At 50.3% G+C, this 71,218-nt stretch overlaps 1 protein-coding gene across 1 annotated transcript; it reads right to left on the bottom strand.

Moving 5' to 3' along the window:
- Window positions 1-4,995: 4,995 nt before the first annotated feature.
- Window positions 4,996-41,369, bottom strand: LOC138728755 (heparan sulfate glucosamine 3-O-sulfotransferase 3A1-like). Its single transcript, XM_069872356.1, has 2 exons — window positions 40,784-41,369; window positions 4,996-5,699 (listed from the first exon to the last, which is right to left on the bottom strand). The coding sequence occupies exons 1-2, from the start codon at window positions 41,335-41,337 to the stop codon at window positions 5,081-5,083; spliced, it is 1,173 nt and encodes a 390-aa protein (XP_069728457.1). The 5' UTR covers window positions 41,338-41,369; the 3' UTR covers window positions 4,996-5,080.
- Between the last annotated feature and the right edge of the window lie 29,849 nt (window positions 41,370-71,218).

A 71,218-nucleotide genomic window follows, 5' to 3' on the forward strand; every position in this document is an offset into this window, starting at 1 on the left:
AGAGGTTTAAATGCTATTTGAGTTCAAAGCAATTTCATTGCATGAGCTCTTTTTAAAAGCCTTTGTTCAGCTATGGAGGGATTTTCAAAATGAGAATCATAGAATTGTGGAAGGATATGGGTTGGAAGTGACCTCAAAGCCCATCCAGTTCCAACTCCTGGCCACGGGCATGGACACCTCCTGCTAATTTAGGGGGCTTCAAGCCCCATCCAACCTGGCCTTGAACACCTCCAGGGATGGGGCAGCCACCACTCTGGGCAACCTGGGCCAGGGCCTCCCCAACCTCACAGCAAAACATTTCTTCCTAAGATCTCATTTCAATCTCCCCTCTTGCAACTGAAATCCTATCCCTGCACTCCCCAATCAAAAGTCCCTCCCCAGCTTTCCTGGAGCTCCTTTCAGGACTGGAAGCTGCTTTAAGGTCTCCCTGAAGCCTTGTCTTCTCCAGGCTGAACAACCCCAACTCTCTCAGTCTGTCCTCATACGGAAGGTGCTCCAGCCCTCAGATCAACTCCATGGCCTCCTCTGGACTCATTCCAACAGATCTGTGTCCTCCGTGCACTGAGGACTCCAGAACTGAACACAGTGAGGGCTCAAGTGAGGTCTCACGTGAGAGAGCAATACTTATGGCCCACATCAAAAAACTCAGTTACACTCCAAGATCCCTCAATAGTGATCCAAACCCTCCAAAATCATTAGAAGTGAAATGTTCAAGCATTTTTGGGGATGTTTACCTATGCTCAGTGTGCTGGGAAGGGTTTTTTAAAGGCACACATGACAGTTAAGACTTGTTTACATACCGAAGCTGTACTGATTTACTTACGATGATTTGGTGGCAGATGCAGAAATTCATTTGTATGATGATGCTCAGTATTGCTATAGCCAGTTCATTACGGGAAGAACAATCCATAGCACTATAAAGCTGCTTTACACTGGGCTAAATGTGACCATATGAGAGACAATAGCAATATAATTATATTGATTTTTTTAAATCATACTCCTAAGTGATATTTATACTGGTTGAAGGCATGTACAGACTAGCTCAACTTTAAGTCTCCTTGAAATACCTAAGAAATGGCATGCTTAAACCTTCTTTTCAGCTTGGAAAAACTGAGATTTTTTTTGTGCCTCAGTAATGCTGGGATTGCTCGGTTGTGCCTGTGAGAAACTGATGCCTCATTGTTGCTACCAGCTTGGCTTTTGCATGTGGATGGAAGAGCACAGCATGGGAGGGATGGTGGCCATCTCCCATTCCTGTCCCCATAAGCTCTGCTGCTACGAAGGTTTTTTGAATAATCAACACCCACCCTGTCAGTTACCCCTTAAGCCCATTCCCCTTTAATCTGGCTGCTATGGGCAGAGAGCAGATTGCTCACCTCTTCTCCAGTGACACTTTGGGGAGATCATCAGTGAGATCCCCAACAGTCTTCCAGCTGCTTCTGATTTGGGAGCGTCGAGCTCCACCATTGAGGCACCCCAAGAGGCCAAAGCTGGCTGATCATTGACTTTCTCATGTCATCTCTCGCATGAACATTGCAGGGCCGAAGGGAGGCAGATAGGGGCTGTAGGGAGTCTGCGTGATCCCTCATCCCTTTCTGCTGGAAGGTGTTTGCAGAAGGCAATTACATAAAACGTTTACCCAGATGTGACACGAGACATTGCCAAAAAAGGGCTTAAAATGGGACACACTGGAATAAGAATGGTGGGATGGGGGTGAGGGTATTAATGGAGGTAGCAGTGGTGACAGGTCCCAGGGCTCTGCATCCTTGGGAATGGAGGGAGGCCTGTACGGATGGGTAGGAAGGAAAAGGCTCAGGGCAGCCAGGGCAAGATGTGGCTCAACACCAGCCGACCTTGCTGCCATGGAGCTGAGCAGCCAGCAGGACATTTTCCTGACCTGCCAAGTGAGACAAGGTGCAAATGACTCCCTCTTGAGTCAGATTGTAATTTCAGACACAATTCTCCCTGGACACCTTGAACTCTCTGCTCTGCTGTGATTTTATTAAGATCTTGGCCAGTGAGCTTGGTCCCCAGGCTTCTTCCTAACGAGATTATCAGCTGATCCCTACTTAGTTTGTTTTACCCCAAAAGCCCCTGCTTTTTAAAGTTAAATTCAGGAGAAGGAGCACCATCCTTTTGTTTATACAGCACCAAGCAATAATAAGGTGTGCCTATGGTCCAGAAAAGCCAAAGATAAAGAGCCAGCAGATAAATGAGCCCACAGTAATACAAGAGCCTCCTTCACTAATAGATTTCTGCTGCTGAGACATTTCTACCAGCCAAAAAAGGTGATAAAGATCAAAGCAAAGAATTTAAAGCTCCTGGTTATTGCAAACAGGGGATTTCTTTTGCCTGACAGTTCTTCAAGTCTTGCACAAGCAATGCCCTTGTGCCTGCTTCTCCTTCACTTCTTCTTTGGGAAAGGACAAAAAAAACTTCTTCTCTTCATTGTCTCCCCTTTCTGGGTATGAATTTTCTTCATTCTCAAACAACCCTTTCACTGCTGTTTTTTTTCTTTCAGGCTGGCCCAACTTATAACATTCTTCATTATAGAATTGTAGAATTGTTACGATTGGAAAAGACCATCTAGTTCAACTGTTATTATTAACCAGCATCCACCAGGCTCTGTCAATTTGTTTCCTGCATACAACTGGGAGATGGTTGGTCCCCTATCCCCTTCAAGAGAAGTACCGTGGGCATCCTATCAGTATGGACCTTCCTTATCCACCACCAAAATCCCTTCAGATACAGCCACCCCACCCCAGGAAAAATGCTCTGCTGTCACCACAGCAAAACGGGCACACACTACTGGTCATGGGGAACACAGGTTCAGAGCCACCTCCTGTGAATGAGGCCTTTTGACTACTTGGCATTTTTCATTATAAAGTCAAAAGAATCATTTGTTTTCTTTCACTTTTGGCTACCAAAATTGTATTGACTCAAAACAAAATAAAGGATCATAGATTTTGTGTTCTGTAAGGTGAAAAATAAGTTTGGCTGGTGAAAAGAACTTGATTTAGGTGGGACAAAAGAAACAAGAAATTGGATAAATGAAAAAAAAATCATGAAATGTTTCATTCAATAAAAAAATAATCCCTTGTGGTAAGGCTTCAAAAGCCAAATATTAAGCCTCACTTGCTGATGGCACATTGGCCTTATGAGGAACGGCTGAGAGAGCTGGGGTTGTTTAGCCTGGAGAAGAGGAGGCTGAGGGGAGACCTCATTGCTCTCTACAACTACCTGAAAGGAGGCTGTGGAGAGGAGGGAGCTGGCCTCTTCTCCCAAGTGACAGGGGACAGGACAAGAGGGAATGGCCTCAAGCTCCGCCAGGGGTGGTTTAGGCTGGACATTAGGAAAAAATTCTTCACAGAAAGGGTCATTGGGCACTGGAACAGGCTGCCCAGGGAGGTGGTTGTGTCACCTTCCCTGGAGGGGTTTAAGGCACGGGTGAACAAGGTGCTAAGGGGCATGGTTTAGTGTTTGATAGGAATGGTTGGACTCGATGATCTGGTGGGTGTCTTCCAACCTGGTTATTCTATGATTCTATGATTCTTGGATGACTATACTCTTTGCTGGGTGAGAAACTAGCTGCATGGCCAGGCTCAGAAAGCTGTGGTGAATGGAGTTAATTCCTATTGGAAGCAAGTCCCAAGAGGTGTCCCTAGGGCTCAGTGTTGGGGCTGCCTCTGTTCAATATCATTATTCATGATCCGGACAATGGGATCGAGGGCACCCTGAACCAGTTTGCAGATTGCATCAAGTTGGGCAGGAGTGTTGATCTGCTGGAGGGCAAGAAGGCTCTGCAGAGGGATCTGGGCAGGCTGGATTGATGGTTGGTGCCAACAGGATGGGATTCAACAAAGCTGAGTGACGGGTCCTGCATGTGGGTCACGCCAAGCCTGTGCAATGCTCCAGGCTAAGGGAAGAGTGGCTGGAAATGTGCCCAGCAGAAAAGGACCTGGGGGTGCTGGTCGACAGTAGCTGATCATGAGCCAGCAGTGGCCCAGGTGGCCAAGAAGGCCAAGAGCACCCTGGCTTGGATCAGCCATGGTGTGGCCAGTAGGAGCAGGGAAGGGATTGTCCCCCTGGACTCCACGCTGGTGAGGCAGCACCTTGATCCCTGGGTTCAGCTGCCCCTCAGTACAAGAAAGACATCGAGGGTCCGGATTGTGCCCGGAGAAGGGGATTGGAGCTGGGGAAGGGGCTGGAGCCCAGGGGTTCTGGGATTGACTGAGGGACCTGGGTCTGTTTAGCCTGGAGAAGAGGCTTAGGGGAGACCACATTGCTCTGCACAGCTCCCAGAAACGAGGTTGTGGTGTGGTGGGTGCTGAGCTCTTCTCCCAAGTAGCCAGTGATGGGATAAGAGGAAATGGCCTCAAGTAGCACCAGGAGAGGTTTAGATTGGATATTAGGAAATAATGTCTTTACTGACAGAGTGGTGAAGCACCAGCAGAGGCTGCCCAGGGCAGTGGGGAATCTCCTTCCCTGGAGGTGTGCAAAACCCATGTGGTCATGGCATTTTGGGACACTGTTCAGTAGTCACAGTTGTGTTGGGCTGATGGCTGGACTGGATGATCTTGGAGGTCTTTGACAACCGTAATGATTCTATGATTCCATGATTTGTTTCATTGTCAAAAGTGATGAGGTCTAGTCTAAAATGGCATTTGCAAGCCAAAATCTGGCTGACCTCCCAGTAAGGCTTTGAGTTCCACCGAGCCCCACTCTTGTCACTTCTGCAGGGGGACCTGGGGACATCTAAAAACCTTTCATCTGCATTTTTTTTATAGAGACAGAGCTAAACCTTGGACTCATCAAGAGAAGCAGCCAAGCTGCAGGCAGTGTCAATTAAGACCGGACTGCTGTTCATAGTCTCCATTTCTGGATAATCACATCACCTCATCCCTAAGAGAAGAAAGGAAAACAAAGCAATGTCAAAAAGAAGAAAAAAAAAGATAAATCAGAACAAATCATGTTGCAGCACAACTATTATTTTTTCCTGTATTTTTCCCCTCTCTACTGATATGTAAAAAAATATATATATTATATTATATTTTCGTTTTCTTAAATTATTTTTTCAGCCTCAGTCCCAGCCGAAGTCCTGCCCTGTCATCTGGTAGAACTTCATGTTGAAGGGCCGGTAGAAGTCCCGCAGTCTCTGTACCACCTCCTGGTCTATGTTGGGGTGCGTCCTGCCTTTTGTCTTCCCCAGGCAGTGGGGTTTGCTGCTGCCCTCCGCCTTCTTCAGGCATGGGAACCCCTTGGTTTTGTTGAAGTAGAAGTGTTTGTCGGTGATGATCCTCTTGAGGCCCAGAAAGTCCTGGACCCTGCCCAGCTCCCCCGCGGGGTCGGTGATCAGCCTCTCCCCGCTGACAAAGAGGATCTGCCCGATGGGGAAGTAAAGGAGCCAGTTCTCCAGGTGCTTGGCATAGATGCCAATCTGGATGGCGCTCCACGAGGTGTCAATGAGGCCCGTAGTCCTGTTTTTGAAGGTCAGGCTCTCAAAGGTGGGGATATCGGGCTTCTTGGAGAGCGTCTGGGTGTAGTCCGAGATGGCTCTGGTCACAGGGTCCCGCACCACCACGATGAGCTTGGTGCCCTTGGACATGGAGGAGATGCGGGCTGGGGCCTCCTTGGTGACGAAGTAGCTGGGGGTCTTCTCCATGGTGATCTGCCCCTCCAGGGTCCTGGGCATGAGGTCTCTGAGAGAGGGGGAGAGAAGGACAGGTTATTGCTTAATGTCCCTGGGTGGGGTGGGAGTTGCTGAGCGCGGCGGTGCTGGGTACCAAGGGAAGGATGCTCCTGGGCCTCACACCTCCAGCCCAGCTTTCCTTACTCCCTGCACAGATTGTCAGGAGGCCCCTACTGCTCTGATTCAGCAAAGCATATTAAGACATTCCTGATTTCCTCATTCTTTTGGCTGCTTTTTTGCCTAGAATTACACCTAAAACCATTTTGCCTGTTTGTGGCCTCTAAGGAGCTTCCTGAGGGGGATCCCACCTCCCTTCTTGCAATAGCACTGTAGGAACAAAGCACATCTCTACAATCTCAATGTCCTATCCCTTTAAACTCCTCTCTGCCTGTGCGGGGGTTTCCCATGCATTGGCTGAAATTCCCTGTAATTTCTCGAGTAACAACACTCCCTTTCTGCAGGGCACAAGGGATATTCAAGGGCCAGGATTTAAGACTCTATCTTTTGGTATTTTCGAGGTGGCAGCAAACTGATGTCATACAAAAATGTGCAATATCAGCCCCCTGACCTCAGCAATTTCCTTCTTCCACCCGAAGAGATCCTACACATGAGCTGCTTTGGGAAGCATTCCTAGCTGGGAGCGGGACGGGGCTTGAAGCTTTGACCAGCATCCATCCTGCTCCGCTGTCCCCTTGAGAGTTCAAAGCCCTCCAGGGCCAGGAATGGGGTGTTATTTGCTAAAGGACCATGGGACTTGGGCACAGAATAGCCTGAGCTCTTCTGTGTTAAACAAAGCAAGCCAGACAGGTGAAGGAGCCACATGAGTGGCTGTTTGTTTGCTCCTCCTGGGTGCTCACAGCTCCTCAACTTGTTTCCCCTTGACTGCCACACCACATCCCATCCCCTCATGTTCACATCATTCCAGGCATCAACCCTGGACAGGAGGCAGCGTTTGCAAAAGCCCAGTGATTTGCACGATTATAATTTGGTTACACAAACCCATCCCTCTTTCCAGGCTCTCAGCAGATTTCCTCTCTGCAGTTTGGTCTCCGTCCAACAGTCTGATCCTTCCTGGGGAAAACGGGAGCTGGATGGGAGGTGGCTGCAGCGCTGGTGAGGTTTATCACCATGCCACCAGCAGTTCTCATGGCAACTGCGCCCCTGAGTCCCGAGACGCAGGGACCCACATCCCTCCCCACCCCTTGACACCTCGTCTTTGACTTCGTTGTGGTTGCAACATCCATGTTCAGTGATGAACTGCTCCCTGCCTACGTTACTGCTAAAGTCTTGCAGCAGCAACATCTGGTTTGCAAACCCATGCAATATGCCAGCAAAATTAAACTCATCTATCAAAAAAAGCAACAATGAAAAGCCAATAAGAGCTAAAAACACCAATAGCAACCAAACCCCAGGCTGAGTCATTATGTTACAAATGAGGCAGCAAGGATTGACCCTTCCTAAAGCAATTCTTCCTATGTGCAACCACATTACACACAGGCTGAGTAAAGGTGTGGTCCTAGAGAAGACAATTCTCTGCTGGTCTTCGCTGAGGGTTTCTGTTTAGGAGAAACTCCAAGAATCTGGGACGTTCAGGTTGGAGAAAAAATGAGCTGAAGGGTATGAGAGAGATCTAACACATCCTTAAGCATGTGAAGGCATAAAGGCAATCGCTGATGACACTTAAGGACAGCCTTTGCCAAGCAGACACATAATTCTATGGTAGAATTTGCCATCACCTGATGCTGCAAAGACCAAAAGTATAAATGGTCCAGAGAAGTCATGGCTGCTCCATCCCTAGAGATGTTCAAGGCTGGGTTGGATGGGGCTTGGTGCAACTGGGTCCAGAGGGAGGTGTCCCTACTCATGGCAGGCGGTTGGGCTTGACAGTCCCTTACAACCCAAACCATTCTGTGGCTCTGTGAAACACTGGCCAAATTCACAGTGGATGAAATAAATCATTGGCAATGAAACGTGAAAGTCCCAGAGCTACCTCAGTAACAGAAAGCCTCAACCTTGATTGTCCTAAAGTGGAAGGAGATAAAAGGAGAAGGAGCCCTACAAACCATCAGCTTTCATACATTTGTCTGTAGATACCTCATACCACCCACCATCTGGACAAAGGTACTGGGCTGGGTGGCTCTTTGCCTTGTCCCTGTGAAGCTGTTCATATAGTTTTTTGCTCAAGGTAGTCTCATTCATCATTCTTTTCTGCCATGTGCACCAAGATGTGGTGGTGTTGCCCTCTGCTTTGGAAACCCTGCAACAATTGGACTTCAGTAAAGCCTTTGACACAGTTTCTCACAGCATTCTGCTTCGGAAACTGTCACCTCTGGCCTGGACAGGCGCACACTCTCCTGGGTGGAAAACTGGTTGGCTGGAGGGCCCAGAGAGTGGTGGGAAATGGTGTGAAATCCAGCTGGAGGCCAGTGACAAGTGGGGTTCCCCAAGGCTCAGCGCTGGGTCCAGCCCTGTTCAATGTCTTTATCAATGACCTGGATGAAGGCATCGAGTGCACCCTTAGCAAGTTTGCGGATGACACTAAGCTGGGTGGAAGTGTGGATCTGTTGGAGGGTCGGGAGGCTCCAAAGGGATCTGAACAGGCTGGACCGCTGGGCTGAGTCCAATGGGATGAGGTTTAACAAGGCCAAATGCCGGGTCCTGAGCAGCTACGGACTACGAGAAGTCTGGCTGGAAACTGCCTGGAAGAGAGGGACCTGGGGTATGTTGGTTGACAGCGACTGAACATGAGCCAGCAGTGGCCCAGGTGGCCAAGAAGACAAATGGCATCTTGGCTTGGATCAGAAACGGTGTGACCAGCAGGTCCAGGGAGGTTCTTCTCCCTCTGGACTCAGCACTGGTGAGACCGCTCCTTGAATCCTGTGTTCAGTTCTGGGCCCCTCACCACAAGAAGGATGTTGAGGCTCTGGAGCGAGTCCAGAGCAATGAAGTTGGTGAAGGGGCTGGAGAACAGGCCTTATGAGGAACGGCTGAGAGAGCTGGGGGTGTTTAGCCTGGAGAAGAGGAGGCTGAGGGGAGACCTCATTGCTCTCTACAACTACCTGAAGGGAGGTTGTGGAGAGGAGGGTGCTGGCCTCTCCTCCCAAGTGACAGGGGACAGGATGAGAGGGAATGGCCTCAAGCTCCACCAAGGGAGGTTCAGGCTAGACATTAGGAAAAAATTTTCCATGGAAGGGGTCACTGGGGACTGGAACAGGCTGCCCAGGGAGGTGGTTGAGTCACCTTCCCTGGACAGGTGTTTACAAGACGGGTGGATGATGTGCATGGTTTAGTGTTTGATAGGAATGGTTGGACTTGATCATCCTGTGGGTCTTTTCCAACCTATTGATTCTATGATTCTATGAAATGAGTCATCTAGAAGCATGTGAAGCCCTGAAAGATGAAGGAACCAGGTCAAACCCCCTTCCCCATCACCTGCCCGCTCTGTCCCTGGCTGTCACTGCCCCTGTAACACAGCTCCTGCAACTCCAGGCTGCTGTGGACCAAGAGCAGGAGAGGCTGAACTGGCAGCAGTGGGGTGAGGGCAGTGGGAAGGCTGCACTGACTTCTTTTTGTGTTTTGAAAAGTGGTGAAATCTCAGCTCTGTCTTCCCAAGGAGGAGATTAACCCCTTTCATGGTGAGGCTGTGACAGAAAAGCTTTCTTCCACACCCAGGAATGAGCACACACCTCTGCTGCCAGGCTGGCGGGCAGGGACATGCCAGGAGCCACAGGGAATGCACTACCACAGCTATGGGGAGATTAATTAATTACAAAGGGCATCTTTCATAGATGTAAACAGTTGCCTCAAGGCCTCCCTGGATTAATGGCATCTGGGTTTTATTGAAAATGAGCCACTTGAAAAGACAAGAACCACAAAAATGTTTTTGGCAAGAACAGCCACCAGTCGGCCCTGCCAGAATAAATGGATTCTGTTATTTTAATTTTAGTAGAGCTTGGAGCTTTATTTAACTACTTAATAGGGGAGGAAGACTTTCCTCAAAGGGCACATTTCGGCTGCGCATGCATATTCATATCTGGCCTTTTCCAGGTCCATAGTTTCTTCCCAGCAGTGGTGTCCAAGACAGCTGTTCTGGCCAAAGCCCGTGGACGTAGCTCATGGGGCTACTGCTCATGGCCCCTTCTCCAACCCAATGGGCTTCAGTGGACTTTGCTTTGGTAATGCAATGGTTTGGATTTCTCCTCTTTCGGCACTGCTGCTGCAAATGCTCCAGCACCCACACAGAGAGACAATTGCAGGGTCAGCTCCTCAGAAGGCCTGGCTGGAGGGGGCAATGCTATGCAAGGGCTGAGCACCAGGTGGTTACAGGTCCCAGCAGTGCACCTGGTGCTGCTCTGGGATTTCCTGATAGTCCTTGGTGTGCCAGTCCTTGACATCAGCACATTATTAATGGGGTCACATAAGGACATCCCACCAATGGTCTCCCAACGCTCAGACACTCCTGGTGTGATCTTTACTGTCACATTTACTTCAGCTTTTACATCTCTTTATAGGATGTACAATGATGGCTTTAAAAAGTCTTTAAGATTCCCAGGGCAAGCAGAGCATTGGCTCAGCTCCGGAGAGCAGAGTCCACAGAGAAGCCACCTGATCTTGAGACCCTGTTCTTAGCAAAAGCGCAACTTCGGGGAAGAAAGAATCACTTTATGCCAAGAAACTGGAATATCATATCGGGCTGTCTCCTTACATGACTGATCACTCAAGGGGTGAGTGTTTCAGGCAACTCAGCCTGAAGGAATAGATGCAAAGGCACATGTTACTGGTCGGTGTTTGCCCCCAGCCCATGTTGGGTGTCCTCTCCACTCCATCAGGAGCAGGAAATGGGTTAAATAAGCCTGTTTGTCTCAGCTGACCTGTGCTGCTGTCCCACTAACTCTACACAGCAAGAGAAGTGGATGATTAGCGAACAAACAAGCATTGCTTGTTCCAGAAATTAATTCTGGGAGGAGACAGCATGGTCAAGTAGGAGGAGCAGCCCTGTGGTGCCATCTCCCACAGAGGTGGGAGCTGCTTTTAGTCACTGGATCCAGAAGACTTGAGGTCAGTTTGCTGCTTGTAGTGCATCTGCTGCTTTCCTCCCAGCTGGACCAAGCCATGTCCTGCTCAGGACCTGCTGGGCCCCTTGGCAGCACGCAAGCCATTAAAAGCAGCTGTGAATGGACTCGCTGCAAGGCTTTCCCACATAAATCTAGTAAGACCTCTCCTGAAAGGAGGCTGAAGCTGGCAGATAGGGGCAGCTCTTTACCAGGCCTCATACCATTGCAACCCAGAGCAATAAATAAAAACTGCTGTTATTGCAGCTATCAATCAGCCCCACAAGCTTTCTGACATCTCGTAAACCCACCTCAGTCACAAGCTAAAGGCAGAACTCATCTCTGGTTTCAAACCCAGGAGGTGAGCACAGGAAGGGTGAGCAGGGCAGGGCTGCAAGCAACCCAGCAAGCACAGCAGAAGTACAGACTTAGGTGAAGAAAAACTTGCAGCCAGGGCATCTGCATGGAAGTGCCAGCTGGAAGATGCTGCTTGTGTCCCTGGACAAGCCTAGCACACTGCTGGGCTGATGTAGTGCTCTCCCACCCTTTTGCAGCAGCACAGACGCAACAACAGAGGAGCTGCTGCTGCAGAGCCCCCTTCTCCAGCATGCTGATGTTTGCCCTTATCTTTGGCTGCATTCCCACTGACCTGGCCCCAGCCCCATAAGGGCACGCAGGCTGGGAATTTTCCACTGGATAAAGAATGGGAATGAAGCAGAAACATGAAGTGCTGCACAACCAGTTTACACAGAGCTGGACCTTTCCAAGGGTACAAACTGATGAAGGTGATTTTAGCTCTCAGGATCTTTCCATTTCACAGCCATCGACTTGCAGCAGGGTTCTGAGGCACAGAAGATGCAGAAGGGCCTTGCACCCTGACACCCTGCCCAGACAGCCTCAGGGGGATGGACCTTGCTCCAGCCTCCAGGTGTCTTTTCCATCTAAGCCAGAAGTTCAAACTGGAGGCCCAAGCAGTTGGATACACATGAAAAATGGTAGGGAAGGAATGCCTTGAGCAGACAATGGAGGAGACTCCCTGGGATGTTTCCATGGCTTGAGGTGAGCTGCCACAGAATGCGATAATGAACACCCTAGAGCAGTCTTCAAAGAGGAATGTTGGGGTTGTCCTATGCAAGGACAGGAGTTGGACTCAATGATCCTTGTGGGTCCCTTCCAACGCAGGACATGCCACAATTCTATGATTCTTTGAAACCTGCCCTCTGCTACTTTTTGCCCTGCTCAGCTTAAACTAGATGCACTTTGGTTTTGCTCCAGATTCAATGGCCAGGGTTCAGCTGGGGTTCAGAGCGCTGCAGCCCACAGCAACGGTGGGAAAGGAAGTCTCTGTGGTTGCCAGTGTTGTTAGTAAGGAAGTGCCATCAAAGAGGTCATCGCAGGAAAAACCTTATCAAAGACATGCTGCTCTTTCCAAAAGAGCCCAACAGCTCTGCAATCTGCTGCAGGACCTTGAATCCCATGGACGAGCCTTTCTGGGAAGGAAAGGCCAAACACGCTCCCAGAAATGTCACACAGGGTCATGGGGAGGATCAGATACTCTCCCACCAGCAGACATACATCCTGAACCCTCCCTTTGTGCCACAAAGTGTGGTTAAATATGAAATCAGCTTGTTTGTGTAGAATTATCTGGCCTCTACCTGGGAAGGAGAGGAGATGAAAAAGAAAAAACTCCATTCCTTTCATGTCTGGGAGCAAGCAAGGACTGACACGAGCCCCTCTCCATCAATCACCCTAAAAACCAAGCAGCAGCTGAGATGAGTGCTGGTGCCCTCAGACCCTTCAGTCCCACTTGACTGCCTTGTTACCCTTTGTATGTCAAGTGTTAAGGGACCATAAGGGCTGCTACGGCAAGGCTAGGAGAGCAAAGAGGGAAAATTCAATGTCTGAGGGAGCTTACTTCATCTCTCACTTCTATATAGAAGTGCTGCCAGAATTTCCTTCTCTGGGATGGGGTATGAGTGTGATAGAACACGGCTGGCAGCTCCAGGGGAAACACTAAGCCTTCTCCAGCATGAAGCTATTGGACAAGGAGGATGGGGAAACTGTGGCACCGCAAGCACTGAGCCTCGATGCAGCCTCATACCCTGGAAGTGGTGCGCATGGCTCCCTAGCTACCAGCAAGGTGTCTTCCCCCTCACTTATTTTCTATTTTTCTTCCAGATCATTTTAAGCAGTGACTCTGGAACAGAAATTTATAAAGGAACTAAACCCTGCTCTCACCAGCAGTTGCCTTCCCCCTACCCTCAAGCCCACGCTCCCTGAAGTACCATTAGAGTGTGTGCAGAAGATGATTGAGAAGATGCTTTGGCAAGAGTGATAGCTCGATGTAACCAGTAGTGGTCATGCATATATAAATGAAGAAACGCTGCCTAAAGAGACGAATGGGTCCCTCTTACAAGGCCGGGATCTCACCTTAGGGGTTGTCCTGCCCTGGCAGCTCTAGCAGGGCTCTAAATTTGCTTCAATGAGCTGTAAGGGCACGACAGAGTTAGCTGAGCCTCCTGCTTTGCCTTCCTTTAGATGTCAGGTGAAATCAATAAATGGAAAGATGCATTTCAGGAGAAGTAAAAGTTAAAAAACAAACTGAAGAAAAGCTGTGAGACTGAAGAAGAAATCATTCATTGCGTTGCTGGATGCAAAATCAAGTCCAATTGACAATATCAAAAGGACACTCTTGCCATTGGCTTTAAGGAAGATGGATTGGGCTGAGGCTGGAGCAAAATAAGAGGCAGGAATAGCCCTGGGATAGGTCAGTGAAGACTGTGGGTCTCTTCCATCTCTACCCACCCTTCTCTGGGTAAAGAGAACTTTCAGGGAAATCTGTGTGTTACTGGGGAACCTATAACACAACTGTCATCTCCCAGAGCACACCTGCACCCTTGCAAACCACTTGCAAGGTGTCACTTGTGGTGGTGTCAGGGGCCTTGAGTTTTCTTCTGGCTCTGCTCCTCTGTCCCCACTGCAACACTGCAAACTGTGCAGGAGGAGGGCATCACCGAGGCTCTGGTCCCTGGGCTGTAATCAGACAGACACGTGGCAGCACTGTCTCATTCCTACAAGTGGTAAATGGTCCCTGGGTTATCTGCTTCCCCCAAGATGTGCCTCCTGTCACCTCAGCACACTCCCTGTGCCCAGCCCAGCAAGGTCTCTCCCAGGACACAGGCTTTTTATTGTCGCAAATACTCCGGAGGGGTTTGAAACATTAAAGCAGACATGAAAATGGGACCTCGTGTTGGGAAGAAAGGGCAGTTGTCAAAGTACACAGGAGTTACTGTTACTTTAAGGCACATAGAAAATACCCCAAAAGCCAGAACTAGCTGCCGGCCCTGAGCACGGGCACCTTTACCTGCGCCAGAGCCCAGGCAGCAGGGATGGGCACCGCTGGGTGCTGCAGGCATCGCTGCAGGGGATGAACGTCCCACACTGTTAATGTGCCACCTTCTTGAATAAAACCCTTTTGCAGAGGTAGGGCCTTTCCTTCTCCCACCCCCTGAATCAGCCTGGTCTCTGCTTGTTGCTGTTGCACAGTCAGCGACATCGGGAGCACCCGAGCTCATCCTTACAGCGTTTATTTCAGCAAGTCTCAGTATTTATGTATCTCATTACATCAGCAGCCGGTAGCATCTGTTTCCACACTGTATCTGCCAAGCAGCATCTTATCAGCCGTGCTGCCTTCCCATCCCTCCCTCCTCTCCTTCCAGTAACTCTCCCTCTAAAGTTCAGGAGAGGGCCGACAGCTGGACACGGAATGCAGCCAGCACTCATGCCACAAACATCTGCCTAAACTGCAGCTTGTAGGGCCACAGCAACCCCCCCCCCCCAGGACATCTGCCCTGTCCCCATCCAGACCCCCAGCAGCAACCAAAGACCCAGTCCCACCTGCAGGCAGGGTCTGTCCGGGGCAGGGTGAGACAGAGGGACAAGGCAGGTGGCCGTGGGCATCCTGGCATCCACGCCATGCCCATCATATGGGCATCCTGGCAATGGCATCTGCAAGCCCAGCCAGGGGGCTGCACTGAGCTCTTGGGGGTCCTCAGCAGACACCACACACACATAATCTGCAAACCCACTGCATTCCAAGTGCCGGAGCAGCCCTGCTCCCTGCCACCAGAGGAATTAACCACTTCAGCATTTCAGATAAATCACTCCAGCAACTTCACTGCCTCCAAGACAGGGACCGGGACACTAAGCTGTCCGTGCTGAACCCACAGGAGGAACAGCCGGTGTCACCCCATCCCCAGGGCACAGCCCAGAAGCTTTCTACTCCTCGAGGAGCTGGGAAACCCATCAAAGAAATGCTATGAAGAAAGTGGCTTGTTTCAACAGCCTGCTGCTGCTAACTCTGCAGGTGGAACTGTCTTTCCGGATTCCTGGGCCATGACCTTGCTCAGGAAAAGCAGGAACAATCGCTGGTCAAGGACAGGGTGGCTGCCGCCCCAAGGTGCCCTGCCAGGAAGCTCAGTGTCCCTGGGATAAGGGCTTCATTCTACCCTCGAGAGCACCCAGGTATGAGCAGGCATGCGCGTAACTTCACATCGGCTCCCCTGGCCCTGGGGCGACAGGGCTGCAAGTGCGCTGGGGGGTTCTGAAGGGTCAGAGGAGCATTTGGATGTGAGGAGGAGCTGCACTGGGGTCTTTGCTTGACAGTACCAACCCCTGTCTGTGCTTTCAGCGTTCGGCTGCAGCCTCACTGGCCCCTGCCCCAGAAGGTAGACTGCACTTATCAGAGCTAATTACAACATGCAAGTCCTCTGCCTAATTGCTCTGGTTTATTATTTATGAGCAGAGCTGCTACTTTGAAGGCAGCAGGTAAGCGGTGAGCCCTGCACTCAGGAAGGTGCCTGATGGCCTCCTGGCTCCCAGTGAAGGTGATGCTGGACGTGAGAGGCGATGCCGCTGGCCTGACATCTCCTAACCAGCCTGGGAGAAGGAACTACGCTGAAAGGCTCCCGAAAATCTGCTGTGCTGGGAAGCACATCTGGACACCACCTGGAGACTGCTAGTGCCTAAGTGCTATCGACAAGCAAAAACTCTCTGATGCCATTAGCTGTGTGAGCCATTGATTTTCTTTTCTGGAACAACAAACTCATTGGAGCTGAGGCAATCCTGGGTGGTATCACCGCTTCCTCCAGACTGACCAGCTGGGGTTTGGAAAAGGGGTGTTTTGTAGTGGTTTTCTTTCCAATGGCTAAAAAGCCCAGTCATTGTGGTGCACTTGTGCATGAGCCTCAGAGGCTGCTGGGTCCTGCTTGCTGGTGTTGCTGGTAGATCCCAGCCAACTGCCTAACAGAAGCAGAAGAGCTCTGGGGCTCTTGGCCATAGACTCCTTTCCCATGTTTCCATCCTTTGTACAGGCATGGAGATAGCACCAGGCATCACCTAAAGGGACTTGGGGGTGTCATCCACCTCTGGCACCAGGAAGTCTTCCAGCAGTTCCTCTGGCCTAGCCGTGAGCCTGCTCTTTAACTCAGCCTTAGAGCTCCTCTTGAGGCACTCCCAGCAACTTTAGCGAGGGTGCAGTTTTGAAGTTTGCCATGCCCTAGAGAGCTGCCCTTCCTCAGCAGACCTGGACCCAGCACTCATCACCTCCAGCAGTGCTCAGATGCATTTTTTAGGTACTCCGTGTTTTTAATTCACAGTGGTCTCTCCAACGTCATGTGCCTTTCCCTGTGACAGCTTCCCCCTGGCAGTGGCTGAGACTCCAAACACAGAGCATGAGCCATTTGCCAATCCCCTGCAGCACCAGCTCGTTCGTAGCAAGGTGTAAATCAGACCCACAGTGACTTCATCATATTTTCAATGTAGCTTCCAAATGAAAAGTGATTCCTCATTTCCCAGATGGATTTGCTTGGGTAAATTCAGGCTGCTGATGGGTTATTCTGTTGGCCTTTTGGTGATGTTTTGTTTTATTGTAAATGTAGTGCTTCGTAATGAAAACAGACACTACTTCTGCTCTCTTCTGCACATGCCTCTATTATTCTACAACCTGCTGAATCCCCTCTATGCCATTTTATGCTAAAGGAGGGACCTTAGACCAGCTTCCAGAACTGAAAGGGGCTCCAGGAAAGCTGAGGAGGGGCTCTTGATCAGGGAGTGCAGAGATTGGACAAGGCAAAATGGTTTTCACCTGAAAGAGGGCAGATAGAGATGAGATCTTGGGAAGAAATGTTTTGTTGTGAGGGTGCGGAGGTGCTGGCCCAGGTTGCCCAGAGCAGTGGTGGCTGCCCCATCCCTGGAGGTGTTCAAGGCCAGGTTGGATGGGGCTTGCAGCAGCCTGATCCAGTGGGAGGTGTCCCTGCCCATGGTATGGGGCTGGAACTGGAGCTTTAAGGTCCTTCTGACCCAAATCTTTCTATGATTCTATGATTTTCCCTCTGAGACAATTGGCATGACCCTTTTACAGCCTTGCACCCTGCCTTTCTCTCTTGCAAGAGTTTCTAGTCCCACTCCCACCATGCAGGTGAGTCACTGCTGGAGACAGGTGGCAGAGGACAGTCAGGGCATGGCTGGAAATGAATCCTGTGAACTCAGAGCTCACTTGAAGCAGCACGTTTGCTGAACTGGCCCACTAGCCCAGTGCACGACTGCGCAATTAGGAGGAAGCTCACAGTGTCCTCCCATCATACAGATGGATCCAAATGAGTCACAGCCTTCACAGTCCTTCAGCCTGGACCCCACCCTCCTGAGTTCAGAAGTTACAATCATAGAATCGTGGAATGGTTTGGGTTGGAAGGGAGCTTTAAAGCGCATCCACATGAAAATATTTCTTTCTAAGATTTCATCTCAATCTCCCCTCTTTCAGGTGAAAACCATTCCCCCTCGTCCCATCCCTGCACTTCCTGATCAAGAGCTCCTCCCCAGCTTTCCTGGAGCCCCTTTGAGTACTGGAAGCTGCTCTAAGGTCTCCACAGATCCTTCTCTTCTCCAGGCTGAACAGCCCAAACTCTCTCAGCCTGTCCTTGAATTGGAGGTGTTCCAGCCCTTGGATCATCTCCGTGGTCTCCTCTGGACTCACTCCAACAGATCCCTGTCCACTCTACGCTGAGGATTCCAGAGCTGGATGCAGGGCTCTAGGTGAGGTCTCAGGAGTAAGCTTAGGGAGTAAAGAGAAAAGACTGAGAGGCAAGAAAAAAAATGCTATAAGTGACCCAGCATCCAACATAATTAAACCTCACACCTGTTCTTCTTCCTGAGGAGCAACCTGGAAGTCTTACAAACCCCATCCACCCTCCCACGTGCTGGTGGTGGCCTCAGAGGGACCGGAGCTGCACCTTCCCCTGTGTGGACCAGGGTGAATCCTCTTGATGGGCTCAGCCTTGGGGTGCTCTGACAGGTGCATCTGTACCAGGGAGAACATGGGAAATCCCCAACTCCCAAACCAGGAACCATCTCAGGTCTCTCTTACTCAAGGATCTTCCACACCACACTTTTCAGCCCTGACTAAGCAAATCACCTTAAAGAGGAAAGTGAAAGAACTGTTTATTATTGGAAGTGTCTCCCTCTCTAGGATTCATTTTTTTGATAAATTGGCTTCAGCCTCATTACTTCATGATATATTTCCCTTGACATTTAATTATACTTACCCTAAACACATTAAGCCAATCAGTCTGAACAGTTTCTTATTAATATGCAAATTTCTCCTTTGAAAAGCCATGAATCTGCGAAAAATCTCTTTAGGCTTCAATTAGGCCCTTTCAGGAGGTTGGAAACCCCCCAAAATATCCCCCTCCTCCAAGCGTAGGGGAGGACATTTGGGGCAGAGGGAGCCCAAACCCAAAGACACAACCTGGTACCTCGTTTTGGAATGGTAGAAGTGGATGCTGCCATCCACCAAAGCATCTCCAGAAGAGGAAGAATTTTTTTACAATGAGGATGGGGAGGACCTGGCCCAGGTTGCCCAGAGAAGTGGTGGCTGCCCCATCCCTGGAGGTGTTCAAGGCCAGGTTAGATAGGGCTTTGAGCAACCTGATCCAGTTGAAGATGTCCCTGCTTATGGCAGGTGGGTTGTACCTAGATGGCCTTTAAAGGTCCCTTCCAACTCTAACCATTCCATGATTCTATAATTCCATGATTCTATGATTCAAAGATGATAGGTTGGATTGTGCAAACAAACACAGTGTTGACAGCTTATCCCCATTCCATGGGAGCTATTGTTTCTCCTCTCCACCATCCCTGGAGCTAGAGTGATCCTCCGCTGAGGACCACAAATCCTTATCACAGGGAAGCTTCACGTAGGAGCTCCAGAGGATGCAGTGAAATTTCAGCCCAGTTTTTAGCAAAATGAATGGCAATCCTGTTCCCCTGGCACCATGGGCAAATGGGATGTGATTCACATTGGGCGAATAGATTGAACCATACAATTAACCACCTGCCCTGGAATGGATTTAGGTTTCGCTTTAAAGCATCACTTCCAGCCTCCCTCTGCTCTCATATCTGTCTGAGTGCCCCAGGATTTTCTACTCAGAAACCAACGGGGAATAAATTAGAATCATAGAAATCATGTAATGATTTGGGTTGGAAGGAACCTCAAAGCCCATCCAGTTCCACCCCCTGCCATGGGCAGGGACACCTCCCACTGGATCAGGGAGCTCAAAGCTCCATCCAACCTGGCCTTGAACACCTCCAGGGATGGGGCAGCCACCACTGCTCTGGGCAACCTGGGCCAGGGCCTCCCCACCCTCACAGCAACATACTTCTCCCTAAGATCTCATCTCAATGTCCCCTCTTTCAGCTGAAAACCATTTCCCCTCACCCCATCCTTGCACTCCCTGATCCTGAGCCCCTCCCCAGATTTCCTGTGGCCCTTTTGGTACTGGAAGCTGCTCTAAGGTCACGTCACAGCCTTCTCTTCTCCAGGCTGAACAACCCCAACTCTCTCAGCCTGGACTTGGATGGGAGGTGCTCCAGCTCTAAGATCATCTCCGTGGCCTTCTCTGGACATATCCCAACAGATCAATGTCTTTCATAAGAATCTTATTCACTGAATCATCCCTATAAGTGAGTGGAGAGAAACACCAGCATAGGTGCTACAGCCCTGGTGGTCTTTGGCCTCCTGGATTTGTTTCCCATGGATTGCAGCAATGGGCAAACCACAAAACCACTTCAAAACCTGCCCGACTCCAGATCCCACCAAAAGCTTTTACTTGCTAAACCAAGATGATTTCCTGGGAACTGCTGGGTGCCACCACATCTTCTTGAGAAAAAGTGACCCATTTCACCCTATTTCACAAGAAGTTGTAGTTTTGCAAAAAAATACAAGTTGGTATATTTTTTTTATAGCCTCCAGTCAGACGTTAAGATCAGAAATACATCGCAATCAGTGTACTATATAAGTAGTCCAATTTTAGAAAACAGCTCTCATGAGCAATAAAGAAACCCAATTTACTATGCGCTATAATAAAAATATCTCTTTTAGCATATAAATCAAACCAAAGTGAACAGATAAAGAAAAATAGACTCACACCTCCCCTCCTCCCCCCCAGCTTTTTGCCTAGGAGCGCAGGCAGCGGCCCTGGGGGGGGCTTGCCTGCCCTATATAATAAATACATGCAAGAGCAAATCTGTTAAAAAATGTAGCCCCCACTTTGTTTGCTATAGGTCTCAGTTTATCGTTCGGCAGAAGAAGAAGGGCTGGGAGAAGCCAGTAGGAAACACAATCCTTTCCTGTACAAACAGTAAAGCCTGTGCTGATTCTAAGTGCACCGTATGGCACTATTTTATGTGTGTATATACAGAGATTTTTCAAGCCAGCTAGTGACATAAAGTAATCTTATATCATCTAAAACCAACAATCGTACTTGGACTCCTGGCAGTTTCCCTTGCAGCTGCCCCTGCCCCCCAGGCCCCTTCCCCCATGGGCTGCTGGTGTGCGCTACTGCCTGCTCCCGTTATTTTTCACAAAGACATATAAATCACTCTGGAAACTCTTATTATCTTATTTTCCCTCTGCTTCCCTCTTGTCTGTTTTGAGAAAAATTAATGCATTTGTCTCCAGAAAAATGTGCAGTCTCTATAATTCAGTTTTAAAACAAGCACAACTAGCAAATGGATAGAGCTGGGTTAGGAGACTCATTTGTCATGCGAGTAATTGAACCCTTCCCTTCGATTTTTCCTTTGGGTGTTAAAGACAACTGATGCCTTCCTGAAATTTTCTGAGGGCTAGGAAAGGTGGAAAGACAGACAGACAGATTGACAGACAGAAAGAAAAAGCAGAAGAGAGAAAGAGAAAGGAAAAGAGAAAAAAAGGGTGAAAAGAAAGAAGAAATAAGAGAGAGGAGAGAAAGAAGGAGAATGAAGGAGGGAAGGAAGGAGGGAAGGAGGGAAGGAGGGAAGGAGGGAAGGAGGGAAGGAGGGAAGGAAGGAAGGAAGGAAGGAAGGAAGGAAGGAAGGAAGGAAGGAAGGAAGGAAGGAAGGAAGGAAGGAAGGAAGGAAGGAAGGAAGGAAGGAAGGAAGGAAGGAAGGAAGGAAGGAAGGAAGGAAGGAAGGAAGGAAGGAAGGAAGGAAGGAAGGAAGGAAGGAAGGAAGGAAATCTCAAAGCACTGGCTACCTCTGCAGAGGGAACTTTGGGGAGCCCCCAGGAGAACATTCCAGGTGGGATCTTTTCAAAAGCTGGTGGTACTTTGCCTCTGCCTTAACCTGGCCCTGCTGCCCCTGCCCGCATGCCTGCAGACCTGGGAATGAATAGCCCTGTTAGGTCCTGCAAGCACCCCAAGCCTCAGATGCGGTGTGGGGGGAAGCATCGTGCAACATATTAATGACCGTGGTTACATCCCGATGCCTCTTTCTGCATCTGGAACTCAGGGACTCTCTGCTGCTTCCCCCCCACCCTAAACTGGAATGCAAATCCACACAGTTCTCTGGACAAAGTCCCTCAGACAGTGGCATGTTTCTCCAAACAACGAAAATCACAGCCAGCTTTAAAATAATCCCCATCCTTTTGCTGTTCTTGTGGGGCAAGAACCTCCCCCTGCGAGCAATGTGTACGCCAAGGGCTCCTGTACAGGACCATGCACATCCTTGCCACAGTCCCCAGGACACATCCTGACCTCTTATCAGCAATAAGGCCCGATTCACCGCTCACACAGAGGAAGCCAAGAATAATTCCAGAAAAGCCACAATCAAGTGAGGACTCGGGCCAGCCAAGTCTATTGTTCCTTTGTCTCTCACTATATTATCTCTGTCCTCTGGGAGCTACATTATTGCCTGCAATATATAATGTGATTTGCTTGTTTTCAAAGTCTGCCTCATTTTTCTTAGGCACAAACACTAGTGCACCATCAGCCATGCACACTCACAGCAAGGCATAGAATCATAGAATTATAGAATCACTGGGTTGGAAAAGACCCACCGGATCATCGAGTCCAACCATTCCCATCAGTCACTAAACCACGTCCCTCAGCACCTCGTCCACCTGTCCCTTAAACCCCTCCAGGGAAGGTGATTCAACCACCTCCCTGGGCAGCCTCTGCCAGTGCCCAATGACCCTTTCGGTGAAAATTTTTTTCCTAATGTCCAGCCTGAACCTCCCCTGGAGGAGCTTGAGGCCATTCCCTCTCGTCCTGTCCCCTGTCACTTGGGAGAAGAGGCCAGCACCCTCTTCTCCACAACCTCCTTTCAGGCAGTTGGAGAGAGCAATGAGGTCTCCCCTCAGCCTCCTCTTCTCCAGGCTAAACACCCCCAGCTCTCTCAGCCGTTCCTCATAAGGCCTGTTCTCCAGCCCCTTCACCAGCTTCATTGCTCTTCTCTGGACTCGCTCCAGAGCCTCAACATCCTTCTTGTGGTGAGGGGCCCAGAACTGAACACAGGATTCGAGGAGCGGTCTCCCCAGTGCCGAATCCCGAGGGAGAATAACCTCCCTGGACCTCCTGGTCACGCCGTTTCTGATCCAAGCCAAGATGCCATTGGCCTTCTTGGCCACCTGGGCCACTGCTGGCTCATGTTCAGTCTCTGTCAACCAACACCCCCAGGTCCCTCTCCTCCAGGCAGCTTTCTAGACAGACTTCTCCTAGTCTGTAGCTGCTCAGGGTTGTTGTGCCCCAAGTGCAGGACCCGGCACTTGGCCTTGTTAAACCTCATGGCATTGGACTCAGCCCAGCGGTCCAGCCTGTTCAGATCCCTTTAGAGCCTCCTGACCCTCCAGCAGATCCACACTTCCACCCAGCTTAGTGTCGTCCGCAAACTTGCTAAGGGTGCACTCGATGCCTTCATCCAGGTCATTGATAAAGACATTGAACAGGGCTGGACCCAGCACTGAGCCTTGGGGAACCCCACTTGTCACCGGCCTCCAGCTGGAGTTAACTCCATTTCCCACCACTCTCTGGGCCCTCCATCTCCTGGTTTTCCACCCAGGAGAGTGTGCGCCTGTCCAGGCCAGAGGTGGCAGTTTCTCAAGCAGAATGCTGTGAGAAACTGTGTCAAAGGCTTTACTGAAGTCCAGGAAGATCCATCCACAGCCTTTCCCTCATCCAGTAGGCGAGACCATAGAACACGACCAGGTTAGTTTGGCAAGACCTGCCTTTTGTGAACCCGTGTTGACTGGCCCTGATCACCTGGTTCTCTTGCATGTGCTTCATGATAGCACTCAAGATCACCTGCTCCATGACTTTCCCTGGCACTGAGGTCAGACTGACAGGCCTGGAGTTCCCTGGATCCTCCCTGTGACCCTTCCTGTAGATCTTCCTGTAGGGCACACCAGCAAGCCTCCAGTCCAGTGGAAGACTGCATTCTTCTCCTGGAAGAAGAGGAGAAGGATGGGAGAGGAGGTAGGATGGGGACCCAAATCAGAGAGAGGAGCAGCGATTGAGAAGCTGCAGGCAACGTGAAGGGGGACAAAATGTTGTCTGGGAATTGGAAGGGTACAGAAAACCACTGAATGGAAATAACTGGGGAAAACAAAAAAGAGTTCTTCATCCTCCTTCCTCTGGAGGAGGAGAAATCCTGCCAGACCTCAGAGACCAGAAGTAAGGACATAGTGAGTGCAAGAACAGAAGTAGTGAAATTAAACAGGTGAAGCTGGAAAGCTGGAGGTAGGGAAATACTGGAAATGGGCAGTGGATGCAGCAGGGTGAGATCCACTTGGGCCATGTGGCCACTCTCTGGGATTTCTGGCAACTCTCACGTCCCTGCAGGTTAATCATAGAATAGAATCACAGAATCATTTAGATTGGAGAAGATCTCTAAGCTCATCCAGCCCAACCGCCAGCCCAACCCCACTGTGCCTACTAAACCTGTCCCAAAGTGCCACACAATTTTTGAACCCCTCCAATGACTCCAGCCCTGCCCTGGGCAGCCTCTGCCAGTGCTTCACCACTCTGTCAGTAACGACATTTTACTAATATCCAATCTAAACCTCCCCTGGCAAAGCCTGAGCTCATTTCCTCTCATCCTATCACTGGTTACATGGGAGCAGAGCCCAGCACCCACCTCATCACAACCTCTTTTCTGGGAGCTGCAGAGAACAATGAGGTCTCCCCTCAGCCTCCTCTTCTCCAGGCTAAACAGCCCCAAGTCTCTCAGCTGCTCCCAGAACCCCTGGGCTCCAGCCCCTTCCCCAGTTCCGTTCCACTTCTCCGCACACACTCCAGACCCTTAATATCTCTTGGAGTTAGAGGCCCAAAACTGAACTCAGGGTTCGAGGTGCAGCCTCACCAGTGCTGAGCCCAGGGGGATGATCCTTTCCCTTCTCCTGCTGCTCACCCCATGGCTGATCCAAGCCAGGAAGCTCTCGGCCACCTTGGCCCCCTGGCTCATGTTCAGCCACCATCAACAACCCCAGGTTCTTTTCCACTGGGCAGCTTCCCAGCCGTTCTCCCCCAGGCCTGCCAAGGTTTGGTGAGAGCAAGCAGACAGGCTTTCTCCCCTCTCTGCAGAGAGGAAAGCATCCACCCTGCAAGATACTGTTGTGGAGAGATCATGAAGTTTGGGGAAATACTGTGACATGCACCATATTGCTGGAGATGCTTCATGTGTGCATCAGAGAGCTTTAGGAAGGAGCCAGACACCTTAAAGGATCACCGCCCCCCACTCCTCCCCTGCTTTTGAGAACAAAAGTAGTCTCTTAAATTATGCTGAGAATTGACTTCCTTCTATATCATCACACATTTCCTCCTGCTGCAAGGCCAAAAAAATCCTCAAACTGTATTGTAAAAAAAAAAAAGAGAGCCTGTCCCCAGGCTATGATATAAAATATATGGAGTTTACTCTCACAGTCATTCTTCATCCTTCCTGTGCCAATTCTTCGCCCTTTTGCAAAATGAAACTTTAATGACTGGGAAAGGGCTCCCTACTTTCATTCCCGGAGCAAAGCAGTCAAGTGCAAAGAGGACAAAAGTCTCCTGAAAATAGAAAGCTTAAAAAGATTTCTCCTAGCCTCATTTGCAAGTTCTCGGCAAGGCAGAGGCTAGTGCTGAAGAAACTATGCCAAGCAATCACACCTTGGCCTCCTCCAGCCCTAGTGTCTATTAAGGGATTTTAGCCACAGCTCATGGGGTCAGGCATTAAGAGCTTTTTTCTGTGCTCAGCTATTCCACCTCCTCCCAGGGAATGCATCACTGTCTATCCCCGTATCACAGTGTCATCTCACATATTTCAGGGCATTTTAGTTGTAGCAGATCTAAATTTCATGAGGAAACTGTACAGCATCTTGCTGAAGGCTGGCTGGTCCATAGGTTGGGACCAAGTCACCTTCACATCATGGCACGGGGGAGGTGGAGGAGATAAGGGGGCTCTTGCTTGGGCATTAGCTGGCACCAAAGTTTGTAAGAGTGAACCCAGCTCATTAACTTAAAAAAACAAACAAACAAAAAATCCCAAAACACCAAACCACAAAAAAAAAAAGGAAAGACAGAAAAGTGCTCTCCAGAATATGAATGGAAGAAAAGAAAAGAAAAGAAAAGAAAAGAAAAGAAAAGAAAAGAAAAGAAAAGAAAAGAAAAGAAAAGAAAAGAAAAGAAAAGAAAAGAAAAGAAAAGAAAAGAAAAGAAAAGAAAAGAAAAGAAAAGAAAAGAAAAGAAAAGAAAAGAAAGCCAATTAGTGACCTCAGCTTGAATCAATTTGAGTCATTTGGATCCAGGCCAACAAACTCAGCACCACACTGGTGTGGGCTGGGGTTTCAGACAGGCTCCTGAAGATGACCCCCAGCCACTAATTTTCCAGGGCTGACCTGCTAAGAGCTCTTTTATGCAGAGACTGCTTAGCAAGACCAACCTTCCTCCCCGCCTCATTTCTCAGCATCCACAAAGAGGACAAAATCCAGCCTGCATGTGTGCCATCTTTCATTGCACTCACCTGGGAACATGTAAGAAAATGCAGGAAAAACTAGCTAAGTTCACACTGGTGATATTAAAGGTCTTTTCCAGCCTAAATGATTCTATGATACTCTTGACAGCAGCAGGGATTTCAACTCCATGGTGACACCATGGTCCATCAGGACAGTCATCGTCCCTCGCAGAGCAGCAGCAGCACTGGGACCCTTGGCTTGGTGTGATCTTTCCATCCCAATACAGAGTCGGGGGGTTGAAAAGTGATTCTGTGTCTTGGGAGCACAGGTCTCCCCAAGAACCAGCGAGACACCTGCTCTCAGGCCATTTTGGAAAGCCTAAACAGGACCCCTGGAGATGAAGATTTTGAAGCGTGATCAGAGATTCATGGAGATAGCAAGGAATATTAATGCTTCTGCCAAAGCATAGGGCAAGCTTGTTAGTTATTGCAGTGGGGCTTTTCTTCAAAGGAGCCTAAGGGAGTTAGGCACTTAAACTGCATTCAGAGCCTTTATTTAGTCTGCAAACCCTGCACTGGAGGAGTGCACAAGTGTGACCCCTGGAGCATTACTCTCTGAGCATGCCTGCTTGAGTGAAAAGCTGAATTGATTCTGGCTGTGTTGGAGGCCTCCTGCAGCTGCTCCTTCTCCATGCCAGAGCAAGTGAGCTTGCTGCTGGAAACAGTGGAATGTAAAGAAATAAGTGCAGGACCAAGAACACACTAAGACCTTGTGGGCTGTGCGTTCAAGGGAAATACTTGAGAGTGGCTCCAGGTCTGATTCCTTCCACACAAGTTAATGCTGGACATAATGTGCTGGAGGATGCTACTTGTGGCAGATCCAGACCACAAGAGCAACCTCCAGCTGGGTAAGCAGTTGCTAGTCCTCTCTACTAGGTTTCACCATGAACTCTAAGAAAGCTGCAGAAATCACTTTTTTCATGAGTTTGGTTATCCTTCACTGTTATGTCTCCTTGTATTTCTTTCCCTCTACCACCAGCCTTTTACAGCTGAAAAAAAGTAGAAAGAATCCCCGGGGTCTGTGTTCCCCGGCTGGTTGTGTGGTCATGGTGTCTTCATCATCCCCACCACCTCTGCTAATGCTGTCATGGAAAGTTACAACTCCAGGAAAGCAAGACAAGAAAGCCAGAAAAAAAGGCACAAACAATAAACACAGAACCTCTTTGCAAGGAAATGTTCCTCACAACAATACTACTACTACTAACAATAATTTAAAAAAGGGCAGATGAGAAATGCACACCACGGTCCGACCTCATCGAATGCTTTCCAAGCTGTCCTGCTGGGTCTCTGGTGTTCAGCTCATCTCCCCCATCACCAGACACTGGACAAGGAGCCCCATCCGCCGAGACCCGGCACAATGCAAATGGGTTCGGTATTGTTGGGAAACATGGCACACATGTGATGTGCTATTGTCCATAATTTGATTAATGAACCGATCACGCCAATGGAGCATTCCACACCCCCCAGCACCTTGTTACAAACCACATCAGGAACTTCCCATCAGAGGATTAATTCCCCAGTCCTTGCCCTTCCCAACATTTTCAGGTAATTGTTTATGAAAAGATGAATGTATACAATAATAGTGGGTGAAGGGAGCTAATGTATGTGGTGTTAATGAATGAAATAATCAGTTTGGTAATAACTGGCATGTGTATTTGTCAAAAGGGAATCAGCAGGACATTAGCATTCTGCAGCCACCAAACCTTTATCTTCCAGGCTTGTGTTTGACAACCGCCCCCAGATAGTCCATGAATAAAATACAGAGTGGTACCCAGACATAATTAAACTGCCAATGTGGATGTACCTAAATGAACTTGATATCTTAATGACACTAGATAGCATGTGAATAATGAAGGCAGCATGAAAGGGATGTGCATAATGAACACAGACATCCCGGCTGTCGCTGAGGAGCCGCCCAGAGGGACCACGCTCACCAGCAGCAGCTCCCGGACCTCCTTGTTAGTGCATGGTGGATCGCCTGTGCTCCCACACCACACCAATGGGACTTGTGCCATGGCTCATCCACATTGGCATTGAGGACAGGGTGTTGTTCCTGTGGGGGCAAAGGCTGGTGCCCTGAAGCATTGGCCAGGCTGTGGTCACAGAGGATAGGGTGGCATATGAGGAACAGAGCTCTCAGATCTCCCTGCTGGCACGTCCCACAGTCCCTCCTCCAGAAATCCCTCCTTTGCCCCAAATCCTCATCGATTCTGCTGTATCTGCTCCTCCAGAGACCTCTGGCATGCTGTTTTCAGCAGAGATGTAATTTTAGGAGCGCTTAATAGGATTAAATTACCAGATATGTTCCTTTTTTTTCAGCATGAGGACTCTTTTTCCAGGGAGAAGACACTCCTTGGGGACCAGCTGCTCAGAGAAGCCCAGCCACTGGATAGGGAACACGTCCTGAGAGAACTCAGCAGCATGTGCAGAGCCACAACCCCTCTTCATGCCCACCAGCCCCAGATGTCAAGCCCCCAGCACCCATGGGGGCCATCCTCCCTCTGGAGGAAGCTGGATGCCCTTGTCAGACATTGAGCTCTCCCTACAAAGCCGCTCTGGTGGATGTTTGCTCCTGAAAGGCAGGTTCCAGCCTCCCTCAGGGACACACTGTGCTGGGTTCCCACACCACACCGCTCACAAGGTAATTGCCACTTATTGCTCTAATGGCTCAGATTTTCGCAGAAAAAAAGTGATGTACAGTAAGCCCCAGTCTTATTAAAGAAATAATGGGCAATTAGAGTATGCGCTACAGGGAAGGAACACTCCCTGGTTATGCGGGATCCAACCGTGCTGGCATTTGACAGCAGCAGGGTCCCTGTCTGCTCCTGATGCAGCCCCAAATATAATTGAATACAATAAGTTCAGCGCAGAGTGGAGCAACTGGCTCAATACGCCTCGGCTTGCTCCATAATGACTGAATTGACTGGTGGGTCAGAAACTGCTGGGAAGCTGGCATGAGAAATGTGAACTGAGGCAGGTCCTATCTCCCTCTAAAAAGGAGATAAGGGAAAACTACATAATGAAAATGGAAGAAGTACAGCAGTTTTGGGGGAAAACATCTTAAAACCCAGCAGACAACACAGCCCAGACAGCACAGGGTGAGCCAACATAGACAGCAGCTTGTTGGGTGGAACAGCAAGTTGTGAGATCAAGTATTGAGATGGGTGAAAACGTGTATTCCCTTGGACCAGAAAAAGGGAAATGGTGGCATCCAGGGAGGTGATGGGAGGGACCTTCCCCACCAATTTCCCTTGAGCAACAACAGCTCCCACTAGAAAGCTGCCAGTGAGATGCAGTCAAAGAGCTCTGGGTCTCAACCAGGTGAAACCTTCCGATTACAGCACTCTGCCCATTTACTGCCTCTGCATATTTGCCCTCATTGTCCATTGCTTAACCATTCCTTCCCAAAAAAGACATCTCCGTGCTGTACCCTCATTAGACAGTAACAGTGATTTCATTAGATTAAATAACTCTGATGATCCCCAGAGACCAGCAGCACTTTAAACATGGAGCCTCACAGTTAGAATTACTGTTATTTAACATTGATTAGATTACAAGGCAAATCCAATTTTTCCCCTAACCATATGACGGCTATGATTTGCCTAATGGGAAATGCTAAGGACAGCATTCCTGGAAATCCATGCCAAGGGGGGACTGTGCCTGAGACAGCAACGTCAGGGTGAGCCACATGGTTGTGCCTGAAAGTCCTCTGAGGAGAGCATGAATGGAGTTCAGGGGTGGCCCATCATCCTTTTGCTCCAAAGCTGCGGTCAGGTGGACCTGCATCTGCCGTGTTGGCTTATCATGCCCTCCAGCAGGAATATTACCAGGAAATAATTGAGCCTCTTTGACCCATGGCCCTGCTGTGGATGAGGCCATTAATCACTCCTTAAAGCTCCCTCCTGGCCCTTTTCTCCCTGGGAGCCCCATGGCTCCCAGCAAGGGACCCTTGGCTGTGGCTCTGCCCACCCCTGGTCTGCTGGGATGCCTGAGGGGAGAGAAGGAAGAGAGAGTGCCTGGTCTCCCCCTTCTCCTCATCCCCAGGATTTGATTGGAATCCTTTTTACGGCTCTGGGGACCTGAGGGCTTGGAGAGGGCTGGGAAAGGTTGGTCAGGACAGAAGTGGATCCACCTCAGGGCTCCACTCCAAAGTAGGTGGCTGTGGTAAGTGCCCCCTCCCTGAAGACAGAGCAGGGAGGGGATGGTGCACTTTCCTTCCAAGTCCTTTCCGAGGGTATGTTGTGCATTTAAAACCTGGCTTAGGAGACCAGCCAGGACAGAGCTTCCTCTGGACCCCTTTGCTGATGGGAAGACAAAGGGGTCAAACCATGCACGAAGGCCAGACCCAGCGGGGCACCCACCCTGTGCTGACCATGGGCTATTCAGCAGAAGATCCCAGGGATGGAGTGGAGAAGGATTCATCCCCCCATTCATGCTGAAACACCCAGTGTGCTCCAGTCTGAGTCCAGACTCCTCCACTCCACTCATTCCGTGGTGTCCCCAGTGGGGATGATGGCCAGGAAAGCCAACGGGAGCAGCCACGGCTGAGCACAGCTCTGCAGGTCACCAAGGCTTAGGCAGGAGTGGGCTTACACCAGCTGTAACAGTGGTGCTGGATTTGGGCAACAAAGCTAAGCACTGCTTTCAGGGCTTTTATAAAATCCAGAGCTGCTTGCAATTTTAAGTCAGATTTACGCCACAGGAAACACACCCAAATTCCTTCCTCACCACTGCGATCACCACCCCGATGCCTTTCCCATCTCCCTTCCCAGGGCTACAACATGAGCAAGCCCAAGGCAGCTTCCGAGTGAGTGCAGGGCTGGGGACATTGCTCTGGGTCACAGCCGAGAAGCAGCAGAACCATGTGCTGGGGAGATGCTTATATTGCCTCAAAATAATCAATAACATAAAAAGCCAGCGCTGCAATAGCATATTTCTTATGTACCAAGCAATCCAGAGATATACTAGGAAACCAGAGGTTTTACATCTTGTCTGGGAAGGTTGGTGGGTCCTGATGGATAAATCAAGCCCACGGCTTCGTCTCTTCCCTGCTGCAAGAACCACCTGTGATGCTGGTGCCAGGGAGCTGAGCTGCTGCCCCACCGCTCGGCAGAGGCAGGCGGTGATAGGGAAACACCAATTTCTTCCTCTCACCTCCATTTCATGTGGTAGAGGCAGCAGGTCCCTGTGATGTGACAAAGGGCTGTGGCCCCCCGTGCAGGCAGGGCAGAGCTCAACCTGTCCAAAGAGCCAAATGACGTGGCTGTGACACCTCGAAGGGCTTCGCTGCCTGGGGCTGACCCTGACCCATGGCACTGGAACCGGTCAAAATCAATTAAACACTGTGCACTGCATCAGGGTCAAGCCATGATGTCCTTTCCCCTGACTCAGCCCCTTCGGAGGCTCCCAGGATAACTGCTTGTGTGTCCTCCTAAACTCTTTATTTCTGAGGCTCTTCCAGCAGATTTACTGCTGCTAGGAAGCAAGGGAGGCAGAGCCAGGAGCAAGCAGCCACGGCAGCATCCAGACTTGTTGCAAAGGCAGCTCTGGGGGCTGATTGCTTCCACCCCGAGCCCAGGTTCCACACTGGGCTGAGCAGGGATCACACTCCATACATATGGAAACAGCATTTAAACCAAGTGTAAGTCTGTGTCCAACACTGTGCGCAGGCTCTGCACCTGCCTATGGTCAGAGCAAACACAACTCAGAGAGGGCGGTGCTGAACAGGTGGGTCCTGGTGTTCACTGACTGCAGGAAAGCCCATCCCAGACCCATAGGAGCACCTTTACCCACAACGTCAGTATTTTCTTATGAGCTCATCAGCATAACCCCACTTCACAATAAGGAAACTGAGGCACAAGATAGAACAGGCCCTTGCTCAACACCACCCAGCAAGGCTGAGGGTGTCTCAAAGCCTCCTAATCTGCCCTGGACATGATAAAAGAGACTGGCGACACATGTTCATGCCATGGCAATGCTCATGCCGCCCATGGGAGCTCAGCAATCCTGTCACTGCAGGTGCATAAAGTGCATAAATCCCAAAGGATGCTTCAGAAAGTTCAGCCAGGCTTTCCCAGCTCTCTCTAGCCTGTAGGGAATAAAGAGTGTCTTTTTTTTTCTGGTATGAACTAATGCAGATGCACGACCCCCCAGGCTCTTCAGCATCTGAGCTGCTCAGGTGCAGGCATTCAATGGTGCTGAAATGACCCAGACCATGGGTGCAAACTGCAACACCCTCTTCTCTGCTCTCAGCCACTAGCCATTGACTGCCAACCTGAAAAATTCACCCCGTCTCACAAAGAAATATCTCTAACCAAATAACACTGACTGTATTTTTCCCTGATAGCAGTTACGGGAAGATGAACCACTCTGGGTCACGCTAGCATACCCCTGACCCACAGGTTAATCCCTGTGCCAGGAGCAGGAGCAAACCCCTGGGTCCCTCCCAGTTGAGGCTCAGCTCTTTGCTTCTGGTCCCTCATGCTTAACAGCTCCTGGTGCATCTTCCTTTGCTAGGTACTTCTGGAGCTCTTTCAGAGACATTTAGCCAAAAAACCTCCCATGGCATCCAGTTTCACAATTTAACCTCACGCTGTTTGACAAAGTCCCTATTTCTGCTTCTTTCTGGTCTGTTGCTGATGGCACACATGGAGACGTGAGAAGGATGGCCACTGCCTTTGCTGTCACCTCATGGAATCTCCTGCTCAGCAGCTTCTTGACCGAGGCTGCAGGGAGAGGCTTTAGAAGAGCTCAAGAGCTACCTTCCTGGGAGGGTTTCACAGCTCACGGCCACTCAGTAACACTGTGTGCGGGCACAAGGAGAAGGAAACGTGAGATGGACAGTGAGAACCCAAGGACATAAAGATGCAATGAAGTGGACTTGCAGATGCAGCCAATGCTGCAGCAGCAGTAGGGCTGGAGGAGAGATGGCCTCCAGCCCAGAAGCAGATGGAAAGGACTTCCCCAGCACCTACTAAAGCTGTGTCATCTCCCTGTGTCAGCAAAGTAAGAAACCCGGTAAAGCTGCCATGAGAGAGATGGGGGAGAGATGGTCAGTGCCCCTGCCACCCGTAACACAGCCAGGCTGGGGAAGTGCGAGCCCCAAGGCATCAGTGCCTTCCTGTGCACACGTGCCTGTGCTCGGCATCTTCCTCCTCCTCTTCCTCCACGTCACCCTGCCTTGCTGGGGAAGCTGGTTGGGACAGGACACACAGAGCAGCCTGACGTTGGCAGAACCAACGTGCGCAAGGTTGTGTGCTCTGCCCCAGAGGTGGCTGACCAACAGTTGACCCCAAATCACGCTCCTCTCACCCAGCTCTGCATGTCACTACCTGCGCTCTGCTTCTTGTATGCAGCGAGACTTGGCTTTTGTTTTTCCTGTCTTCAGAGGTGACAAAGGAGCTAGCAACCATTTTCACCCAGGTACCAGACAAACATCTATAGCCAAATATTAATATTCCCACAGCACAGTTCAGCAGTGCATGAGAACAAGGATGTCGCAGTGCATGAGAACAGGCAAGCTTCATCCCTTGCCGTGATATGCAGTTTTGGACAGAGAAAAACCCAAATCATCTTGCAGTTGAGAAGAAAGACCACTTCCCAGCCATCAAAAGCCAACTGCCCTGAGACCCATGATGGGTTTCTGCCGGCAGGACGGTGCCCAGCAGGTCTGTGGATGGGGAATAAAGATGACTTGAGCCAGTTGAAACTGCAGAGCTCATTTTTAGACACAGAGACTAGAATTAATTGAGCTGGAAGTTAGCCCGGACATGGGGATTAGCACCCGCAACCTTTGTAAGAGGAGTCAAGGGAACTTTACATAACCATCAGCACATGGAGCAGGTTGAGGAGCAGCCCAGTCCAGGAGTGATGCAGATGATGCTGAGAGAAGTTCAGCACACACTCAACACCCTTCACTGATGCTTATACCAGATAGACTCCTTTTCTACCATGGTTAGAGGAACTCAACAGCAGAATGGACCTAGATGCCAAGAGGTCCCATGTTCATTCCTCTGGGTGCATTTCTGCTTGTTTCCCCACTGGCAGAGTGGAGCATCCTCCATCCCATCAATGCTGCTGATGGCTGTGGCACTGAGTTAACGCACGGACCGGCCCATGGCAGGGGTGGAGCTGGATGGGCTTTGATGTCCCTTCCATTCCAAACCATTCCATGATTCTATCTCCCACCAGAGACCAACCTGGCAGCAGCCTTGAGCCTGAGGAAGTTTAGGCAGGATCTTTGCATCTCTGAACAGATGGTGTTACAACAGAAGGAGCACATTGGGGATCTCCTCATTCCAGGAAACAAGGAGGATGCTCTTGCCATGCACTAAGGGAAGTGGCGATTTCTTTTGCTGAAAGATTTCCTCTTGCAGAATAACATCATTTGATGAAAGAAACACCAAAAATAATTCACTTTTTTGAGTAAATCTATTGACATTCGCACGGCGGGCACCATCCTGCTCACATCCTCCTGCTTGCAGGGTCTCAGGAAGACAGAGTTTGGACGTTAAAAATAAACTCCAAACCATGAAAAACTGTATTTCCCAGGAGATGGGTGATGCACAAGACAGGCAGAGACACTGGTCACTGTCCCGATCCATGGGAAGGCCCCAGTCCTACACACCAGGCATGAACAACCCCACTGACCCACACGGGGCTTTGTAGAGGGGTAGGACTCCCCCGCATCCAATTCCAGCACTGCAACATTAACTACAACCTAATCCACTCCCCTTCCATAATCCTGCACGCAATGAGAATTTGCAAAGATTTATGGCCACAACAACCACCCCTGCTCCCCCTCACCAGCCTCTGCCCTTTCTCTGCAAAAGTGGTTTGGGTTACCCTGAGACTCTTGGAGGGGAAAGCATAATTAGCAGCTCTGGAGGTTTAATGCCTGCACCAGGGAGGGGACTCACAGGGGTTATTCTCAGGTTCTCTGATCACTTGTTGTTCGCTCTGAACTCTTTGGAAAGGCATGAGCTCCCTTCCCCCTCCCCAGACCCAACTGCCCTTATTATAGACTTCAAACAGTTGCAGTGAAACCCTAGCTCGGCTGTGGTGAACAGACACATCGGTGGTGATGGTGGGGCCAGAGCATGGCCCTGGACCTCAGACTACACCTAATGACCCCCAGGAGCCCCCTCAAAGGCAGCAGAGATGAAGTCAGGAGGCCATAGGTGAGGAGTTGCAAGATCCACTCTTAAAGGAGCACAAGTGGTTTGAGCAGAGACAGTCTGCTGCTTCTCTGAGGAGCATCACAATTTTTGCCATAAATGGCCTCTTGCCCCAGCCAGCTGGAGCTTCACGCTGCTTTCCACGAGACTCAGCTCTATGAATTTAGCTGACAACGTCTTGGACAGTCAAGGCCATATTTGCAAGATTGCTCAGCACCAGCAGGCAGGGTCACGGGAGCGCGTTTCCAAGTGCCCCAGGCCCAGGCAGAGTCATGAGGTGGATGTGGACAGTGCTGATCCCTCCAGCTTCCTTCACCCTATGGACCAAGATGTAAAAGCAGTACTGAAAGAGTCTATTGACTTCTGAACCTCCCCAGTACATCCCCATGCAGACTACAGGATCTGATGAGAAAAAGAGTCCAATAAAACCTTATGTACTTATTTTGTAGCTTTGTAACAGGAAGAGGGTTGACTTCTCCTTATATGCCAACACAGGAGCTCACTGGTCATCACAAACCCCTGACCAAAAGCAAGCTTAAAACTATCACCAAAAATAATAACCCTTTGGGGTTTACGTAAGGAGTAAGAGAGGAAAGAACCCAACCCAGGTCTTTGCTGTTACATCTTTCAGGGCAGGTGTGTTGGCCAGTGCCATCCCTGGATGGTGCCACCTGTCAGGTGTGCGCACTAGATGGCACTCCATCTCACCACAAGACGACATCGAGCCGATGCTGTGCAAAGGTGCAGGACCTTGCCATCAGCTCTGGTGGGGTTCACCTGCTTTGGGTGTTACCTAACCCATATCAAAGCCCAATAAGCCCAGGCTCCACACACCACCTTACGTCTGCGCAAGAGAGAAGTGCCACAGCCACAATCCTCCTGACCCACCCTTGCAGCACGGAGCAGTGACCACCCACCCTCTCACTCTGCAGATGGGCAAACAGAGGCACACCAAGGTATCTCCCTAACAGTAGGGTGTCAGCCTTCAAACTTTCAAAACTTTACTGACGTGCCTCGGAGTATCTGAATCTAGATCACGCACAACGGCAGCAGCAAAGCACATGAGCACCAGAACCAGTTACTGTCTTTTTAGAACAGGCTCAATGACCCCAGCCTTGTTCTCATCAGCATTTCCAACAAGCTCCTTCTCCTTGCTGGAGAAGAGCAAAGGGGAAGGTCCCTTCAATCACCCATAAACCCACCTTATCCTTCATTGCCAATGGCTCCTTGTCCAGGAGACCCACACTGCCCAACCAACACATTCTCCGTTGTCTTTTGCACCCACCCCCAGCTCATCGCCACCTACTGTTCCCAGTGAATTACCTGTGCTTTGGGGCCAAGACCAGCTTTTGTTCCCTTTTTATACTGCACCTGGCACAATGAACATGCAACAGGGAGGTATCTGATTACGCAACTAATAAATAAACAAGGATCTGGATCCTCTTCAGCATGCGGTTGTCCAAGGCTGCCATTTCCAGAGAAAATGCTGCAGGCTGCGTTTGATGCTATTAGTAGTTCAGATGTGTTTGGGAGATGAGATGTTCCTAGGACAAGGAGCAGGCAGTGCTAAACAAGACCTTCCTACAAGCAGCCATGAGCACAGCAGGGAGCAGAAAATCCAAACTGGCTCAAACTCAATGTCCTACAGCACAGCCCATATTCTCGGCTGGGCACACCCTGAACACAAAGATCTGGTGTTCCTTGCAGAGACTGCAAAGACAGGTGAAGAAAAGCGAGGGAGAAAATCACTTTAAGGCAACTTCAGCATGTCCCTCCTCCATAGGGTTTTGCAGCAAGGCCTTTCTCCTGATGGCTGGATGGTCCTGCTCCACCTTTCATGAACTGTACCCACACCCTTGAAGTCCCTCCTGGCATTGTCCATCCTGTCCCCTATGCTCCCATCCAATTTCTATGGTTACAAAGCACTCCCAAACTGTGCTCCTCAATTACAGTGGCCACAAAACCCCACGGACTTCCAGGCCATCCACTGCTCTGCGAGCAGCCCGGCTTCTCCATCCCCAGGGCTCCAATTTCACCATGACTTCAGGCACAGAGGCTGGGAAACGGCACAACAAGGTGGGATGCAGCTGCTCACAGCTGCTGTAAGCACATCCCCCCCTACACAAACTCTTTTTCCTCCAGGTCTCTTTTACCAAGATGTTCTCTGTACCTTTTCACTCAGAAACATCAGTGTTGCCTAGATGAAAAATAAAAAAAAAAAAAATGGAGAAAAATCCCAAGAGGACATTAACTAGGAGACAGAACTCCCCATCTCTGGAAGTACTGGGGAGGAGCAATACTTAAACTCCCAACCTGACAAAGTAACTTCGAACCACCTTTCTTCTTCCCCTGGATAAACTGTAGTGTAATGACATTCACTTGGCTCTGCGCTTGTGAAACTGGCATCGGTGCTCCAGAGGCAGGGAGATTAAAACATCGGAAATAAACGTTCCTGGGGTGACTGACAGTATAACAACATTCAAACAGGCGGCTCAATCAGTGCGAGACTAACAAAGGATCAGAGGGAAGCAGCCAGACACCCAATAGCACCCGCAGACACAGATCTATTTTTTTAATCCAGACTTTTTTTCACTTGCCTGGCTTAGCCCCCACTCCTGGAGTTCTCCCTGGGCTGTACGGTGGGGTGGGGGACGGCAGCTGAACTCTATTACAACCCGTGCTCACCTGCTATTGAACTCTGTTCGCTCAATAGCCTTGTTCAGGGCTGGAGCAGAGATCGCTGTGCAGGGAAGTCAATGGGAGCATTGTAGACTGCCCCTTCCCTCCTTTGTCCCCGCACGAAGAAAGGACTTGCAAACCCCAAGTGGAGAAAGCTGCTTTTGGCACACAACTTCCCTCGATACCCAACCCACACACCGAGGTGTCACACTTAGCAAACTAAAGCACTCAAGTTGCTTCTTATAAGATAAGCCCTCAGCAGTTCCTACAGTGCAGGCTGTAAGAGCCGAGCGATTGTTGCGTTTGATTTCATGGGCAGCAGTTTTGTGCACCGTGCGGCACCCCTGCAGGTGCCAGGGCTTCCACGTGCCAAGCCTGCGCCTTGTGAGCTCCTACCCTACAGAGACCACCACCCAACTGGCCGTTCCAGTAGCATCATCCTGCTGCAGCAGCTGCAGCTCAGCCCCTGTTTCTCCACCCTCATACTCTTACAGGAGCTGCTCTTTTGTTTCCAGGAAGAACCAGGTTCCCCTCACACTCGAGACACAGCAGCCGCTCTGCCATGCTCCAGGTGTGGCACCTTGTGACACTCCACCAGCGACACCGACCGTCAGCCGGGAAGGCTGGCTGGCTCTTCTCTCTTCGCAAGGCTGTGTCACTGCAAACCGCTGAGAGCGTTTTGTTCCCTCGGACTGGGCACCCGCTGCCCGTGCCGGCTTCCTGAGGGTGCTGAAAGCCAACCCAACTGTTTATACCTTGTAATGATGCTGTTTAGTCTGACTGCCGGGAAACAGAAATGCACGTGAAACCTAAGCCTCTGATGCCAAAGATAAGAAATCAGGACCCCTGGCAAACATCTGGCTGTTTCCCCAGCACTGAACCCTCAGCAGAGATTACAGCAAACCCATGGAGAGAGATGGATATTTTATAAATGAGTATTTATAACATGCTGGTAACTGGTTACCAGTGGGCTGACATCGCAGCCCTGCCATCGCGCCAGGACTCTGTGTGTTAGTAAAGATTACTCATACAAGCAAAGCTGTCAAGATTAGGTCTCAAAGGAATAATCCCACACAAAGCATTCCCTGTACCTCAGCCTTCATGCGGCTAATAAAAAAAAAATACTGGTGAAATTCAGTACATCAATAGCAGAACAAACAAACTGCAGCAATTAATGGGAGAGAGCTCACGTCCCAAATGCTAAAACGTAATGATTACACAAACAGCCCACAGGGCAGCACCCGAATGGGTAAGAGCTGCCAGAACAAGACCAAACCTCTGGAAAATTAAATCCCCTACACTGAGGGCTGTACTATACTCTCGGTGCCTGTGGCTCCTCCTCTGTCGAGGTCTGCACTCCTCGCTCAGGCACCGTTTCCAGGAGTGGGTCTGTCCCACCACCATCTGCTCCTCAAGGCTTCCAGAGCATCTTTGATAAATGAGCCTTTCTGCATAGCCACCATAAATTTCAGGAGATGCCACTCCAAGCCATATCTTTATTTTTCAAAGTCAAGCCTTGATTAAAGTTCTTGAGGTGTTTCAGATTCGTTTTTAGTGTTTCCTCTCTGATACAGGGTCAGCATGTAGAAATTGGATAAGCACACACTAAAAATATAACGCCGTAGACAGCTTCAGCCCACACAAAAGGAAATCTTTCTTCTCCAAGAACCCACACTCTGCTGCCTGCAAAAACCCAGCGTGTTTCTGACACCGGCAGGCACACAAGCTCATCCCTTCCACATGGGAAGACTTTTACATAAACACTCGGACTGGCAGCACTATCCTACTCCACGTTTCCATACAGCCACTGCAAGCTGAGCCCAAATCATCCTCTGCTCTCCATAGAGCTGGGCTTAGCATGAACATAAAACAAGTCATGAGGTACCCAAAATCCTCTCCTTTTTGCTTGTTCATTCAAGAAAGCCACACACATAGACACGTGCTTCAAAAAGGCAGTTTTGCCCACATTCTAACCAAGCCTTTCCATAGGAATCTGCCAGAGGACGCTCCACTATTAACTTTAAAACACACCAGGAAAACATTTCAACAATGCTAATGAGAACCTGAAACCCTGACTTAAACATTTACTGTCTTGTTCTAAAGGGGACGCCCCCCTTTTTGGTTTAATGAAACACTAATATGCCAAAAGAATAACCCCATCTACCTTTCTGCTCATTTCTTAAGCAAGGCGAGCGCGTGGGTTGCGCTCCTGAAACTTAACTGGCATTTTTCATTACCGGGTTGCTGACACATTTGCATGGGAAATACATTTTTGCTCCACGCTGCATCTAGGAAAGCTGCTCTGAACGGCTGGGGGCTGCGGGAGGTGACCGTGGGGTGCTCTGCAAGGGTCGGGGGGTTCAGCTGGGAGACAGGATCAGCCACAGGGCTGGAAAAGCCCCTCGCCCCCCCCAGGAAAAGGCAAGGAGCAGCGAGATACTGGGGGAACTGCGCTCCCGGGGTGATGTTAGCTCTGCCTCAGCATCCCGGGGAGGTGGGGCACCCCCTGCCCCCTCCCCTGCAGCCCCTGGGGTCCCTGCACTGGGGGAGTCGGGGGGGAGGATCCGGGGAAAGAGGAGTCTGGGGGATTCGGGAACAGGGATGAGGGAACAGAAAGACAGAGAGGGGCCGGGGGAACTGGGTGCTGGGACGGGAGAGCAGGTGGAGAGAGAGGGGACGGGAGAGGAGAGCGTCAGGGAAGGGAAGGGAAGGGAAGGGAAGGGAAGGGAAGGGAAGGGAAGGGAAGGGAAGGGAAGGGAAGGGAAGGGAAGGGAAGGGAAGGGAAGGGAAGGGAAGGGAAGGGAAGGGAAGGGAAGGGAAGGGAACGGAACGTTGAGGAGTGGGTTCGGGGAGCCGCGGGGAACGGGTTGGGGGGGGGGGGGGGGCACCCGTACCGGTACCAGGCGAGTCCCCGCTCGTAGTTGCGGTCGAAGAAGTGGGGCTCGGCGCCCACGGCGCGCACGTCGGGGTGCACCCGCAGGAACTCCAGCAGCGCCCGCGTGCCGCCCTTCTTGACGCCGACGATGACGGCCTGAGGCAGCCGCTTGGCGCCCTCGCCCAGCAGCAGCGCCAGCCCGCCCGTCCCTCTCGCCGGGCTCCCCGTCCCTGTCGCCGTCCCGGCCGCCCCCCCGCCGCCGTCCCCCCCCCGCTCCCGTCGCCGCCGCCGCTGCCTGAGCCGCTGCAGCAGCCGCTTCCTCCGCGCCGCCGCCGCCGCCTGCCAGGGGGGCAGCTCGGCGGAGCCCCCCAGCGCGCCCCGCTCGCCGCCGCCGCCGCCGCCCTCCTCCTCGTCCTCCGAGGCGGCGATGATGGGGCCGGGCAGGGTCTGGCAGCGGTCGGCCAGGCAGTAGAAGACGTAGAGGGACATGAGGAGCGAGCAGAGCATCACCAGGAACTTCTTGAAGACGCTGCGGGGCAGCGGCTCGGCGGCGGGGGCGGCGCTCAGGGCCATGCTGCCCCGGGCCCCCTGGCCATGCTCCGCGCTCGCCGGGGCCGCGCCGGCCGCTGCCGCATCCCCCGCCGGCCCCCGGGGGGCAAAACCCGCGGGGAGGGGCCGAGCCGGGCGGGGAAGCGGCGCCGGGAGCCGCGGGAGCGAGCGGGGCGCGCGGCCGGGACGGCACCGGCGGGGCGGGGCGGCGGGGGCTGAGGGGGGCGAAAGGATGTGGAGGTGCCCAGGATGAGGTGCTAAGGGGCATGGATTAGTGTTTGATAGGAATGGTTGGACTCGATGACCCGGTGGGTCTCTTCCAACCTGGTTTTTCTATGATTCTATGATTCGATGATGCTGTCCCAGGGGAGGACAGGGATGCAGAGGTGCCCAGGATGCTGTCCCGAGGGAGGACAGGGATGCGGAGGTGCCCAGGATGCTGTCCCGAGGGAAAACAAGGATGTGGATGTGCCCAGGATGCTGTCCCGGGGGAGGACAGGGATGCAGAGGTGCCCAGGATGCTGTCCCGGGGGAGAACAAGGATGTGGATGTGCCCAGGATGCTGTTCTAGGGGAGGACAGGGATGCGGAGGTGCCCAGGATGCTGTCCCGGGGGAGGACAGGGATGCGGAGGTGCCCAGGATGCTGTCCCGAGGGAGGACAGGGATGCGGAGGTGCCCAGGATGCTGTCCAGGGAAAGGACAGGGATGCGGAGGTGCCCAGGATGCTGTCCCGAGGGAGGACAGGGATGCGGAGGTGCCCAGGATGCTGTCCCGGGAAAGGACAGGGATGCAGAGGTGCCCAGGATGCTGTCCTGGCAAAGGACAGGGATGCGGAGGTGCCCAGGATGCTGTCCCGGGGTAGGACAGGGATGCGGAGGTGCCCAGGATGCTGTCGTAGGGGTAGGACAGGGATGCGGAGGTGCCCAGGATGCTGTTCCAGGGGAGGACAGGGATGCAGAGGTGCCCAGGATGCTGTCCCGGGGGAGGACAGGGATGCGGAGGTGCCCAGGATGCTGTCCCGAGGTAGGACAGGGATGCGGAGGTGCCCAGGATGCTGTCCCGGGGACAAAGGGATGCGGGGGTGCCCTCGATGCTTTCCCGGCGTTGGGACGGGGGTGTCCCTGGAGATGGGGGGCTGTTCCCGTGGCAGGTCAGGGCGGTACAGGGATGCTGGCGTTCCCGGGTTGCTGTCCCAGGAGGTGTGGGGATGTCCAGTGAGGCTGGCCTGTGGGATGCAGGGATGTCCCTGCAGAGAGGAGATCCCAGTTGCCTGCGTATTTTTTTTTCTAGGATGCTGAGTTACTTTCCAGCTGCCCACTGGAGCTGCAGCAGCAAATCCACCCGCCTGCCCGCGGACAGGCTCATTTGTTAGCCAAACTCCGTAGGACTTTTCCGTAAAGTATGTGCAGTGTGATCAAACCGCAGTGTCCGTCTGACCACACTCTGTCCACCTTTCTGTCCATCCACTCAGATTTTTTAACTATCTTCCCATCCCACTGCTACTGAGCACAAATTCCTGGTTTGCCCACTGATCGTATCCACCTCTACGTACACAAATGCCTTTCATGGAGGAACAGTCCCCCTTAAAACTGGTTAAACCACCTATGTGGGTGTAAAATACATTTGCAGGATTACAGATATGTTAAGCACTGCGCTAACACAGCACAGAAAGACCTGAAATCAGCTTTTCTCCGCTCACTTGAACAAATTACCCCTAGGCTGGCTGCAGGATCTGGCCCCGGGTTGGTAAGAAATATCTACAAACACACCACGCTATTGCTTTCTGAATGTGCTCGTCTCCTTTGAGAGTACATAAAATGTGGAAACAGCTATCAGCCTCATGCCTCGGCTGCCGGATTCTAGGGGCTTCATTATTTCATTGCCTGTGGGAACGTCCTTTTAATTTGAAATGTTTGTCATAGATTATAGAAATTTTAAGCAAACTTGCACATGAAACACTTGACTTAGATCTCTTTTTTTTCCCTCCTCTCTGTCTGGTGTGAACCTAGCTGAGGCATTAAACTTCTGCTGCTTGGAAATAAAGCTGGTGTATTGACAAATTAGTCAATGAAAGGAGGGGGGGCAAATGGCAATGAATAATAATCAGCCATCTGCAGAGCTGGCTGGCTAATAAAAATGTGTTTCCAAATTGTAAACAGGACAAAATTAATAACAAATGTTATTTACAAGGAATTATTCTATTAGATCTTCTCCCAGCTTTATGGCACTTTTCCTCTCTAAGCAAAGAAACTTGACTATACATCTTAAAAAACCCATCCACACCCCAGCTGTGATGGAGTCAGATCACCTTATCTAAAATTAGTGAGTCTAATTCCAACTGTGTGTGCTAGTGACTTCAAGATACTGTAGCGTTCCAGGTATTTCAGTTCTCGGACATGTAAGCAGATGCCTGGTGTGGTTTACAAAAGGCTATAAGCACGTTAGGCCCCTAACACCTCTAGGCAACTACTTACATCATTAGGAACCTAAATGCCTTTATAAATCCGCTGTGATCTGGAGCTCATTGAAGTCAATGAAAAGACTTTGTTGACATCAATGGGCTTTGGGGTGGGCCCTGTAGAAGGAGGGTGATCAATGCTGAGTGGTTTGACTTCTTCATGCTGGTTATTATGATACTTTTTTCCTAGACGCTTAGAACAATGCTACATTTTCTGTTCGAATAAGTGGTCATTTCAAGCAAAGAAAACAAGAAAAGGGAAATGAAATTGTTGTGAAAGAGTGCAGAGGGTGGGGGGTGTGTGCATCTGCTCTGATCACAGCACAGGACTCACGTTTGCTGCTATTTTTTTCCCTGCAAACACTGGTGAGTATCTCAGCTTTCCTCTAAAATGTTGCTAGTTGCCTAGGGAAAATACGACCGGAGTCTATTTTAAAAGTTTTGCTGTCTAGAAAGCAATAAGCCCAATGTATCCGTATTTAAACCAGCCTTACAATATTTAAGGCAATCTTGTGATTTTTTTCAGACCCTGACTCATGGTTTCTGCCCGCCGGGGCTCCAGCAGCCTCCACAGCTCCCTGTGAAGGAAGGTCTGACCTGGTGACAAGGGCAATACAGGGAAATAAACCAGTGAATAGTAACCCCCCTTCCCCCCCATACCCCACAGTGCAAGATGCAAAGACATAGAGGTTTGTTAGCAGGCAGGGATTGTCGTTATGTTTAGATGAATTTCTCTCAGCGCAAAGACTGTATTTTGGGACCGTTGTGCTATAAAGCCAGAAAACTGGGATGGCAGATGTCAGGACATCCAGATCTGGGAATTCCCGTCTCTGACCTGGTTTATCCCTAGTGCAAAAATCACCTTTCACAGGGATAACCTAGGGGGTCTTAATGACTTAGAGGCTTGGAGCAAAAGGTGATTTCCATTTTACTCAACCTCTAACACAACTGATTTAGCATTTTCAGTGCAGCCTCTTTCTTTTCCCCTTACATTTCTGTTGTGTTGATCTATATAACTGTTTCAAAGCCTTGGAGTATACCCACCACAGACAGCAACGAACCTTTCCTGCAGCCGGGCAAGGCAGGGAGCCTCAGGGTGCTGGGAACCCCTGGGGCCCAAGGGGGTCCTGACGGGAGTGTGGGTGTGCGAGCACCCTCCCCGGTGGGCTGGTAGGGCACAGATGAGCGTGGCCATCCCAGCTCCCTGGGCTGCACATCACACCCATGACTCTCAGCTCCCTGGCACCGGCTCTGCTGCTAGTGTGGGCTCAGCCCAGGGATGGTCCTGGCAAGCTCTCTTCTGGTGTCCTGTTTGCACTCATTCCTTACCTTGCTCAGTTACAGAATCACAGAATCACTAGGTTGGAAAGGACCCACCGGATCATCAAGTCCAACCATTCCCATCAATCACTAAACCATGTCCCTCAGCACCTCATCCACACGACCCTTAAACACGCCCAGGGAAGGTGACTCAACCACCTCCCTGGGCAGCCTCTGCCAGTGCCCAGTGACCCTTTCTGTGAAAAAGTTTTTCCTAATGTCCAGCCTAAACCTCCCCTGGCAGAGCTTGAGGCCATTCCCTCTTGTCCTGTCCCCTGTCACTTGGGAGAAGAGCCCAGCTCCCTCCTCTCCACAACCTCCTTTCAGGTAGTTGTAGAGAGCAAAAAGGTCTCCCCTTGTTGTTCCATTCTCCTTTTATCTATTCATTATTTTATTGCTTACTCCCTGCTTTCCCCCACTGCAAGGAACCTTCTTCTGCACAAGTTGTTTCTGGTGCTACTTTTGAGAGCGATCAGGGGAGCGATTGTCTTCTCCCTCCAGTGTCAGCAGCAGCCCGTTAGCAATGTTTCCTTTTCCAAATGAGCTGATTCAGGATGCTCTTCCTTTGCAGTCCCTTCATGGGACATTGAGGAAACAGATCTCCCAACCAAGAGAAAGCTTTGGCAAGCAAGTCTGCAAAGGCTCAAGCTCATCAACCCAAATCCTCTGTTGCTTTGGCAAACAAGAGCTGAAGATTTTGCTTCCACCATCTGATATTTCCAGGTGCTCCCGTACAGTCAGGAAAGTGGCAGGCTTCCAGCTCGGACCCCTCGTGCACTCTCCGCCTGTGCCAGCCCCACTGGGACATCTGTTTTCTTCCCTTTTCCCACTGACCCGTAGCATAGACGGGATCAGGGGTTAAACTGGGAGTGTAGTGGAAAAGGGATGGGAAGCCGGAGGCGAGTGCAGCTTTACAAGTGATTATAAGGTCTGAAGGCAAAGGGAACTGCTGCCTGTCAGGAAGCTGCTGCTGAAGAAAACGTCCTATTGTATGGGAGAGATGGAGTACGGGACAGAGGAGAGGGAAACAGATTGATAACCGAGGGGCGATGTGACCTCCCATGGGCTCCTACAACAAAAGACCCTTCATCTAAAGGAATAGAAACAATAGCTGATGGGGACAAGGCCAGCAGCGGCCAGGATCTGAGGGCCTGCGGGACAGTGGGGAGTCAATGGTGAGTCCTGTTTCACCCAAATCCTCTGTTGACCTGAATAATCTCCTGGGCTTCCCCCTTGAAATCACACTGAAAGTTCCAGGACTTTTTGCCGTCTGGTTTTAGGGATACGCGTTGTCCTGAGAGCCCAGCAGCCAGCGAGAGGTGGTGTGGGGAAGGCTGGGGCAGTGCCCCAGAGCTGAGACCCTGTGTCACCTGGGCAGTCTGGGATGTCCCCAGCAGGCAGTGGTGGCAGGAGGACCATGGCTGCTGGCCTCACCTCATCAAATCATAGAACCATGGAATCATTAATACTGGAAAAGACCCCTAGGACCATCCAGTACAATCGTCAGCCCAGTACTACCATGCCTGCTAAACCCTGTCCCCAAGTGCTGTGGCTACATGTTTCTTAAACCCCCCCCAGGGATGGAGACTCCCCCACTACCCTGGGCAACCTCTGCCAGGGCTTCACCACTCTGTCAGGAAAGAAATTCTTCCTAATATCCAATCTAAACCTCCCCTGGCACAACATGAGGTTGTAGAATCATAGAATCATTAAGGCTGGAAAAGACCTCCAAGATCTCTATTTGTGGACGTACAGAGCCTGGTACAGCAAGGTCCCAGTGGGATTCTCTTGTATTATTAGAAAAGGAACTGTGTTTTTTCTTCTTACAGGATCTGCAGAGCCCTCCTTCGGCACAGCATGTGCTGAGGGTGTACAGGGGAGCGGCACAGCAGTGAGCGCTGGGAATGGGAGCTGTATCCCCACAGAGCATCCCCGCGGAGACCAACCAGGCAGGGGCAGGTGCTGGAGATGCATTGGACAGCTGAACAGCTGGGGGTTTTATTGAAAAGGTATCCTGAAATCTTGAGCCATGGGCACTAAAAATGAAGTGATGGGATTTTTCTTTTGGTTTTAATATGATCTTTTTTTTTTTAAGGACAAGCCAGGGGAGGTTCAGGCTGGACATTAGGAAAAAATTTTATACAGAAAGGGTCATTGGGCACTGGCAGAGGCTGCCCAGGGAGGTGGTTTAGTCACCATCTCTGGAGACGCTTAAAAGACGAGTAAACGAAGTGCTGAGGGACATGGTTTAGTGGCAGATAGGAATGGTTGGATTCGATGATCCAAGAGGTCTTTTCCAGCCTTGTGATTTTATGATTCTACAACTCCATGATTCTATGATTCTGTGCTCACCCCAGGTCCTTCTGCAGCCCAGAAGGGAGCAGGGGTCTCGCTGATGCACCAAGTCCACCTCTGGTGCTCATCTGCAGGCAAGCCAGCAGAGGAACAGCTGCATGGATGCCAGCACTTGCTTCAACCAGCATCCTCAGGGGACTGGTACCACCACATCTGCTAGACTCCTCAGCTATCTAGACAGGAGGCACATAGGGAATGTTGACACTCATGGGCAACCATACTTCACAGACAAGCAACCACCCATCCTGCCTGATAGGGGAGGCTGTTGCAGGAACATGCTCATTTGCAGCATGACCATGGCTGCAGCCCCTCCACTGCACCTCAAGAGCCAGCAAGGACCCCTTTACAGCAGCTTCCAGGACTGAAAGCTGGGGAGGGACTCTTGATCGGGGAGGGGCTCTTGATCAGGGAGTGCAGGGATAGAACAAGGGTGGATGGTTTTAAGCCTAAAATAGGAGAGACTGAGATAAGATCTTAGGAAGAAATGTTTTCCTGTGAGGGTGGGGAGGCCCTGGCACAGGTTGATCAGAGAAATCATGGATGCCTCATCGCTGGAGGTGTTCAAGGCCAGGTTGGATGGAGCTTGGAACCCCTGATCCAGTGGGAGGTGTCCCTGCCCATCACAAAGGGGTTGGAACTGGATGATATTTAAGGTCCCTTCCAACCCAAACCATTCCATGATCCTATGAAATGTGGGTTTCAGCCCTTGCTGCAGCTCCCAGAGTCCATGGTTTTCATGTTTTCATTGTAACAAAGGTAAATCCCACAACAGGTTTCCGATTTCTTCTGTACTTTCAAGGGCTCAATATTCTCATTCACAGACCTTTTTAGAGACTGGAAGACCACAGGTTGAAGTCTTTGATCTGGAGATGCCTGAGTAGGGGGGTGGCCAAGCTGTCATTGCCCGAGTCATGCCCCTCACCACAAGAAGGATGTTGAGGCTCTGGAGTGAGTCCAGAGAAGAGCAACAAGGCTGGGGAAGCGGCTGGAGAACAAGTCTGAGGGCCCTAGGGGTGTTTAGCCTGGAGAAGAGGAGGCTGAGGGGAGACCTCATTGCTCTCTCCAACTACCTGAAAGGAGGTTGTGGAGAGGAGGGAGCTGGGCTCTTCTCCCAGGTGACAGGGGACAGGACAAGAGGGAATGGCCTCAAGCTCCACCAGGGCAGGGTCAGGCTGGACATCAGGATGAAATCTTTCCCGGAAAGGGTTACTGGGCCCTGGCAGAGGCTGCCCAGGGAGGGGGTTGAGTCCTGTTCCCTGGAGGGGTTTAAGGGACCGGTGGATGAGGTGCTGAGGGACATGGGTTAGTGATTGATGGGAATGGTTGGACTCAATGATCCAGTGGGTCCTTTCCAACCTGGTGATTCTATGATTCTATGACTACTGCAGAGCCATGGTAGGAGTTGCTTGGTTGCATAGGGATGTGAGCATGAAGAGTGAGCGCACGGTGAGGTCTGGGAGCTGCACTGGGGGATCTAGGGTTGGAGTCCAGCTCTCATCTTGGCTTTTATCAGATGGGGACAGGCATTATGTCAATCTGGGCTGGCTGGGATGACACCTACTCCTCCCCAGGTAGCATGTGGCTGTGGGAATTGATGGAGTTGTTGAGCCTGGAGAAAAGAAGGCTCTGGAGAGATCTTAAAGCAGCTTCCAGTACTGAAAGGGGCTCCAGAAAAACTGAGGAGCACCTCTTGACAAGGGAGTACAGGGAGAGGATGAGGGGGAGTGGTTTCCAGCTGCAAGAGGGGAGATTAAGACGAGATGGTAGCAAAAAATGTTTTCCTGTGAGTGTGGAGAGGCCCTGGCCCAGGCTGCCCAGAGCAGTGGTGGCTGCCCCATCCCTGGAGGGGTTCAAGGCCAGGTTGGATGGGGCTTGGAGCACCCTGATCCAGTGGGAGGTGTCCCTGCCCATGGCAGGAGGTGGAATTGGATGGGCTTTGAGGTCCCTTCCAAATCAAACCGTTCTATGATTCTATGATTTCTACCGGGAGAGCTGAGGTGGCAGCAGGGGTGGGTATGCGCTGTTCTCGTACAAATCTGCACACAAGGAGAGCTGCACCACCAAAGCGAGCTGCTACACCCCAAGGCGCTCATGCATCAGCATCTCTCATCCATGGAAAAATCTCTGAATGACTTAGCATCGGGCACAGCCTGAGAATAACAGCACAACACCCTGTCTGCACACCCATGCCTACAGCGCGATGTGTGCTCTGCGGGCACGCCAAGCAGCGGGGTTGTGAGCTGGGCTGGCAAACCAGAATGATGAACACCTCCCCGGTGTTCCCAATGGTCCTGAGCCACTGCAGGCAAACATTTACAAGAGGTCTCCAAGGGAAACCCATAAAGTGCTCCCTGGTATAGCTTTCTGAGGATCGCTCCAGACAGCTATATTAGCTGGAACATGAAGTAGTTACACTCCTGCTGCTCTCCCAGTGCTTTTGAAACAGATACTTGTCTCTTTTATTACCTTTGTTTGTGTCTCATTTTATTTGTGCGCTGTGTGCTTCATTGTGCTGGTTTTGATGCAGTTGTGACTGGCTACAGGTTGGAACAACAATAAATACCTTCCAGGCCTTTTGTGCTTTTACTATTGCTTTCTGCTTTTGTAAAAAAAAGGGCCAAGCCAGACAATGAAAACAAAATGGGGAAAATTAAACCCTAAATCTGCATTAATAGTTCAACAAACAGGGAAGGTCTCAAACTGCTGAAAAAACTTTTTCATTTTTTCTGTTAAAAATGAGATATTGGGAAAAGTGGTGTGTTTCATGGAGAAGGGTTGGCTTTGATGAAGATACAGTGGGTAAGGTTTTCCCAGGCCAGGATTGACGTGGCAGCTGGAGAGCATCATAGGATCAGGAAATGGATTGGGTTCGAAGGGACCTCAAAGCCCATCTAGTTCCACTCCCTGCCATGGGCAGGGACACCTCCCACTGGATCAGGTTTCTCCAAGCCCCATCCAACCTGTCCTTGAACACCTGCAGGGATGGGGCAGCCACCACTGCTCTGGGCAACCTGGGCCAGGGCCTCCCCACCCTCATAGGAAAACATTTCTTCCCAAGATCTCATCTCAATCTCTCTCTTTCATCTAAAAACTGTGACTCCCCTCCATCCTATCCCTGCACAGAGACCCTCCCCAGCTTTTCTGGAGCTTCTGAAAGCTGCCCTAAGGTCTCCCTGGAGCCTTCTCTTCTCCAGGCTGAACAACCCCAACTCTCTCTGTCCTCATATGGGAGGTGCTCCAGCCCCTGGATCATCTTTGTGGCTTCCTCTGGACCTGCTCCTTCCTGTGGTGAGGACTCCAGATCTGGACTCAGGGCTCCAGCTGAGGTCTCATGAGAGCAGAGTGGAGGGGCAGAATCCCATCCCTGGACCAAGGACCAGAGTGGAAACAGGTGCACCCTATGCATGGGAGATGGGAGCTGCCTGTGCTCATGTCCTGGTTTGCTTTGTTCCTTGTGAGACAACATATAAAGCCTTGGCTCTCACCAAAAGCTTCGCCAAGGGTCTCTGAAGTTAATGACAGGTTTTTCATTAACTTTATTAGGTATCAAGCAATGCTTGGAGAGCATTGAGCACTGAATCACGCTCCCAGAGGGCTGGGACAGGGCAATTGTGCTGGACTGAAGAGCCAGAGGCTGGGTGCAGAGCCCGAGATTTTCTTCCTTCTCAGCAGGTTTTGAAGAATAACCTGTCCTTTGTGCAGCGACGGTACGTGTGGGGCTGGAAAGAGGAGGTGCTGATTGGAGTCTAACACTTTCTTTTCTGCTGTGATCCCTTTGAAATACCCCATCCCCAATTCAGAGGACTGAAACCATGGCTGGAAATGACTGGTCCTGTGACAGAACCTGACCCTGTGGCCCCATGGTGCCTCTGTGGTGTCTGCGGCTCCTGGAAAGCACCAAGCCCTGTGAGGTACCCAGCAAGCAGAGAGGGGCAATGATGCACCCCCAACAAACCAGCATCAGAGCTGGCAGATCCCAGGGGGCTGTCGAGGGGAAGGGAGAGGGCTTTGCCCCCCTCCCTGGGACACCCTGCACTGCCGCTCCGTCCTGGCTGAGTGGAGCTGGTGACAGCTCCGCTTATTCGCTTTGCTGGGCTGAAGAGAGCACTTTAAAAGGAAGCAAAGCAGAAACATCACATTAGTTCCTGCTGGAAGGGGGAACGAGAGGCACACATTCCTGCCTTGTATGGGAAATCTGGCCTGCTTGCATCACCCCTGGAGTTTGGGCTGAATACGGTATTCTTAGCCTCCCATCCTCAGAAGGCTGCGCTCCTGCTAGGCAGTGCTGGAAACCACTGCCAGCTTCGCGATGGCTGAGCTTCAGTGGAGGGTGAAGTGACGCCTGGGGACCTCGCTGAGGCTTTGGGTTATGGCCGAGCAGTGGCAACCACCACGCTGAACCCACCAGAAGCATCTAGAGTGGGAACCTGCGCTGTTGTCTTCCTACCCACCTGCCAGTGTGAGCTGGAGTGTTTACGGGGACTCACGCCCACACACCAGCTTGCAGACAAGCCCCTTGTGCCCCTGGAAGGAGGTGTGGACGCCACTGGAAGGAGGTGTGGATGCCACTGGAAGGAAGTGTGAGCCCCCAGAGGGCACCCAGCTGGCGAGAGCATCCCAGGCGCTGCAGCGGTTCGGAGGCAATCCAACCCCTGAGCTCTTGACAACTTTTGACCACAACATCCAGGTGTCATTTTAGGCCTAATCTGCATGTAGTGCACAGCCCCAAGTGTGTAATTACTGAGCTGCACAGGCAGTTGTCAGCTCGGCTGTTTCAGAATACAATCTTTAGTGCTCCATGAAACATAAGCAGACAACTTTCCCTCGACGCAGCTGCACGTGAGGTTTGGCTAAGAGGAGTGGTTGGATTGGGTTCAGGTTACACAGTTCCATTCAACCAGGCTCAGTCAGACAAGCCCAGAGACAGGTGGTCACCTCCTCTACAAAGCGAAGAGAAATGAGGCGAGATCATAGAATCATAGAATCACAAGGTTGGGAAAGACCTCTTGGACCATCGAATCCAACCATTCCTATCTGCCACTAAACCATGTCCCTGTGAACCTCATCTAATCATCTTTTAAACACCACCAGGTGCTCGACCACCTCCCTGAGCAGCCTCTGCCAGTGCCCAATGACCCTTTCTGTGAATTTTTTTTTCCTGATATCCAGTCTGAACGTCCCCTGGCAGAGCTTGAGGCCATTCCCCCTTGTCCTATCCCCTGTCACTTGGGAGAAGAGGCCATCCAGGCAGTTTTCCACCCAGGAGAGTGTGCGCCTGTCCAGGCCAGAGGTGACAGTTTTCTAAGCAGAATGCTGTGAGAAACTGTGTTAAAGGCTTTACTGAAGTCCAAGAAGACTACATCCACATCCTTTCAGGTCAGGTTAGTCTGAACATGTTGATAACCAACAGCTCTTCTTGGCCTCCACATCTGCTATGCACTAACCAAACCTGCCACCTCTCAGCCCCCCACACTCCACCTTCCTCCTCTCTACTCTCTGTGCCTCATGTTCACCATTGAGACTTTCCCTCTGTCCTGGGAGCTGTCCGAGACGTCTGCTGCAGCATGCTCAGAGGGCTCAGTCACTACTGAAGGTGGGAATTTCTCAGACTTGAGGCTGCCCTTCGTTTTGTCAGCTTGTGTCCCATTTCAGAGGATCCAGATGGATAAAGAAGGGAAAGGTCAAGTTCAAGATTCAATTTGCGTACATGTAAAGGGGTGGTCTTGCCTGTGCGTAAGCATTTGTGTTGCGTGCACGCATAGGAGAGCAGATGGAGACATGGGCATGGTTAAGGTCATGGGGGGGCATCTGCATGATTGCAACGTGTAGGCTCTGTGCACCTACATGCCATGCGTGTCTTTCACTGAGGGCTCTGTGTGTCTTTGTAGGTTTTGTTGTATGGAAGTCCAGAGCAAAAGACACACATTTTTTGAAGACATATCTATGTCTGGATGGGTATCCCAAGCCAACAGGCAGCAACAGGCCTGGCGTTCTGGAGGAACAATGAAAAACAGCAGAGAAGACTAAGCATCATTGTGCATCTGTGCCACTACCAGATTTGTTGTCCCACTGCCTACATTTCTCCATCCCCTGCACAGAATAAGGCTCGGGCATGGGGGAGGTGGTGGACACCTCGAGCTCCTTCCAGAGAGACCTTAGAGCAACTTCTAGTACTGAAAAGGGCTCCAGGAAAGTAGGGGAGGGGCTCTTGATTGGGGAGTACAGGGTTAGGATGAGGGGGAACGATTTCCAGCTGAAAGAGGGGAGATTGAGATGAGATATTAGTAAGAAATATTTTGCTGTGAGGGTGGGGAGGCCCTGGCTCAGGCTGCCCAGAGCAGTGGTGGCTGCCCCATCCCTGGAGGGGTTCAAGGCCAGGTTGGAAGGAGCTTTGAGCAACCTGCGGGAGGTGTCCTTGCCCATGGCAGGGGGATGGAACTGGATGGGCTTTGAGGTCCCTTCCAACTCAAACAATTCTAGGTTTCTAAGCTTACAGCCTGGGCTCCATCGCGGTGTGGGTTGTGCTTTCCCCTTCCCTGTTTCTTTCCGCCTGCTAATATCAACAAAACCTGCGAGGGCACCTCATCACCGGAGCTCCCGCAGAGCAAATGCGACATACTTGGAGCATGCAGTCAGCTTTTCCAGCTAGTCCACACAGCCGGTATAAACTGTCTAAGTACTGTCAGAAACCACTTTATAAACTCAGGATGGGGAGAAGGTGATTGATGGCTCCACACTGGACACGACACAGCTTCTACACCTCCCTGTATTTATAATATTTGCGTATTGCCCCTACCTCAAAGCTTGACAGGGCCAGTCCCATTCACTTAGAGATATGAATTTGGCACAGCCTGACATAAACTCCATCGCTGGGGCCACCAAGGGAGAACCATTTTTGTAAACTTTGTCCCTCCACACCCTGCTTGGTGCTTTTTTTCCCCCCTTCCAGTCACATTATTTCTTTACAAGCCATCGAGAACAGAACCAAATGTTTCACATCTGTTCTTGCCAGTCCAGCCATTTGCATGAGAATAGTGGTCAGTGTTTCAATGAGCACAGCTCGCTGGCTGGCAATGGGAATGGAGCTGGCCACCACCAGCCTCTCCTGCTTCTGCCAGATGCCTGGACCCCGCACAAAAGAGAGAGACCCACAGAGTTAACAAATCACCTTCTTTTGGGGTCTAATCACTCTAGAGATATGTCAGATAGGTACTGGTCTCTTCTCCCAAGTAACAAGCAATAGGAGGAGAGGAAACAGCCTCAAGTTTATGGGTATAAACTGGAGAGGAGCAGATTTAGACTAGACATAAGGAAGGATTTCTTCACCATGAGAGTGGTGAGGCGCTGGAACAGATTGCCCTTCTCCAAGGGAAGTTTAGATTGGATATCAGGAAAGATGTCTTTACCGAGAGAGTGGTGAAGCACTGGCAGAGGCTGCCCATGGCAGTGGTGGAGTCTCCACCCCTAGAGGGATTTAGTAACCATGCAGACACAGCACTTCGTGACAGCTTTACTGGGTATGGCGGTGTTGGGCTGATGGTTGGACTGGATGATCTTAGAGGTCTTTTCCGACTTTAATGATTCTATGATTTTATGATTTTTCTTTCTGGATAGTGTTGTGGAGCTGATCCTCACCCTTGGGTCCGCCCTTTTGAACCTCCTGTTTAAGGGGTTTGGTGACTGCCGTCCTGTTTTCAACATCGCCTTCACGGAGGGAATGTGGCACATCAGCTAGGCTTAAGGTGAGGCCAGTTTTTGTTTAATCAGTCAGTTAGGGTAAGTTTAGTTGTAGATCACACCCACTGATATGGTACCACTGGGAAAGGTCCTTGAAAAATATGGGTTCATTTCCCAAAGACTTCCCATTTTGAAAGGATAACAAAACCTCCACTAACTGCTCTTTTTCTACTTGCCAAAAGCATCTTCCTTCCCACCTACATGCACTGCCTTGTCTTCTTCATAGTGGTCTTCTAGGTGTCTCAGGGACTTGGTTTTGTGCTGCCATACACCTGCCCATGTCCTTTCAAGCATCACTTCAGGGCAGCTACACTGAGAAGGGTCAGTCCTGCAGCATTGCGGCAATATTTGGAAGCTGCTTGTTCTCTTTCCAGCCAGGCTGGGAATTATTATCTGCTAGTTGACTGCCACAGTGGCGACTGAAACTCGTGGTATCATCATAAGCTGGCAAAACCACCTTGGAAATGATTATGAGGAATTATAGCAGGTGAAGCTCCTCTGTGCCATTCGTCTCCCTCCCCATTTAATCACAGAATCACAGAATGGTTTGGGTTGGAAGGGACTTTCAAGCTCATTCAGTTCCACCCCCTGCCATGGACAGGAACACCTCCCAGTGCACCAGGGCGCTCAAATCCCCAACCAACCTGGCCTTGAACACCTCCAGGGATGGGGCAGCCACCACTGCCCTGGGCAACCTGGGCCAGCAAACCCATCCTCACAGGAGAACATTTCTCCCTACGATCTCATCTCAATTTACCAATGCTTTTATTAATCCTGCAAGCCATTGTGTTGTCCCAGTAAAAGTAATGTTTAAAGAGAAGTTTTTGTGGCATCACTGTCTGCAGGGTGGTGGCTCCATCCAAGAAACTCTGTACATGGGCAACTCTGTACAGCCCTGACAAGGGCAGATAAGCCTTCATCTTGGGGTTATTGGACTCTTCGGTGCTTCCAGCTCTGCTGGGACACTTATACAGCCCACTTGGTCTACACATAAGGCTGTCATGCCTCAGGATGGTGAGCTGATATCCATATGTTGGTATCTGAGCCTGCCTGTGTGGTTTGCAGTCATTCCCTTAAGGTGGGAATCACCCTGTGGGGCTCTCTGGGAAAGGCAGGGTGGCCCGTGGGAAGAGGCATCTGCTGGGGTCATGATCCCCAGCTGCAACATCCTCCTTTGGGCCTGCCCAAGTGTTTAACTGTGTTCTGGAGGATTCCCAGCCACAAAGGCAGTACAGATTGTGCATTGGCCCAGCTCCCTTCAGTCAAGAGCTACAAAGCACCCACAGCTGTGGCAAGTAGAAAGCTCTGATCAGTGTTATTGAGGGAGGGCTGGGCTGAGGTACAGCCACATCAGGGGGACAGTGAAGCTTCATGAACTACAATTTGTTCTGAGCCCTGCGCTCAGCCTCAGCCCCATCAGGGTGGGCTGGATGTGGTTGACCCATCTGAAAACCTTGCCCTGACTTTGTGCCCCACTTGACCTCCAATCCTTTGAGTAAGGATGTTCTAGCAGCACAAGGGGCTGCATTTTCCAGCTCTGCACACCAATGGCAGAGCAAACAATGACTGAAGAGCTGGCACTGTGCTGCTCTCCACGCTCTGCAAATGCCGCTGTATCCACACCCTGCCCTTGCCTGTGGCAGAACAGCAGCAGCAGTGGATTTGCTGCCCCAGGGCAATAGCAGTGCATGGGAAACCAAGCAGCCCCAGTACATGCCAGTTTGGAGGTGGCTGGCATTGGAGAAGGATGCCCTCAGCACCTCTGGGAGCATCTCCATCAGCGTGACAGTGGTGAGCTGGGTGGAGAAGATGGGACACAAAGCTGGCTTCTCTGACACCATGCAAAGATGCTGGTCCCTGTGCTGCCAGGGCTGTACGGACCCACCAGAGCCAGGGCTCGTGCTGCAGGACAGGCAGGGTGCTGCTGATTTCCCTGCCTGAACATAATCTCCATATAGCAGAGCTGGATGAGTGGGTCAGAGCAAATCCCTGGGGGATACATGCTCACAAACCCCTGTGAGCACTCCCACACTTGAACATCTCCTTGTATGAAGGACAGCGTCGTAAAAGGCAAGTGATCCACTTGTGTGTTAAGCTGGAAGATGTGGGAGAGGCAAGACTGAACTGCTGTTGATGCCACACACTTAACATCAGAGAAGGAGAACATTTCAGAAGAGAGCGTAGGTTGCTGGCTGTGTAAGTGAGAGAAGCCAATACGGAAAGTGCTGGCTGCCCTCACTTCACAGGGTGCAGGTGAGCAGGTCCTTGGCACTCAGACAGCAACCATGGACGTGGTGGCATCTCTCCCAAGGTTTCCTGATCCATCGCAGGGAGCAAGTTCCCCCTGCCAGCAGCACTCCTGCACTTGGAGACAGCTCTGCTCCACAGGCTGGGTGTCGCTGAAAGATGCAGGTGCACAGCACAGCCAAGGACAGAGCTTTCTGTCCCAGCCTGAATGCAAAGAGGAATGCAAACAGAGCACACTGAGGCAGCAGAAACGTTTTGGCAGGGGACTGCTGGTGTGTGGCTCTTGTGGCCAGTGGCAGGACCTTCCTAACATGTCCCTCAGCTGTGCCCTTCACTCCTGGGCTGGGCCACTGTTAGGATGCATTCTGACCTTTAAGGACCAAGTATTTTTTCAGGATGCTGCCTGGTGGGCCAGGGGTCTGGAATGTGCCAGGGGAATCCCTTTGAAGCTGACATTTCTCAGTGAGCTGTGTTTCCTGCCTTTCGTTGGAGATGTGTTCAGAAAGCCCCATCTGCGCTGCCAGTGCCTTGGACTCTCTTGACTCATGAAAAACATGGGCAACTCCAAAGATTTGTGTGCAAACTCAATTGGGCATAAATGACAACGTCAAGCTCAGGGCATGGCACAATCAGTGCCTGGTCTGCTTTGCACCTTTGTGCTTGTAGAGAGGCTGCAGGACTGAACCTTCTCAGTGTAGCTGCCTGATGCTTGAAAGGAGGTGTATGGCAGCACAAAAACAAGTCCCTGAGACGTCTAGAAGACCACTATGAAGGAGACAGGAACATAGGTATTTCCAGTAATACCTCAGCTCAGGCTGAGAGCTTCTGCTGCTTGGGCTCTGTGGTCCCACCTGGCTCTTCAGAATGTGTTTTGTCACATTGCACCTCGGGCCTTTGGAGAGAGGAGGCTGTGAGTGAAGAGTCTGCAGCTGTCATGGGTCTTCACCTCTCTCTGCACAACTGTTGGACACACCATGTGCATTGCAGCTCCCTTGCCAAGAAAACATTTCCATCCCCACCTGCTCCAAGACCTTCTCTTTCCATTGGCCTGCATTTTGGAAGTCCTCTTTCTCTTAAAAGAAAAGTAGTAAAAGTGGCTACAAGAGTCGTCTGCACCATGTTCATGCTGACAGTGATGCTTTAGATGTCCTCCTAGTACCCAGACTCTCCTCTCTTGAGCATCCAGAGCAAACACATACAGCAGACTGGGAAGTTGATGAATATCATGATAAGGCTTGGGTTTCTATTTAAAAAAATAAATAAGGTAGGGTCGTTGTAACTGATGCTGGCTGGAAGCAGGAAAGAGGATGTGCAGTATGTACTTGTGAGCACAAGAGGGAGAGCAAGGAAGGAGGAGAGAGGAAGGACAGGAATGAAGGAAATGGACTTGATACCTGCTTGTAAATAAGGTTAAGACTGGTAATAATTCGGATAGTCTTGGATCTGCGCCCAATTTTACAGGTTTTGTGAAGGCATATAAAGAAAAGAGAATTCCTGCCTGGAAGAAGGAGCAGCCGGTGGCTCTGCTCCGGCGGCGGTTTACGCAGCCTCCACTTTACACTCGCTGGGAGCCCAATTTCCACCCACATAAACCTAACGGCATGAGTGAGGATTTGCAGGCTCCAGGCCCTGCAGGTTAAGTCAAGGCTGTGGTTTAATCCTACTTATGGCAGTCAAGGCAAGACTTACCCAAGGAATAAAAAGAAACCCTGTCTTGGAAAGCGACTATTTTTATTTCCCTACATTATATTTTATCAGCTTTACTCTGCCATTCCCTGTCCTTGCTGTATTCAAGCAGACATGAAAATGATTTCTCCACTAGTTTAACTAATTTAACAGGAGTGATACAGAAGAGAAGGTAAATTGAATCCCGAGGCTGATATTTTCCAAGACTGAGTCAGTGTTTGCTCCCTGGACACAAGATGCTTTAGACTAACTGAGCAGGAAGACTGGTAAAAGTCCTCTAGAAAAGAGGGAGCGATGGTGCTAACACCAACAGTGTCTGCCCAGGACATGGGGCTGGTGTTGGCCGGAGCTGGGCAGCACCACCCAGCAGAAACACTCCCAAGATAGAGTTCAGCAGGCAGCTCAGTGCTGGGCAGCCTGGGGAGAGGGTTTGAGAGCTATTTAGCAACACCAAATTGGGACATGAAGCAGAATTAATTGAGCTTAAATTGCATCCTCCTAGCAATCCGCTAATCTGCTCCAGCAGGAGGATAATGACATCTCAAGAAACTGACTTCAAAAATTGAAACTTGCCGAGTTCTAATAACCGGGCTGCTTAAAAAGAGGATTAATAGTGCATATAAAATATTGCCGTACTGAGACTTACGTTCACGCGGGAGTCTTCTGCCTCCAAATGGAAGGGGGATTTCAGGAGAATTTGTGAACTGCACACACTCACACACAAACACACACAATTACTCACCCAAAGGCGCACAGACCCAAGCTGCTGTCATGTTCCCAAATTACTTTTCTTAAACCATGTTTATTAGTTCCAGGCAGTTCTTAGCATGCAGGAACTTTTTAATAAAAGCTCCTTTCAAGCAAAGACCTCAAAACGCTCTGCAAACAGCAACAAATCAAGTGTCACACCATCCCTTGTGACATGGAGACAACACTGAAGCTTCTGAGAAATAAGTGGCATGTGGCAAATAGATGGCAGAACTGGGAAGAGAAGCCAAAAGTCTTTTTGAATCCAGCAACCTTTTCCACTTTATTTAATTTCTCCCATTTTCTTCAATCCCTGCCGCTGGCAGACAATTGAGAAAATGGGATTTTTGCTCTGATTGCAGTAGCAGCCCTTTGGGAAAACACCCCATCCACAGCATCCATGTGTGGCACAGTGGGGTTTCGGGATTGCTGTTCAACCCAATAGCAAACAGGGTGGATTGCTGAAAAAATATTCCTCTACCCTCCTCACTTCATGGTTCCTGTTTGGATGCAGCTGGCCAAGTGATTCCCTTTGCACTTTTGCCTGCAGTGCCTGTCTCCCCTCATTCCCTAACATCTCTCTTTTTGCTTAGGCTTTTTCTGTGTTAATCTAATAGAGTGGGGAAGAGGCTCTCCACGAAGTCCATCACCCTCAATTTTCCTTTTATTAGCACGGATACACATAGCAAAGCTAATAAACTGTAGTAGGTTGTTCTCTCTGTTGCTGCCAATAATATTGTTGCTGCCGCTGACCCAATTAGAAGCATTTGTTGGTGTCCAGTATTAAGCTCAGAGCTGCGCTGAGATCTCTGTCTTTCACCGGGTGGCTTGCAGGACACTTTGAAATATTTATGAGTGATCTTGAATGACATCTGTTTGCTATTTTGCTGATGATGTTCCCAGCAAGCAGCCAGCCTGGGGAGCACATGCTGGTCCTGGCAGGCATCAGGTGAGCCCTTGCTGCTGGATCAATGGGCAAATAAACAAAACTGGGCTTCGACCACTCCACCCTGGACCACGTCCTGGCTGCTGTGTTGAAGCACAGACCTGGGCTGGTCCAGCCGCAGAAGCATCACCTGGGATGATGTGTCTGAGGCTCAGCAGGCAACACTGGGGGTGCTGGGGCTCCAGCACAGCCTAGGGCTGGTTCCCTTCACAGCAATGCACTTTTGACTATCTCTGCTTCTGGTTGTATGTGATATGTTCCTTTGCCAGAGAGTGGTGGGAGGAGAGGAAACTTTATCTAAGAAACAGATTCTTGAAAAATGAGCTACTTCAGGTTTTGCCAAGGTGGTGAAATACTGTGGCCAAACACCACAGTGTTTCAGCCAGGAGTGAGAGTTGCACTGCTGGCACAAATTTGTGCCCCATATTCCCATGTATGGTGTCCAGGGTGAAAGGAGGAGCCGGTTAGACCCTGCACCTTGACTTCCTTAAGGTACAACCAACCCCAGCAATGCTAAGCAGGATCCCCAGCTCATCATACAGTTTAGCAATATTTTTGGCTATCTGATGTCTGCTCAGATGCTACCCACCGATTCCTTGGTGGCCTGTCCATCATGGGATGACTGGCAGCTGCCCTGCGTAGGCTAAAGCTGTGCTGTCAGGATCCCTCTGTGGTTCTGCCTCCTCAACACCGTTTGACTCCACTGTCCCCTCCTTCCCATCACACCTGTAAGTGACCGCAGGCTTTAGCCAACCCATCAGAGCAAGCTCCAGCCCTTGGCTGTGTTGTGGGGAAGGGAAGAGTGTGGTGGGGAAGGATCTATGCTCTGGCCAGAGGGGCAGGGTGGGTGCACACTGTGCCCCGAGAGCTGCACTCACAGGACTAAAAGGCATCCCAGCACGGCAAATCCCCCAAACTACAGCCTTCTCGCTGTAAGGAGCAAACAGAGGCTGGACTGAAGCTATAATTTGCACAGGACCGCAGGGTTGTTGTCTTTATATCATACTATGATTCTGAGTGCAGGTCATTCCCCAATGCTCTCAGTACCACCAGCCCTTTCTACTGAGACCCCATCCACACACCCTGAACCTCCAGCCCCACCACACAGCCCTCCCCTGAAGTCAAACTGGAGCTGTCAGCAGCAATACTCATTAGGAGGGGACTTAACTACAAGAAGTCTTCATCTACAATCTGATCCTCTAAGGGAGATGTTACCTTGTCATCTGATCATCCTGTCACCACCGTGCCTTGGAAAGATGCTTTCCGTCAGGAAAAGCCCTGACAGACCCTGCAATGTTGCAAGTGTAGGAGGTAGGGGCAGTGATGGGGTATCTATGCGGGCATCAAGGACACGCCAAGGGCCACAGGGTGGGATGGTGTCAGAGCCAGGACTGGGCTCAGCTCTGGGCACCTCAAGCGGTGACAGTTGTGCACACCGTGGGGCGTGCAGAGCGGTATGGGGCAATTCCCTTTGGCAATAGAAAACCCGAAGTTGTCTCTCTGTTTATCTGAACCATTGTTTGCAATTTCGAGTGTGGAAGGAGAAAACAGGCAGTGCTGGAACTAGGATCAAGTGAAATGACCTACAAAGACGTACCCATCTGGCTGTCCTTGGACTGAATCACCTGTGGGAGCCAGAATACTTCTTTGTTAAAGACCTGCCTGCATCTCCTTTCTATGGTCACATTTCTTCCTAGGACCATGCTGTTAAAGATGCTCTTCCCCTCTCTCCTGAGCTCTATTTATCCACATATGAGTTTTAGGCTTTGGCTGGCTGAGGGTGTGTGGGTGTGTGGGTGTGTGGGTGTGTGGGTGTGTGGGTCCTGTCTGTCTGCATGTAGAGGTTTTACTGGGAAAGCCCTCAGTGATGCCTTTGGGAGCTCTTGTGATTTGAGCACCACCATTACAAGCTCTTAGAGTATTGGTCAAAAAGTGAGAGAAAACAAAAAACTTTTCCAGTAAAGATGCTCTGGGTGTTTTCCAGGCTTGGCAGGAAGGACCCATCATCTCCTCCTACCCGTCAGCCATCCCACGGAGTGTTTTTGTTAAAGCCCGCACAAACATGTTTTCACATCTGCTTTCCAGCCAGGCACTTTCTCACGGTGACTTTGCTCATGATGGAGGTGCCACTATTAGTGCTTCATTCTACCTGAGCTATGTAAGGACGAAAGATAAGTGCAAATAGTTTTCCACTGCAGGGCATCAATAAAATGTAGGAAAATTGCCGTCTCTGGACCATCTGGCTGCTGATAATACAATATTAATAACCACAGTCAATTAAGCTGGAGCTCCCTTGTGGAGCAGGGTTTCAGTTGGGCAATGTCACAAGAATCGATGTAATCCAACTTCTGATGCCATCGATAGCAGCTGGCCTGGGAGCCGGGGTGGCCAGGGAGGTGTCCAGGCACACTCCCAGCTCTCCTGGGAGAGCTGTGGTCATCAACAGATGCTTCACAAGGATCCCTGAAATAAGTCATAAAATCATAGAATCATGGAGTGGTTTGGGTTGGAAGGGACATTAAAGCCCATCCAGTTCCACCCCCCTGTCCATCCAGCTTGGCCTTGAACCCCTCCAGGGATGGGGCAGCCACCACTTCTCTGGGTAACCTGGGCCAGGGCCTCCCCACCCTCACAGCAAAACATTTTTCCCCAAGATCTCATCTCAATCTCCTCTCTTTCAACTGAAAACCATTCTCCCTCCTTCTATCTCTGCAGTCCCTGATCAAGAGCCCCTCCCGTGTTTTCCTATAGCCCTCAAAGATGTTCAGGATGATCTGCCATTGCTTTGGGAGCCCAAATTGGGGCATCAAAACCTCATGTCTTAAGAAAATCTGGAGTGGAAATACTACTGAGAGAGGATAATAGGCAGTCTACGAGGTGCTGGAAGGGGACTTGGATAAATATGCAGGCAAATGGGAAATCCCACTCACTGGGATTAGATGAGCTGAAGGGGACACCTGTTGAGGAAATCCCACCTTATGAGCATGGACATGCCCAGTGGTGGAGTTACAGCTGCTTCAGAGGAGACAGCATTTTCCATCCTGTCATCACTTGTGAAAATCCTTTCTTTCCTCTGAGCCAAAGCCTTTTCTTGTGTCCTTTAAGGTTTTCAATGGGTTGAGGCTTGTGACTTGATAGGGCTTTGCACCCAGGGAAGAAACAGCCCAAGGAAGAACTCCCTTCATGGGAAGGACCTTTGTCACCTTCTCTCACAACCCAGCAATGCCACACACCCTGATTCAGCTGAGCTTTGGCAAACAGTGTGTCCCTTCACAGGGCTCCTCCTTCCCTCCTAAAGCTCTTCAGGATTCCAGGAGCCTCTTTGTCTGCAAGATGGACTTTCTTGGGAATATCTAGAAGAGTTTCACCCAAAAAAAATCTCAAGGGAAATACTAAGATGAGAGGCAAATCATGCTAAGGATGGAAGAGCACTAAGAAAAATTACTCACTAGGTCACAAATGATACCCACAAATATCCAGGATATGAATCCTGGGCTGCTTCCAAAGCAGAGGGACCAGCAGGGAGGGAGGGGATTCTGCCCCTCTGCTCAGATGTGGTGAGACCCCACCTGGAGCCCTGTGTCCAGTTCTGGAGTCCTCAGCACAGGAAGAACATAGAGCTATTGTAGCAAGTCCAGAGGAGTCCACAGAGATGATCCAAGGTCTGGAGCACCTCCTGTACAAGGAATTGCAAGGAACTGGTTCTATGAATCGCATCAAAATGCCGACACAATTGCTGTTCCGTTACTCGGAGAGTTTTCCTCACACCTTCCAGTTTTGAGGCTCCTATGTCCCTGTGCCCCTCAGGCTATGCAGGTTTTGCAGTACTTTTGGAACTGGGTCAAACCTGGTAAAAATTTAGATATCAAAAATTTGAGCAAAACTAACGAGTGACACCATTTGTCAATTGCAGGGAGCTTTCACTGCTGAGAAAGGTATTATTTGAAAGCCTTAAAATTTTCTCACAGTGTGAATTTTCCAGCCAAATGGCTCCCAATTCAAATTTGTCATGAAATGTCAAAAATAAACCCACAGGGAAAAAATAATCCTAGCCGTAGCTACCTATATCTCCATTAAAATGTAAAATTACTCTGCTTTTCATGTCAACTTTGTAGCAAGTATCTCTGATTATGAGGAGGTTGCCTGAGAGGTGGTAAAGAGATATTTTTGGTACTACAAACTTGTTCCTGCAGTCTGTGTGCAAAAATCCTGGAAGGATGTTCTGTCAGAAAACACCATCCTCCACAGCAGAGGTGCTTCCCCGTGGCACACCTCGAACTGTGACTCCTCACAAGCCAAAGAACCATTTCTCTGGGAAGCTGATCTTGGACTGATGTTGTTTTACTGGGAAACATGGGCATTATGCTGCTAAAAAATATCATGGAAGCATGGAAGACTGGAATGTGTTGGAAGGGACCTGAGAGCCCATACAGTTCCAACCCGAGGGACACCTCTCACTGGAGCAGGCTGCTCCAAGCCCCATCCAACCTGGCCTTGAACACCTCCAGGGATGGGGCAGCCTGTGCTTGTACTGGTATGGGAGGTGCTCCAGCCATTGCATCATCTTCATGGTCTCCTCTGGACTTGTTCCTACACACCCATGCCCTTCTTGGGCTTTGGACAATTCAACATACAACTTTTCTCGTTGCTTCTCTCCATGAAGTTTCTCTGGCACCGAGAAGTGGTGCCACAGAGACGTCAGGAACTGACACAGCCAAGGAAAGAAACAGTTAGGGGATGGATGACAACTCTTCCCAACACATTTCCCACGGAACTGCCTCATTCCCACTCTGCAGAAGGACTCTCTGAGGGTGACAAAGGAGACTAGATTTTAGGAAGAGCCAGGGGTTTCCCATCTGGAGGGAGGCCATATGGCTCATGTCCAGCCTCAACTCAACGGTTGACCCCATCCAGGTCAGCCTTCTCCTCCTTGCCTAATTAGGCTGTAATTATACAATTCTGAACTGAGATGCCTTCGTGTGGGTATGTAGAGCATCCAGTCCAAAAAAGCTCTGGGCACAGCTGGAGCCATGTAATAAAAAACACATTAGGAGTCAACAGGAGAAAACAAAGGAACAAAACCAGTCCAGTTGAGTCTTCACAGACACCAGTTTCTCAGCAGCACCTTCCAAGAGCACTGAAGCACCTACTGAAGTCAGGCCAAGAAGATGTTAAGAGGAAAAAAGAATTGCTTACATTGAAAATGTATTGTGTGGTTCATTTAACAACAGTTAAAGCAATTTAAATCCATCAGCAGAATCAGAGCAAGGGATTTGCTCTGTTTGATCAGACAAAGAAGCTGTGATGTTGGATGTCTCTGCCTGCTGAAGTTCAAATGCTGAGGCTTCTTCTGAGACCCCCTCTCTGCTCTGCCAAGAGCCTGGACGTGTCCCAGGTGGGGTCAGGAGCTTCTTTCCTGACCACCTCAGGATATTCGCTGTTGCAGTGCTGGTGCTTTAAAGCACAAGATTAGATTAGGCTTTTCTTAGCTTGCCTCACAGTGTTGCCAGTTTGTGTGATTTTATGAGAAGCCTTGTGGTATTTGGGATTTTTCTTAGAGTGTCTGTTCCTGGAATAAAGTGATTACAGAAGAACCTCATCGCTGCCTGAGTTATAAAATACATTCCTGTGCCACGTTGTTACAAGAAGAGTTAAAACAGGGAAGGAAGAGCATGCGAGGGGAAGCTAAAGACCCCTTTTCCACCACCCATATTTGGGGAGTTGAATATTTTCATACAGCAATCTCAGGGTGTCTGGAACAGACCTGGTCGCACTTACCTTGAAATCATTTAGAGGGGAGCCTCATTTCAGGTCTAGTGGCCGACGATCATTAAACTGGCCTGCTGGTCCTTACAAGGTTGAATTCATCCAGTGTTCCATCCCTGGGACAGTGGCACTTGACTAGGATGCTTTTTCAGTCGCAGTGAGCTCTGGCTTGGAGGCAAACTGAGCTTTCACCTCAGACCATCTACTGCAAGGACTAACAGTGCAACAACAGATACAGCCATGCTCAGCGCATCTGGGTGACAATCCCACATCTGGTTCTTTGCCACAGCTGTTCCAGGAGGGTAGGAATGCCCAGAGATGACCTCGGTCTTCTGCAACAGGGGTGACTTCCACATGATTACAAATATGCTGAACGGCTGGCATAAGCTCTGTTTCTGACAAATCCACTGCAGTTCTTCCTTTCAGACATCCACTCTTTCCCTGTCTTACCATAAAATGAAGAATCCCATATTTTTCATGATAGGCATGTATTTCCTTGATTCAGAACCACCTGAGTTATTTTGGGGGGGCACCAAGTTAGTGACCTGAAGATTTTAACTGTAGAATCATAGAACCATGGAATGGTTTGGGTAGGAAGGGACCTCAAAGCCCATCCAGTTCCAGCCCTCTTCCAAAGTAAGGACACCTCCTACTGGATCAGGTTGCTCCAAGCCCCATCCAGCCTGGCCTTGAACACCTCCAGGGACGGGGCAGCCACCACTGGGCAACCTGGTCCAGGGCCTCCCCACCCTCACAGCAAAACATTTCTGCATAAGATCTCATCTCAATCTCAACTCTTTCAGCTTAAAACCATTCCCCTTCATCCTATCCCTGCACTCCCTGATCAAGAGCTCCTCCCCAGCTTTCCTGGAGCCCCTTTCAGTACTGGAAGGTGCCCTAAGGTCTCCCTGGAGCCTTTTCTTCTCCAGGCTGAACAACCCCAACTCTCTCAGCCTGTGCTTGCACTGGTATGGGAGGTGCAATTTTAGCTGATCACTGCAAGCTTGCCTCTCTTGGCCCTAACTCTGGTGTCCCAAGCCAGAATGTCACACAGCAGATGAACAACGGCAACTGTGGAATCCCATTTAAAGATAAGTCTTGTTATTTTTATACCAATTACAAGGTTATGGATCAGCCTAAGAGGTGTTTAATAAGTTATAATATTTAGGCACACTTGGCTTCCACATTTATTGGGGCTGTTTGTAGCAATATGTAATGTGTGCTCACTATGGAACTATGTGGCACGCACATAAAACCAGCACAGATGTGCTGAGAAGCATCAGGGAAGCCAGGCTGGCCTGTGGATTGAGGAGCAAGTGCTCCTGCCTGCAGCGAGGGCAGTGGGAGAAGGGAAGAGAGGGAAGGAAGAGATAAACTTATACTGGCTAGGCTTGCTCCACTCAGCTGCATCTTACTTTTAGAAGGCGTTTTCTTTTGAGGTCTCAAAATCCTGTTACATAATATTGAAAAATTGTCATAAAATGTTTTATTGCATTGTACAATTGAAATGCTGTGAAGAGCCTTAACCCCTGAGCTGCCTCACTTTTGCAGATGCCCAACATGTCACTGCTCAGGAGCTGCTGCCTTTGTTTGCTGGCTGAGCTTTGAGGAGGATTCAGGTGGTTTAGGGGCTCAGGGTGAACAGTTGCTGGGTCACCGTACCCAGGCAATCAGACTAATGTCAGAGAATGCCCTGGATTAATCCTTCCTTTCCCACGTCTGTGGATTTCAGCTTGATCAAAATTAGAAGTGGGATCAGTCCTGATGCTTTTACTCCTCAACTTATCCCTCAGTGTTAGTCCTGTGAAAACCAATGGAAAGGTGGTTACTTCTCTGCAGGCACCCTGGCTGTGTACCCCTGTCATCAATCAGACATAAAAAGACTTCTGGAAGCATCTAGAGTCAAATCCCAAAGGTTCAGGAGGTGAAGGACAAGCCTTTCCAGTGAGGTCATGGCCACATATTGGCCCTTAGAAGATTGATAGAGCTGCTGGATAGACAAGCTTGAGAAGTCACTTCTCAGCATGAACCTTGGTTTTCCCAAGGTGGGAATCAAGGGGATATCCCATGGGGATAAACAGCTTTCCTGACCTGTTGTGTAAAGTTCTTAGGAATTTGCTGACGAGACATTAGTGTTTACAAGACTGACAGTAGAACTTTTAAGGTCACTGGTGACCCGCGAGTGGTAGTAGACCTTTTGCTTATACTGGTCTCTAAATCAAGTAGCAAACTGGACAAGGCCAGCATAAGATCAGGAGTCTCCTGTTCCTCAGAGCAGCCCCAGGAAGAAAACCTGACCCTTGGAGCATGATTGTGGAGTCTAGCTCTGAACAATATGGGGTTTCCTTCAGTCACTTGCCCTCTGATACCCAGCTGTGTATAAAAAAAATGACCACCTGGCTACCCTATCCCTGCCTTGACAGATGCTGTCATTTACTTGGGAAACATTTCACATTAGCTGGAAAATTCCAGCAAGATGGGGAGGCCAGAGGCCTCTCCTCCTGCAGATGTTGGGGCTGTGCTTGCCAGCAACCAGATCTTGGCCTGGGTTTGTTATAAAGAAAGAACAAAAATTAGCCAGCTGTTCTCAGTGGAGATTTTCATCCCTTTTCCCCCTTTAACGAAAGAAATAATAACTCCATGAAAGGTTTAAGCAGAACTTATTCAGGCCCAGGGGAAATTCACCCTGCTCAGAGGTGTAGATACCAATTAATTCTCACTTAAAGCCTTTTTTGAGTGGTACTTCATGGGTTTAAATCTTTGTGCTAGTGTTCATACAGAGGTGAATTTTCAACCTAGTTGTAGCCTTGAAGTGTGAAATCCAAACTATCTCTTCTTTCCTAGTTCCCATGAACACAGTACAAGCAATGACACATTTTTTTAGCCTTCCTGGGCTGCAAGTAGGCTGTGGCAGAGTCATGGGCTAGAATAGTCCGTGGGAGAAGCATTTCTCCGCTGTAATGAATCTCAGGACAACTCATGATTTGCAGGCTGCATTCCCAATGATGTCTCCCACCCTCTCCAGCTCCTGAGCCAACCTGTGGTGCCTCGTGTCCCACAGACACACTGCTGGGATTTTAACAGGGGATTCTTAATGCAGATTTCCCTTGAGTTTGTGCTAAATCTCCCATTCTAGAGGCTGGCAAGCTGGCTGAGATGCTCTGGGGAGGAATGCGTGGATCTGCTAGTTTGCTTTTCTATCTAAACAAAATGCTTTCCCATAAACACAGAGGAGGAAACCCCACTTGGATGAACCCCTTGGAAGAAGGGTCTTCACTGGGAATGTTTATATGTTGCCTCTGGAATCTAAACTAAACCAGACTGAGTCTTTGAGCAGAAACTGCCCCGCTTGTGACCAGTGCCGGGGCTTTGGGCTGTGAGCATCAGTGCAGCTGGGGCTGAGCTCTGCCCACAGCACAGGGTGCTGCCTGCCCTGCCGACCTCACTGTGGGCAGCAGAGGGGGCTTCCCACCCCCCGGGAGCTGAGCTGAATTTCACCAGTTGCTCCTGCTGCGGCACAGACGTTCCTCATCCTGGGAATTAGCAATAACGGTGGCTGCAGGAGGAAACCGCCAGCTCCTGCTGGCTCATGTTTAGTGTTTCAGGAGAGGTCATCACACAGTGTCTTCCTGGTGAATGTGGGCTAGCCAAGACCCCGTTGTCTTCTCCATGGGGAATCCAGGAGCTCTGGGGAGCTTCAGGGTTTGCCCGGCATGCCTCTGCCTCCTGGCAAAGAAACCCAAGTGCCTGTGTCCCTGCCTCCTGTCAGCCCTGGTTTCCCCATGGTCACCTCACACATGTGTGATATAAAGATGCTCTATTTTCCAGCAGGAGCAGCCACAAATCCATATGTAGTACTGCCAGAAAAGAGCACACAAAGTGCAGTGCTGTTTACAGCCTCAGAGCATATTACAGGTGTAGCTACACTTGCAAGGCAGTGCAAGCTGTCACTGGGTTGGGATCCACAATGCGCCAAGGAGTAGCCTGGTGTAGGGTTAATACATTTGTAACCACTGCAGGAAGGCACTATCACATATTACTGAAGCCCTTTTGAGAAGAGGTTGCCCTTTTCAGGAGGACGAGATCTATTACAGGCAGTATGGATGCAACCACCTTTGCAGTCACTGCATCAGCCACAAACACTTCTGTGTGTGGAAAAACACAGGGACAGCAGCTTTGAAAGGTGAGCAAGAAGAAAGTAAAGTAGCTATAGGAGTGCATAAGCTCCTCTACATCAAATCTTGATGGGCGGAGATGCTGTAATCAGCATCAAAGTTCCTTTTTTTATGAAGTTTATGTATGACATCTAGGGGCAAAAGTGAGGTCTGATATGGGATGCACAGCACAATCCACACAGGTGAAATCACACGAGGGCAGTTAACACAGGCACACAGCAACCTGCAGCACAGAAATAGAATAAACTTATGTTGTTTAGCAGTTCATCAGAGATTCACCCAGGCACAAAAAGGAGGGATCTTCAAGGGGAGCTGGAGTAAAAAGCAATGTAGCTTTTTTGCTCTCTTGCTGTTAACTGCTATGAAATTACAGTTTTACACCATTCTGCTCTTTATTTCCTCTCTGGAGGTGCTGCCACGTGAAGCAAAGCGGATCAGCAGGTTCTTCTGAGCCTGTGAATTAAAAC

This window comes from Phaenicophaeus curvirostris, chromosome 19 (assembly GCF_032191515.1).
Source record: "Phaenicophaeus curvirostris isolate KB17595 chromosome 19, BPBGC_Pcur_1.0, whole genome shotgun sequence".
Classification (NCBI taxonomy): Eukaryota; Metazoa; Chordata; class Aves; order Cuculiformes; family Cuculidae; genus Phaenicophaeus; species Phaenicophaeus curvirostris.

Bases quoted from the DNA above. Each gene is read 5' to 3' on its own strand.
- LOC138728755 (XM_069872356.1), bottom strand. From the start codon at position 41,337: ATGGCCCTGAGCGCCGCCCCCGCCGCCGAGCCGCTGCCCCGCAGCGTC. The intron at 5,700-40,783 runs GTACGGGTGCCC...CCCCTCTCTCAG, and splicing joins CGGGGACTCGCCTGGTACCG to AGACCTCATGCCCAGGACCC.